We start from the raw sequence: 72,089 nt of genomic DNA on the forward strand, positions 1-72,089 counted from the left end.
GGAGAGGTCAAGGAACACACAATTATAAGCCTCATGCTTTTCCACAGTCTTGTCTAAAACTAATACTAGAGCAGCTACTGCTATTCTTAGTTAACAGCTGAAAATTAATTTTGGAAAAATGGGGACTGTGGTAAAGGTGTTTTGGGAGGAAAAGCATGCTGCTAGCTTGACTTGCTGTTAGATGAGGAAAACATTAATACTTGCATACTTGTCATTAAAAATGCTTAAATTGAATAAGTGTTTATTTGTATCCAATCATTGTAAAGCTATGTTTCTCTGCTAATAAGGGAAAATAGTATTCCTATATCAATCAAAGTTTTTGTTTAATCATTCTCTAAATTTTTGATCTATAATCTCAAGATATAAAGATATAAAGATATAAAGAAAATACATTTACTACAACACTGAGGTTGTAAGCTATATTTGTTTTTAGTTACCAGATTTAGTGTTTATTAATTTATAATGGCATTATTAGCCTTAATAAACTCAAAAGTAATAAAAACTCTGAAAATTTTATTACAATTAGGAAGGCAAAGGGGTGAGTGTTGTGGCATAGCAGGTTAAGTCACCACTTGAGATCCCACATCCCTTATCAGAGTGCTTGGATTGAGTCCCAGCTACTCTGCTTCTGATCCATCTTCTCGTTAATGGGCCTGGAAAGGCCACGGATGATGGCACAGGTGCTTGAGTCCTTACTGTTCACATGGAGAAACCAGATTGAGTTTTTGGCTCCTGCCTTTGGTCTGGCCCAACCGTGGCTGTTTATAGGCATTTGGGTGGCAAATCCAAAGATGGAAAATCTCTCTCTCTAATAAATAAATAAGTCTCTAAAATTAGGAAGATGCTAAAATGATAGTCAAAGTTACAGGCTCCTGTATATTTTCATTTTTTAAAAAAATAATATTTATTTATTTGAGAGGTAGAGTTATAGACAGAAAGAGGGAGGGTCAGGGAGAGGTCTTCCATCTGCTGATTCACTCCTCAAATCGCCGCAATGGCTATAGCTGGGCCGATCCCAAGTCAGGAGCCTAGAGCTTCTTCTGGGTCTCTCCCATGGGTGCAGGGGCCCAAGCACTTGGGCCATCTTCTGCTGCTCTCCCAGGCACATTAGGAGGGAGCTGGATCAGAAGTGGAGCAACTGGGACATGAACTGGCGCCCACATGGGATTTCAGTACTGCAGGTGGTGGCTTTACCTGCTATGCCACATCGCTGGCACCTTCAGTATATTTTCATAATGAGTTATGTTGCTATTTAGACTTTTTAACAACTCTGGGAAATAAAATTAGAAGATGAGGGCTGCTTCTTCTTAAATTTAACTTTTAACAAAAAGACAAGCTGAAATGAAAAAAAATGTAGACAGATAAGTGAAGGTATATTTCCTCCTGGAAAATGAATTCACAAGTGAAAGATAAAAGTGTCTTACAGAATGACTTTAAACCACAATTCAGAATTTATTTTCAGGATGGAATGGATTCTAATGACCTATGAAGAAGGGGTGAATGGGTGTGTGTGCAGCACGATATGTTCTGTGAGACAGCTTCCTGCACTAGAGACTCATGTTCCCAGGGTCTTCTTCACCCATGTGCCTGTAACATAGTTAACTGAACCCTGACTTTGATACTGTTGTGCTGACCAACTCATCAACATGGGACTTTTGCAAAATTTTCACATTTTGAGGATCTTAGGTCTCCGGAAGCAGTAAAATGGCATTCTTTCATTCTATTTTCTTGGGACCAATAGACAATATTTACAGGGTGGTTGTCTGGGGTTTGCGGGTAGACATAGCTATGAAACTGACTGGAAATAACTGGAGTTCCAAAGCATGAAACCTCCATTCTGTTACCATGCTCTACTTGATTGCTTTCAAATAGCTGTCAGTTCAAAGAAAGGCAGTAATTGGTTCCACGAAGACTCATAGCATACTCTCTGATTCCTCAGGCAGCACTGCAGTTAGTTGCTAGTTATTTAAAACAAGATGGGCAGAAAGGTGTTTGTTGGAATATGTAATATTGTTATTTTATCAAACTTTAAAAACTTAATTTTTTGGTATTGAATTTATTACATCAAAGATTTCATGCTGAACTCCAAACACATTTAGGCTTGGTTTCAATAGTTTGGTGGCCTACATATGTCTCAGAGATAATTTAATACCATACTTCATTTAATGTTCACTTACCCGTTCTGCTTTTGCTACACTTCCAAGTTAGCGTTCTAAATTGATTCAGCAGAATTAATCTTCAAACACTCTTGCCTCCTTCTGCCAGCTGGTCCCTTTGTAGGTTCTTTGGAAGATATTGGACTGGTAAAAATAAAAGTCTCACTTTGTTAAGTGGTTATCCTATCATAAGAAGATCAAAACAGACTCTGGTCAATTTTCAGACCAATCAATTGAATCCCCTTGGGTATAAATGGGCAGGATGAACCATAAAATAGCTATTGGAGAGTTACAGAACTAAGAAATAATTTATTTGGGAAAAAGTTTCTTTACTTGTAAAACTGATCATTTATGACTTTTGAGAAATAGGTTATGTCATCAGAATGATATTTTTAGCAGTATTTGAAAAGCTGAAGTTTTGTTCTACTAGAAAAGAATCTATCCAAATCATCATGAGCAGCAGATACTTAGCACTAAGCACTGGAGATGGACATTTCCTTTTCCCTTTCTTTTGTCGGAACTACCATGTTATGTCATGTGGAACAAGTATGTAAGGCTTAGTTGAGTTTTAAGTGATAAATCCCTTTGAAATGACTCAGGTTATTTTTTTTTTCCCTATAATTTGTTAACTTGCCTCCCTTAAGCTCTTCTGGTCATAATATTATATAGAAGTCTACTTAAAAAAATTCATGGAAAAATTAAGTTAAAAATAAAGCTAGTCCAAAAACTTGACATCAATGCATAGTTTGTTCACAATAAGCATTTTTCATGAACTTTTGAAGACCTTTCATTTATAGTGGAAAATATGAAATTCATTATACTCAGATGCCGAACCTTACTTGGAAAAAGAGTTAGGGAATGATATAATAAGGAAATGCGCCTATCCTTGATACTACAAATCTCATAGGAATAATATAAATTTGAAATAAACATTCAATTCATAAAATTAATAACATAACGAACTTATAGCAGAAGATGAAGAATGATAATAAGTACTGTCTATATTAGTTAGGACCCAAAAAGGACAATAGAAGTCACTTTATGTATTTCAAGCAGGAAAAAAAAAACAGAAGTAAATTAATATAGGGAACTGGCTGAAAACTTGTTGGAAGCATAGAAGGGCAAATCAGAAAAGGGCATGTTACCCTGAGAGATTTGTCACTCTGCTATTGTCATTGTCATCATTGCTATTGGAATCTCACTATTGGACTCCTGCTACTGCTTCTGAAATTTCCAGCAATGTTTATGCAGCTGCTGCTGCCAAAGGTCATGCCAGGAGCTAAGAGAAGTTGAGATGTTCTAGTTGAGCTACTACAGATCCTTAGGTAAGATGTATGCAGAGACATGGATTGGACGTGTGCTCTGAAGTTGGATCAGAGTATGATGGATCAGCATTTGTTGCAGAGAAGTACTGAAGAAAGTAGAGTCAGTCATCACTGAGATATAATAAATTTGTATAGAAAATTGTTGAATCAAGATGCTGTACCTGGCTGGCACCGCGGCTCAATAGGCTCATCCTCCGCCTGCGGCGCCAGCACCCTGGGTTCTAGTCCTGGCCGGGACGCCAGATTCTGTCCCAGTTGCTCCTCTTCCAGTCCAGCTCTCCGCTGTGGCCCGGGGAAGGCAGTGGAGGATGGCCCAAGTCCTTGGGCCCTGCACCCGCATTGAAGACCAGGAGAAATATCTGGCTCCTGGCTTTGGATCAGCGCAGTGCGCCTGCCACAGCAGCCATTGAGGGGTGAACCAACAGCAAAGGAAGACCTTTCTCTCTCACTGTCCACTCTGCCTGTAAAAACCATGGAAAGCCAAGATACCATGGAAAAGAAAAAAAAAAAAAGAAGAAGACCTAAATGAAAGATCTCTGTGAGTGAGATCCCAGTGGAAAGAACGGGGCCATCAAAGAAGGAGGTACCTTTCTCTGAAGGGAGGAGAGAACTTCCACTTTGACTATGACCCTATCGGAATAAGATCAAAGTCAGCGAACTCTAAAGGCTTCCATAGCCCTGGCAACTCATGACTAGAGCCTAGGGAGATTACTGATGCCATGAACAGGGGTGTCAAATTTTTAAGTCAACAACAGAAGTCACTGTGTACTTACATCCCATGTGGGATCTGTCCTTAACGTGTTGTCTAATGTGCAGTGATGCTATAACTAGTACTGAAACAGTATTTTTACACTTTGTGTTTCTGTGTGGGTACAAACTGATGAGATCTTTACTAATTATATACTGAATCGATCTTCTGTATATAAAGATAATTGGAAATGAAAAAAAAAACCTGGTGTTAAATTGGAAATGGCATAGAAAATTAATTAATTTTTTAAAAAAATATTATGTAGGATCTCTGTCTTTAATGTGCTGTACACTCTTATTTAATGCTATAACTAGTACTCCAACAGTATTTTTTTTTTCACTTTGTGTTGCTATATGGGGGCAAACTGTTGAAATCGTTACCTAATATATACTAAACTGATCTTCTATATGTAAAGAGAATTGAAAATGTATCATGATGTGATTGGAAGGGGAGAGGGAGCGGGAAAGGGGAGGGTTGTGGGTGGGAGGGAAATTTTGGGAGGGGGAAGCCATTGTAACCCATAAGCTGTACTTTGGAAATTTATATTCATTAAATAAAAGTTTAATTAAAAAAAAAAAGAAAAGATGCTGTACCTTACTCTAAGAGTTTGATTTTGGATAATGCAACCTGTTTATTTTAGTTCAACAGTATGGGGAAGTTCTGTTTCTGCTTGGTGATTTCAGTGCCTATCTATGTATATTTAGGTCCTTCTGCACCAGTTTGATCATGGAGGGAGAGCACTTTCGGTCTACCTTTGTAGAAAATTAGAGTTAACACATTTTCATGACTCCTATTTAGGAGGTTCTTTTGTCAGTCACTGGGGTTGGTTGTACTTTGAGGGTTCATTGCAATTAAGGAGATCATGGAAAAAAAGCTGTGTCTGTTTAATTCTGTCCCCCTGAGCATACTATCCTACCATCAAGTGCTCATAGTACTTTTTTATTCACTAAGTCCCTTAAGAATTTTCAGTGTCTGCATGTTCCCTGGGAAAATTCCAACTGCATTCTATCTGAGACACAAGATGGAGCCTAGGGTACTTAGTGAGTCTTACAGTCATTTCATGAAGTTTGTAACTTACTCCACAATCAAATGTATGGTAATAACCCATTGAGACTTACTGGTGAGACAGTGTCATGTAAGAAAAGAGGGCAGTCCAAAGGGGATGCAGGCCCTGGCAGATGTGTTTTATTAGGAGTGGACAGATACATGGTAGGATTGGAAGTTGTCTTGGCTCATACCAGAGGTTCAGTTAGGCAAGTAAGTCATGGCAATCAAGGAGCCTGGATTCCCAGCTGTGATTTAGGCATGCATTTGCCAGCTTGTGTCTGAGCCAAAGAAGCAAGAGAACCATGGCCATGTGGGATACATGTACATGCCCTGGTTTCATCTGTGAGAGTTTTACATGAGTACTTTATAATGAAGGTAGTCCATTTCTAGATAACTGAGACTTGGTTGAGGAGAAAAGAAAGTGGAAAATGCATGCTACATCGATTGTGTTTTGTGTTTTGTGACTTGGTGTTTTGACCCAGTCTAATTTGCTTTCATCAGTAATAAATCACTACTGACATTTCATTCTTAGTTTTAACTCTGAAATCGTATTCTATGTTATTGAAAAATCTTTGCTTTGGCAAATAAAAATTGGCAGCTACGTTCTGTAGAAATCTATTCCCTTGAGGTAAAGTTGACAGCATCATTTAATATAAGTCCAACTCTCCCATGCAAGAGAATCATGAAGATTAATGAAGTCATTTAAAAAAATTCTTTGATAGTATATTGTAGAAAATATTTTTTTTTTAGGAAAAATACCATCATGTTTGGATTTTGGTAATGGGGAATATGCTCTTTTCTTAAATAAATTAGAATCTATTTATCTAATCTGTCTTTCCCTAGGATGACATTCAAATGAATATAACTTTGGCCAAGAGTTTTAAATTTTTACACATAAAAAAGCATGTATGTGTGCACATTATACACGAAACATTTAGTATATACATAGACCTACTGTGTTTTATTAGTTAAGGGGAAAAAAATCTGGTTGAGAGATACTGAGTTGGTTTCATTACTTGAAAACACTGATAGTACTGATCTTAAATAAAGAAGTATTTAAAATGTCTCTATGCCAAAACTCTATTCAAGTTATTCAAAAAAGAAAATCAGGCCAAAAGATCCACAAAAGTGTTTAGAGAAAGGTTTTTGTTTAGAGATTTGATGGTGGTGGTAAGAGTCTTTAATTCACTTTAATTGAGCACTGTCTCCTCATGGGGTCTCTGACTGAACTTTCCCATCTTTATTGCTCTAAGTGATACATATTTTAATAGACTAATTCTCACACCTGGTCTATATTCTATTTTTAATGAGTAATACAGAGATTATTATTATTTTGATTATATATTTTCTGGATTTGACAACTTTTAACATTTTACCATATTTTACTTTGTATGTAAATATTATATACATACTTAAAATATTTTTCTTTGAGGCAAGGATATTTATATCATACAATGTAGGATTTATGACAAGGATCATAAAGTGAGGAAAGAAGGGTATATAATTATATAGGCAGTATAATGCAGTGAATATACTTCTTATAACCATGTAACGATATGAAATCACACTTCTCTATAATATAACATCCACACATGAGAGAAAACATGTGAAATTTGTTTTTCTGTGTATGGCTTATTTCATTTAGCCTAAAATTGTCATCACTTAAATGAGCTTTAAGAAACTGAAGTTATTTCCCATCCATGTTCCATGTGCATATTTGTGCTGGAAGGTAGCTGCACACTCAATTCTGGTCCCTCTACGATTGTTCTGCAGGAATCTAGATGGCAGTCTGTTTTTTCAATCACTATTTTCTTCTGGCAACCCCCAAAGAACATTCAGATATTTGTCTGTGTTGTTGCTGAGTCCTTTCCTCAAATCAAAATAGTGAATATCTCTACCCACTTGCTTAGCTTTGTCAAAATAATTGACAAGTTTTTGGAAATAGCCTGACCTTATGCCTTAATGATTGGCTACATAGAAATTAGCTTCACTCCCTTTTCCCACAAATTAGGAGGTTTAAAAATCAGTATAGTTTATATATCACTGCACAGTCTTTATAACTTAAATTCTTTTTTCATTTTTAAAAATATACTGTATTCAAAAATCTCACACTGTTTCATGAACCTTCCAGCATGCATCTGCAGAGAGTGGTGACATGCTGTTTTGATTATATCTCAGCTCATCCATTTAAGAAAACTGAAAAGTTGTTTCAGCAGATTTCCTGCAGGTGTGTCTGATTACCTGGGCCACATTGTTTCAGTAAGATAAATGGAAGACTTAGATCTTAATGAAATAGGGGCTGGAGGGGAAAAGTTTTGCGATGAATTGTCTGAAGAAGCAAAGAATTCCTCATCACTAGAAATGTTTAATCATAGACTTGGTAACTGCTTGTCAGAGATACTGTGGAGAGGGTGGTGATGTAGAATTAGATGTGTTGTATGGGTTCATCTAATTTTCTGAGTCTAAATTATTTGAAAGGTTGACATATTTAGCTTTGGGAAGTACAGGATTTTTAAAAACATGTGCATGAGCTGCCATCCACGAAAGATTGGTACCCAAAATTCCAAGTTATTACTGGTAAAGTCTAGGTTTAGCATGGTAACAACTTCAGAAAATCTTGTGTAGAATTTGTTCTTCAGCTTAAAAATTTTAATTATTCTTCAGTCTTGTTCTTCCTTTTCATGGAATTCTGCATTTACAGAAGGGCTTTTAAAGTTCAAAGATTGGGAAATCCAGATAACATCAGATTTGAAAGTTCTTTGACAAATTTCCCAGGACTCTTAGCTAATGTTGGAGTGACAGACCCAATACAATCCTACCCTGAAAAGTACACCTTGAATTTTATGGTCTTAGAGGCTCTACTATGGATTAAGTATGCCTGTAAGGAAAAATGCATTCTCTCTAGTTTCTCTCTTTTTAGTGATTGCTACAACATGCCAGGTGGTCTTCAAGTTATTCTCAAAGTACTGAATCTCTTTGTACAACAAATACCCTCCCCTGCTCCCAAATAACTGTGAATTATGATCACACTGAAGATCATCTCCAAATGAAAACACATAAATATAAATGTATCAAAATAGAAAAAAAACAAAGCAAAGGAAACCAATGGCTCTTCATCAAAAAATACTATAAAAAAAAAGATGAAATGGAAAATTAGAGATTGAGGGAAAGTAATTACTACAAACATTTGGCTTTTTATAATCATTGAGAAAAATATTTAACACCAATAAAAAATGGCTAAAGTATATAAAAATACCACTTTTTTGACAGCAGTTATTATCATGTAGCAGGTGCGCAGGGTCATGAGATAAACACCTCATTTTCAAGGAGCTTAACTCACAGCAAATGAACTATAAGTGGTCCATTAATATGCAAAATACATAGTTTCACTTAGAAATCAAAGAAATGCATAAAGCAAAAATAACCTTGGTATGTCAGGTTGGCAAAAATGAAAAATAAAAATCCTGAGTATTATTAAGAAAATGGAAAACAGATGCTGTTATTTATTGCAGGTAATTGGTTTCATGGTGGCAACTTTTCTGGCCAATATCTTGGTAACATGTATTAAGGATTTTAAAAAATGGTGCCTTTGATCTATTTATCTCTGTCCTACAAATCTGTTCCAAAAAGTAGTAAAAAACTCAAGAAAATATATACAGAAATGTCTACTGAAATATTAGTCATACCAAAAAGCAAGGAGCAATATCAATTCTATTTAGAAAATAGAATGTGATCCAGGTTGTGTTCAAATAACACCATGCTTTGAAAAAATATTAATATAGAAAACATTGCAATGTCCACTTTTATTTTGTCTTTGTATTTATAAGTTTTCTGTTTTAATTAATTTGTAATGAAATATTATTATAATAAATATTAGCAATGATTAACTGAATGTTGAATTAGGACTGACTTTTATTTTCTTCTAAAGAAAATTGCTTATTTTCCAAATTCTCTTTAGAAAACATTTTTATACCTTTTTATCAAAGGAAAAACTAAAGGAAGAAACCACCACATCTTGATTACCAGGGCTATATTTAAATTCTTTTTCAAATGCCCATCAAATAATAATAATCGTAGAGAAGACACCTGATAGTATTAGCTGTCTTCAGAATCTGTAGTTATTTAGTTTAGTAGTATTTATGGGATTTTGATTCACTGAAATACAAGACAGAACTGAGTATTTTCCACTGGATATCTAATCTAATTATATAATTTTTCAAAAGGTTATTCTTTGAACTTTCAATTGTTCTTGAAATGTCCTAGGCATGTTTGAAGTTTGGAGGTTGGTTTACAGGGATGCAGCCTTTAAGTTCAGCACTTATAAAATTTATTTAACATCTTTACCATAGATATACTTTAGGGTATTTGAAACCACAATAAATCTTTTTAATCTCATTTATTTATATTTTTCCACATCAAATGATAAGGGATAAAAATCAGTTGCCTTTTGGAAAACCTTAGCTAAGCCCCAAATAAAGTAAAAAATACCTGTGAGGATTTTAATACATGAGTTATAAACCTTAGTTTTATTACTATATTCACAATAAAGTAAAAAAGATGAAGTTCAAAGAAATTTGCAAGATGCCTGAACGATAAAAGTCTTTTGATAGTTTATATGGGAAATCTATTAACATCAAAAACTTATTTTTTCAGTTTATGCTGTATACATGTATTCAAAAATTGCACTATATCCCATAATAAGTATAAGTATTACATATTAAACAAAGATTGTAAAAAGGAAAAAGAGCAAAAAAAGCCCATGGTAAAATAGAATCTAAGTTTATTTTGAAATGATTTTTTTTGTAAAATGCATTTTTGTGAACTTTTTAAAGACTCCTTATATGGGCCTCGAAGTGCTTTGTACCAAACTAAATTTATTTTTTAATTTTACTTACCATAAACTCTTTGAAGCACCCTAGTCAGACCTCTTCACACTCATCATTCTGAGACATAGAGACACACTCCAATATTCCTTGGAGTATTATTTCTCTTTCTTTCACAGTACTTCATTCATTTTTTTCATTCCATCTATTAAGTGTTTTCTGAATGCTTGTAATTGTCATGGATCCTTAGGCACCACAGATACCAACAGGAGGCAAATACGCTATCGGTTTGAGGAGATTACAATGAAATGGGGAGGTAAATATACAAATGATATGATTGCTTATGCTGTAATATGGAAGTCACAAAATGTTATGTAAATATTAACAAGAGGATGACTAACTTGGCTTCTTGGGGCTGGCAGGAATGGAAGGAAATAGCATTTAGATTGGGTCTAATGAGTAGAAATTTGTTGGGTGCTGGGGTAAAGGAATGTCCCATAAAACACTATGGATTTATGAATGTATACTCCATGAGTAAGTCAGACCAAATTGTAGGGCAAATAGAAGGGAGTGGTCACCAGGGTCCAATTGTGAAGGACTCTGTACAGCTACCTGTACTTAAACCTCAATCCCAGTGGCCTGGGACATGACGGCCATCCAGCTCCAAATTGTCCTTTTTTCTTTATTAAAAAAAAATTATTTTATGGAAAGGCAGTGTGTGTGTGTGTGTGTGTATGGAGAGAGAGAGAGAGAGAGAGAGAGAGAGAGAGGAGAGAGAGAGAATGAACGAGAAGAGAGAGAAGGATCTTCCATTGTTCACTCCCCAAATAGCAGCCAGGGGTCTGGGTAGGACAAAGCCAGAAGCCAGGAACACCTCCTGGTTTCCCACATGAGTGGCAGAGGCCCAGCACTTGCTCCATATCTGCAGCCTTTCCAGGTACATTATCAGGAACCTGGATCAGAAGCAGAGTGCCAGGAGCACAACTGGCAATACAAAATGGGATTCCAGCATTGTAAGTGGTGGTTAACCTGCCATGCTACAATCCTGCCCCTCCAGTGTGTCTTTTATTTCAAGGCCAAGGGACATTTTTTTAAACTTTTATTTAATAAATATAAATTTCCAAAGTACAACTTTTAAATTATAGTGCCCCCCCCATGACCTCCCTCCCATCCTCAACCATCCCATCTCCCACTCCCTCTCCCATCCCATTCTTCATCAAGATTTATTTTCAATTATCTTTATATACAGAAGATCAACTTAGTATATACTATGTAAAGATTTCAACAGTTTGCATCCACACAGAAATACAAAGTATAAAGTACTGTTTGAATACTAGTTATACCGTTAATTCCCATAGTACAACACATTAAGGGCAGAGATCCTACATGGGGAGTAAGTGCACAGTGACTCCCGTTATTGATTTAACAATTGACACTCTTGTTTATGGCGTCAGTAATCACCCAAGGCTCTTGTCATGAGCTGCCAAGGCTATGGAAGCCTCTTGAGTTCACAAACTCCAATCTTATTTACACAAGGCCATAGTCAAAGTGGAAGTTCTCTCCTTCCTTCAGAGAAAGGTACCTCCTTCTTTGATGGCCCCTTCTTTCCAAGGGACATCTTGTTATTCATCTGGTCCAATTTTTCCCAGGTTCCTCCATGTTGATAGGCAAATAAGGCCCCTTCCATGAAGAAGGCAACCCTCCATTCCTAAAGTGCTTTGTCAAAAACTATTTGTCTCTTTAGGTGTGCCTCTTTTAGGATTAGACAACACCCAGAGGACTTGTCTAATATTTGTCCAATATTGTCCAGCAATACCCAGAGGACTCTCAGGAGACCTCATCTGCAATGACCTGGGAAGCCCAAATTCTGTTAATAAGACACAAACATTTCCTTAGGCTGGCAACTGGGTCAAAATGTCAACTGCACGCCAATAGCCACATTTTTTTTTTTCTTTCTTCATTTGCTCTTTCACCTTTTTGGAATCTTTAATTGAGTTTGATTTTTCCTTACTGCTGAGATGACTGTGGTGTTAAAAGTAAGTTAGCCCTTTGCCTGTCTCCCAGGCAGCTATGATCTCAGCCTTCACCAGTTTCTCACACTTTCCAAGTTAATCATATTCTGTGTGAACTTGAATTTTCAAATCCATCTGTTTCCCCCATCTCTCTAGGCAGTTTATTTATATCGACTCTTTTAAAAAAGTTAGGACAGCAGATTCCTTATACTTAAAATGTTTTGAATTTGATGTAATAGCCACTTCTTTTAGAGCAAAATCACTACGTAAGGGTTTGTGTCATGGTTGCCCTCTAAGCACTGGCGAAACACTGCCTGTGCAGATCAGGCCTCTCTCTGCTGTCCTCTACAACAGGTGTCCATTGCAATGTGTAATAATAATGGGTTAGCATTTTTAATGCCACGTGGACCCGAAACTCTGTAATGGCTGGAAAATGCTTTCTTCAATCTATATCTGAAACTTACACATACTCCATATGCATTTGTATTTGTTGTGAACCTTATATTATAAACTTACATTACAGGCTGGCGCCGTGGCTCAACAGGCTAATCCTCCGCCTAGTGGTGCCGGCACACTGGGTTCTAGTCCCAGTTGGGGTGCTGGATTCTGTCCCAGTTGCCCCTCTTCCAGGCCAGCTCTCTGCTGTGGCCCGGGAGTGCAGTGGAGGATGGCCCAAGTGCTTGGGCCCTGCACCCCATGGGAGACCAGGAGAAGCATCTGGCTCCTGCCTTCGGATCAGCGCGGTGTGCTGGCCACGGAGGCCATTGGAGGTGAAGACCTTTCTCTCTGTCTCTCTCTCTCTCACTGTCCCTCTGCCTGTCAAAAAAAAATAAATAAAAATTTAAAAAAAACTTACATTATAACAAAAAATTTAGAGTGAAGGAATGAAGAGAGGAGAGAAACTTTGCGGCAGTAATTTAAAAGTCCACAATCTTTTCTTAAGTCATCAATTTTTATGTTCACGGATGCTATTTTAGCTACCTGTTGCTGCAGACCTAATTGCCTCAAATCTATGGCTTTAAAACAACAATTTAGACAGCCACCGTGTGCCACCTCCTCTGTGCAGCCACTGCTGCCGCCTCAGCCTCTTGTTTCTGGGGGCAGTACCTCCAGGACACGGGTTCCAGCTGTGCTGAAGCTGCCCTTCAAGGCGGTCTCCTCCAGGCTGAACCAACAGGAGATGGTGGACCAGGAGCAATTGGTGTAGAAAGGCCAGCTGGCCAAGCGTAATGACGATGTGGCTGTGGCCATGAAGAACGTCACAGAACTGCACGAGCCACTGTGCAACCAAAACCAAAATCTTCTCTCTGTGGCTTACAAGCAGGTTGTTGGGGCACGCGATTCTTCCTGGAGGGGTATCAGCAGCAATGAGCAGGGGGGATCAGCTTGGGGTAATGAGAAGATTGAGATGATTTATGCTTACCATGAAGATTGAGAAGGAGCCGGAAGCAGCGTGTCAGGATGTGCTGAGCCTACCAGATAAGGACCTGATTAAGAATTGCAGCGCCGGTATCCCATATGGGAGAACAGGCTGCTCCACTTCCAATCCAGCTCTTTGCTATGGCCTGGGAAAGCAGTAGAAGATGGCCCAAGTCCTAGGGCCTCTGTACCCACGTGGGAGACCCGAAAGAAGCTCCTGGCTCCTGGCTTCGGATAGGCGCAGCTCTGGCTGTTGTGGCCAATTGGGGAGTGAACCATCGGATGGAAGACCTCTCTCTCTCTATCTCTGTAACTCTGATTTACAAATAAATAAATATTAAAAAAAAGAATTGCAACAAGCCCTAGTACCAGAGGAAAGTGCTCTACCTGGAGATGAAAGGGTACTATGACACTACCTGGCTGAAGAAGCTACCGGAGAGAGGAGGACGACTGTGATGGAGTCATCTCTGAGGGCCCACGGTGAAGGCCACGAGATCAGCAAAGAGCACATGCAGCCTGCTCACCCCATTAGATTAGTCCTGGCTCTTCCCCATTTCTATTACAGGATCCTGAATTCCCTGGTTCAAGTGTTCTACTTGGCCAAGACTGCATTGATGATGCCATTGAGGAACTCAACACTCTAATCGAAGACTCCTACAAGGACTCTCCTACAAGGACTCATCGTGCAGCTCCTTGGCGACATCCTAACTCTCTGGACAGGCTATCAGCAACATGATGGTGGTGGAGAAGGCAACAAGTAAGGCCCCCATGTGGACTGGCAGTGCATGCTGATGCTACTACTGCAGCCTTTAATTTTTTTCCCCAAGTGCTGGGGGTTGGATGGGGGAGGGAAATTGAGGAATGACCTTCCCAGGGAGGAACTCACGACCTGCCTTGTCTTTGATCTACTCTTTGACGTTTTTGCCAAAATTTTTCTAGTGGAAAGTCAGTTACCTGTGTGCACATGGACTGTTAGGTAGATTAACAAGATTAGCAAGTGGAGCTGCCTGTCTTTAATTTTTTTCATAAATAATAGGATTGTAAAATGAAAAGAAAGTGTAAGTGGAATGACCCTCATTCAGTAAGATCTGTGGTTCTAGTAAGGACTTAAATGTTGATACACTCTTGTCTTAAGTTTCTGGTACTTTCCATCCATCTACTTGAGCTGTGTTTTTTCAGGGTGTGCTTTACCTACCAGACATGAGACAGTCTGAACTCCAAATACACAGACCCAGAACTTGAGGTGTGTGCATCCGGATGGTTTAGATCTTGCTGGTTTTGGATATCTTGAATTAGTTGACAATGTTAACACTAAATTGCAGTTCACAGTATTCCTTTGTTATAGCCGTATGTAACATCAAGACACTGTGCATTTTTCTTTGGTAGTTATTTTGGCATTACCTGCTTGGTCAGTCTTAACCAGGTCGATTTTGCTGTTTATCTGTCTCCTAGGCCAGAAGACTTGCCTGAAGAGAATCAAAGCTATGTTAGGGTTGGCAGCAGATTTTTGGCAGTGGCTGCAGGATTTTTGTCTTTCTTTCCTTGATGTAAATACAACACAAAAATTCTTAATCATTTTAATAGAAACATTAAATGTAACAGAAATAGAGAAAAAGCAGGTCTGGCTGTCATTTTTTATGTTGATGTTTTCAGAGAAAATCCTGCTTTTGAAGCTGCTGCAGCTCTTTTCAGGGAGGCATTGCAGGCTCCCTCTGCACTTGTCTTCCTCGCTGTATCCGGTGTGGCCGGCACGCAGTGGAGCTTCTTAATATGAGTGGTCATATTAAGAGAGCTGGGTGCAGTGGGTGAAAATTGTGGTTCTAGAAGCTTAACTGGTAGAAAAATCCAAAAGGATGAGCTCTATTCATAAATATCCTTTCAACTTTTGGGAGCCTTATTAATGTCAATTTTTCCTCCCTGGAAACACTCCTTCCCCAGATAATTATTGTAGGAAGGGAAACAAAAGTGATTATCACATAACAGATGCAGGAGGCTTCAAGTCTTTTGTGGAAAATGGGATTGAGAAATAAGTTTATTTTGGAGCAAAAGATTTTGAAGTCCATGCATATCAGGTTTTTCAGAAAATTCATGGAAAATGCGTGCTAAGAAAACACTATGGATTTCAGAAAATTTTTGCACCAAAATAGACAATCCTTTTTTTTATTTTTAAAAGATTTTATTTATTTATTTGAAAGGCAGCGCTACAGAGAGGCAGAGGCATAGGGAGAGAGAGAGAGAGAGGCCATCCATCTACTGGTTCACTCCCCAAATGGCTGCAGCGGCCAGAGCTGTGCCAATCTGAAGCCAGGAGCCAGGAGCCAGGAGCTTCCTCTGGGTCTCCCACTCAGCTGCAGAGTCCCAAGGTTTTGAGCAATCTTCCACTGCTTTCCCAGGCCATAGCAGAGAGCTGGATTGGAAGTGGAATAGCCAGGACTTGAACTGGCACCCATATGGGATGCTGGCACTACAGGCAGTGGCTTGCCACTATGCCACAGCACCAGCCCCGACTTAATCTTTTAGTTCCATTTTTCCACACACTTTTTGAAATACTCCCTTGTGTCCCTCCAGTTTAACCAATTTTTTTCTTTTAATGAAAGCATGGGAGTTGGAGATTTACTTCTCTCTTGTGTAGTCAGTGCACATTTTGGAACGGAAGGAAATCACATTGCTATTTCCAGAAACTTTTTTGCACTAGCTCTAGGTCACTCATGCTCATTTTGGGTAAATTTTTCTGTAAACATGACTTGTTGCACAAGTGTTTGTTTTTAAAACAGTAACTGAAATCCTGAGATAGGTAATGACACCAGGCTTGCTTGCTTGCTTTCTTTCTTTCTTTCTTTCTTTCTTTCTTTCTTTCTTTCTTTTTTTTTTTTTTTAGGCAAGGAAAGGTGTGAGTAATAATGGAGGCAGAACTGACAGATGCTTTTGCTGACTAATCATGCTCAGTGTTACCAGTTTGTTTAAAAGGATACATGTGACAGAGAAGCTAGAATAGTGGTGACGGTGCTAGAATAAGTACACTCTGCAACACTGCACACTTTACCCAGCACAACTTCCATTTGAGGCCCCTACCCAGTTAGAGCAGAGGCTCTGATTAACTGAATCCAGCTTGGCTATATTGTTCATTTCACAGATTTTGTGCCATTGTAGGAGCCTGAAGCCCTTGCCATGGGTGGGAAAAGATCTGGAGAGGAGTAAGTGGGACTTTCCCAGATGTGTCTTGGTGTCCAGTGATCAGTGTTGTGCCTTCCTGTAGCATTTGAAATGATTTATTGGAATCACAAAACTGATTCTTCTTTAAAGAAAACAACAATGGCATGTTGGATGGTTCCTCTGTGGGTTACTCTGGGTCACCCATATGGCTGTGAATGTAAGGTCCAGATGGTCTCATTCATCAGATGGTTTGGCTATTGATGTTGGCTACCATCACTTGTGCCTTGGATTTCCTCCTTGTTGCTTCTCCTACTCTAAAAGGTTACACTGGATTTCTTTAATGGCATTTCACCCAGGGCTCCAAGATGATAAAATATAAGAAGCTTCAAGGCTTCTTGAGGACTAGGCATTGAAAATTACACAATGTCATTTCTGCCACAATGTATGGGTTAAAGAACCTTACGAGGCAGCTTAGATTCAAGATACAGGAAAGTAGACTCTTAAGGAAGGAGTTGCAATAAAATGAAGCTGTGTTTGTTCTTTTCAAAATTTTTTATTTATTTTCATTTTATGAAAAAAGGAGTGAGGGAAGAAGAGACAGAAAGAGAGAAAGAGAAAGCAAGAGTGAGAGCGAGAGCAAGAGAGAGAGAGAGAGAGAAACAGAGAGACTGACAGTGAGATATTCCATTTGTTGGTTACCTCCTCCCTAATGCCAGCAATAGCCCAGACTGGGCAAAACTAAAGCCATGGGCCCAAAACTCATTCTGGATCTCCTACAAGGCAGTACTTCAGTCATCTCTGCTGCCTCCCAGGATCAGTGACAAGTATCCATGTGCTTGGATCATCATCTGCTGCCTTTCCTGGAACATTTGGAGGAAGTTGGATCAGAAGCAGAGCATCTGGAACTTAAATTGGCATTCCAGTATGGGATGCTGATGCTGCAAGTGGTGGCTGAACTTGCTACAAAACAGTGCTTACTCCCACATTTATGTTTTTAAGTTCTATGAGATCACCTACTCTTTAGACTCCACATATGAGTAAGATCATGTTGTATTTGTCTTTCTATGCTTGACTTATTCCAATTTAATATAATGACCTCTAGTTCCATCCAAGTAGCACATGCCAGATTCCATCCTTTTTAGGACTGAATAATATTCTGTTGTGTATACATACCGCATTCTCTTTATCTACTCACCAGTTGATGGACAATTAGGTTATTTCAATTTCCTGGCTGCTGCAAATAGTGTAGTGATAAACATGAATGCAGATGTGTCTTTAACAGATGGATTTTATTTCTTTTGGTTATATATCCTGCGTGGTATTACTGGATCATATAGTAGTTATATTTTTAGTTTTTTGAGAAACTTAATACTGTTTTTCCACAATGTCTGTACTAATTTACATTCCCTCCAACAATGAGCAAATATTCCTTTTTGTGCACACTTTTGTCTTTTTGATAATATCACTTTTGGTAGTGTGGTGATATTTTGGTTTTGATTTGCAGTTCCATGGTGGTTAGTGATGTCAACCATATTGTATTCTAGAATTGAGAAAATACTCTATTTTCTGGTTTACCCGAGTGTGTAGAGTTAAAATTCAGAAGACATTGTATTTTACCTTCTTGAAATTGAGTGTTAAAAAAGTTTGTGGAAAGAAAATTTAACAGAAAACTATTGTTTTGGATGAGCCTCCTGCACTAGCCCCAGCAGATTAAATCAGACCAGAATGCAGGCTCTCATGCTAATACCATAAAATTCACCTAAACTTTGAAATGAACCAATTTTCCTAAAAAATAGGAAATTTCAGTCAAAATTAAATTTTCTATATCTGCCTTCTTCAACCCTCTTCTGCCTATAAAGCTAACCTTCTCTGCTTAGCTCACTGGGACACTTAGTATTATAAAGGGTAAGGTGTTGCCCAACTTTAGGTACAGATCTTTTAAACTAAATTTGCTGGAATTTTGTCTTTTGATAAGTGAAATGTATTAAGCAATTAAAAAAATTCTCATTGCTTCTTCGAGAGAACACCAAATGGTGGATGATTCAGGTGCAGCAGAGGGGCCAAAGAGCTCTGGGGGCCCTGGAATGGGAGTTTGCGGCAACATCAGGGGACAGCAGTCACTGCTGGCCTCTCCAGGAACTCGCAGAGGCAAGACCAAGGACAAGGAGCGGTTCCCTATCACCAAGCGGGGCGGCCTGGTCAGGAACATGAAGATCAAGTCCCTGGAGGAGATCTACCTCTTCTCCCTGCCCATCAAGGAGTCTGAGATCATCAACTTCTTCCTAGGGGCAGCCCTCAAGGATGAGGTGCTGAAGATCATGCCAGTGCAGAAGCAGGTGCAGGCTGGCCAGCAGACCAAGTTCAAGGTATTTGTTGCCATCGGGGATTACAACGACTATATTGGTCTGGGCGTGAAGTGATCCAAGGAGGTGGCCACCGGCATCCAAGGGGCCATCAACTTGACCAAGCTGTCTACTGTGATCATCCGGAGAGGTTACTGGGGGAACAGATCAGCAAACCCCACACCGTGCCTTGCAAGGTGACAGGACGCTATGGCTCTGTGCTGGTGCACCTCATTCCTGCTTCCAGGGGCACTGGCATCATCTCTGCTCCTGTCCCCAAGAAACTTCTGCTGATGGCTGGCATTGATGACTGCTACACCTCTGCCAGAGGCTGCAATGCCAACCCTGGGCAACTTTGCCAAGGGCACCTTTGATGCTATCTCCAAGACCTACAGCAATCTGACCCCTGACGTCTGGAAAGAGACTGTGCTCACCAAGTCTCCCTATCAGAGTTTACAGAGCATCTGTGAAGACTCACACCAGAGTATCTGTGCAGAGGACCCAGGCTCCTGTGTGTCTACAACACAGGTTTTTATACAAGAAAAATAAAGTAAATTGTCATTTGATCTTTGCCACAGTGCTTTGGATATAGAGTGTTTTGTAAATACAAGTTCAGTGATGAATGAATCTAGGAGCACCAGAAATCCAGCTTGTTTTTTGAATGAATCTGAACTAAGAGGACAAATGGGACAATTAGATGCTACCTCTGTTAAAGTGAAGGCATAGAAGACTCATAACTGTAGTGCTGCCCCATTCTTAGCTGAAAGAGGATGCTCCCATAGAATGAACTAGACTCTTGGGGTAGATAGATGTCAAATCTTGGGTGTTATAACAGAAAATATTTTTAATTTCTCTATTTTCTGTTGGGCTGATTCCATAGAACTCTGTTCAGTGGATGGAACATTCATCTATGCCAAACCTGATAAAAAGCCCAAACAAATTATGAATACAATTATTTTTAATTCTTTATTTTAAAATATACTTATACAATTTTGATATACTCACTAAACTCTCAGGAATTTACTGTAGCCTTAAATGTCAATCATAATGTTCTTTTTGATTGTTTCCCATTGCCCAGGGAATGACTATAGTTTCGTGGAAAGGACTTAGGGATGGTTTCTAGCTGCTCATGAGTTGTGGGTCTCTGGATACAAGCTGGACTGTGTTTAGAAAAGATCTATTTGCAGTTCATTCTTCTCATCTATAATATTTAATAATCTCTGAAGCATCGTTCAGTCCCAAAGTTTCATGACCCTCTGACAATACAACCCATATCAAACGCTAATTCCTAGGACTTCAAGCATAATATGGTAGCTTAGACTACTGAGAATCTGGTTTGATAATGAGTGATTTCAAACCATTGGTCATAATTTGGACACATTTTTACGAATTCTGAAATTTAAGTATTAGTTCAGAAGAAGCTATTTATATTAAGAAACTATGGGGGCCAGCTTTGTGGCATAGCAGGTAAAGCTGCTGCCTATGATACCAGCATCTCATATGGGCAACGGTTGGAGTCCTGGCTGCTCCACTTCTGACCCAGCTCCCTGCTAATGGTGTAAGAAAAGCAGTGGAAGATGGTCCAAAAATTGGGCCCCTATCACCCACATGGGGAGACCTGGAAGAATCTCCTGGCTCCTGGCTTTGGCCTGGCTCAACCCTGGACAGTCATGGGCATTTGGGGAGTAAATCAGCAGATAGAAGATCACTTTCTTTCTCTGTCTCTCTCTCTCCAACTCTGACTTTCAAATAAAATCATTGAAAGAAAGAAATAAGAAAATATGAAACACTGAAAATCTTGGATGGGAAAGGAGTTTGGTGCCAGCCCTGCACACTGCAAGTTCTTGAAGAGTGAACCAGTGAATAGGAGCTCTCTCTTTGTCTGTATGTCTCTCTGCCTCTCAGGTAAATAAGATAAGTTAAAACATAGAGCAGTACAAATAAACATACTTTATACATGAAAAAAAGTAAAAGTAAAAATATAGAAACTGGAAGTAAATTACTTTTACTCATGATTTATATCAGTTGATGATAAGTGAGGTACCTAAAATTGAGTAAGATAGATAAATAAATAAATAAATAAATAAATAAATGAAGTATAGAGAAGAGACACAGTTATGATTTTACCTGATGATAAATGCTCAAACGTTACTGGATATGTAGAATTGATTATTACTTACTTGACTTGAAAATAAACATCTATAAAATTTATGGATAAAATTATAAAACATATTTGGGCCTTCATTGTGGCATAGTGGGTAAAACCTCCATCTGCAATGCTGGCATCCCATATGGATGCTGGTTTCGAGTCCTGATTGCTCCACTTCCAATTCAGCTCCCTGTTAATGGCCTGGGAAAGGCAGCGGAAGATGGCTCAAGTTCTTAGGCCTCTGTACCTAGATGAAGACCTGGCTGAAGCTCCAGATTCCTGGCTCTATCCTGGGTCACTCTTGGCCTTTGAGGTCATCTGCTGAACTAGCAGATGGAAAATCTCTGTCTCTGTCCTGCCCTCCACCCCATAACTCTGACTTACAAATAAACAAATAAATCTTTTGAAAAAAGACAAAACACAGAGGCTCTCTGTCAGAGCACTCTGTAAACCTGCATATAAATGTTTATGCCTAGAGAAGCCATATAAAGTAAAAAAGGAATTTAATAGTCACTTCTTTATTTTCTACTTTGATTAAAGTCTAATGTTCTTTACAACTATTAATAAATATAAATTAAAATAATCCACTGATCAAATTTATATATGAAATTATTTGAGAACTACTGGAAATGGTATAAGAAAATTATCTTTTTGTTTAAAACCATTTAAATCTTTAAAGTCATAATATTTTCTACGTTAAAAAATACAATGGAAGTAAACAATTGTTCTTCAATGACCAAATAATAACACTTGTTTCTGACCTATTTTGTTGGGTCTTCTATGTCAGAGTTATTTACTGAATCTTGACTGCTGCACTTTAGAAAAGTGAGAATGAAGGCCCCTGATATCATAGTTGTGGCATAGCTTTTGATTGAAATTATAAAGGAGCATCAAGCCTGTGTGTAGCTGTCTACACCTCAGCTACTGAACTCAAAGGTCTGTGGTGACCCGTCTCAGTTTCCAGTTCACAGAATACGTACGCAGCCATTCATCTAGTCATGCACTTAGATATTAGTTTGTCCCCAAACAGTGCCTTAAAAATATGGAGCAAACACACTAGATTTAAAATTCATGTGTTTGGGTTGATTCAAATACAGCTGGGATATAAATACAGTCATTTAAAAAGCTGGTCTCTGACTTTCTAAAAGGGACTGATTAAAAATCAGTTCCAGATGTCTACCTGGACCAAGCAACTTTATATACTTAAATGAAAGAGGTGCTTTACGGATGTCATGTAGAAACAAAATAGCACTATTTGAGTTTGTCGAGAAAAAGGTTTAAAAAGCAGTTTTTCTTTGCTAACTATACCAATGGTCATGTATCATACAAACCAAAAGAGGAAAGTATAAATAGAAATATTCATGAATTTTAGGTCTACTTACTTTTTGTATATTTGAACAAACATATAGCACAACCTAAAGTTTCTTAATGATGTTTAATATCCTGAAGTGAAGTACTAAGATTAAAATGATGATGCATTTTAGATGGAATGTACAAAAACAAAGTTAAGTCCAAAAGCTTAAACCATCAACTCATTTCTTTTAGACTAATTCTTTTCTTGTGGGACTACAGGGAAAAACAAAAGAAACCAAAATTAACGACTCTTTCCAGTGTAAGTTCTGGCTGCCAAAGTGTGAAGTAGGCAAGACAAGTAGGCAGACCTGGAATTATTCAGCACAGCTGTCACCTAGCTGTGCAGCATAAGACCTATGGTTTAACCTCTCTGAGCCCTAGCAAACAGTGAGAAAAATGATGACCTCACAGTTTGTTATACATAATCTTAAACATTGCATATGTGCAATAGATACTAACTGTTGTTCTAAAAGGCAGGGCTTGGTTATAGAAGGGACTAGATTACCAATAAGAAATAGATTTTTTTTTGTAAATAAAAATGATCAGATTTCAAACTCGCTTTGAGGTGGTGCCCTCCCAGAAGCCTCAAGGGCAGTGTTATAGTGAGAACACAATGTAGAGGGCAAGTTCAAATTCCTTTGTGAGTTTTGAGTTGATGGTTATAGGTGGTCATTTTACCAATGACTAGTTCATAGCATACTGAAGCAACATATACAGACACAGAACTTGGGGATCAGAAACCAACCCAGTCCCTACCCCCAGTACAGACCAACATTTATATCCTGCTGGATTTTGCATATTAAAATCATGTGTTTGAGTGGCTATATTCTGTTCTATGGGACCAAGTGTCACAAATACAGAAGAATAAGCATAGACCTATTGGTTCACCTGCCCTTTCTAAGAACACCAGTAATATAAGCAAGCTGGCTTTTAAACTCTTGGTAGTCCATGACTGTCCTAAAAGCTTGATTCCAGTATGATTTCCTTCTCAGCCACCTTCCTCTGTAGTCGAGGCAAACGTTTTCGGAAATTTCCACTCAGCAGAATGTAGAGAAAAGGATTAATGCTGCTGCTGGCATAGCTGAGACAGATGGAGAAGTAATAGCCCACATAGAAGACCAGCGTGGGCTGCTCCATCTGCAAGTTCACCAACTGTATCACATGATAGGGGGCGGCACTTAGGATGAAGACTGCCACCAGCACCAGCACCATCTTTGTCAGCTTCATCACTCTCTGCTTTGGGACACTTGGATTGTGGCTACAAAGGAAATGTTGACGTAGAGAGAACATGAGCAACCATAGAAATTATGGGACAATGATTTCCTAGAATTTTTTTTGACAATTTATAATGGCTTTGTAGTGAGACATGAAGCTCATTTTCATATTTCTACTTACCCAGACAGAGCATTATGAAAAGACTCTTTTTTTCATTCCTATTAAAAAATTCCCAAAGTTTTCAAAGCCGGAACATTTTGAGAAAGTAAACAAATAAGATAGTATTGAATTACTCAAAGTGTGAAATAAACATACACAAATTTATACTGATATAAATGATTGAATAAAAAGAGCAAAGTCAAATTTTCTTTACTTAATGTGAATATATGCAGACACCCCCTTTTTGGGAGAAGGAGCCAAATTCCAACTTTTTCCCTTCTCTCTTGAATGTGGGCTATACTTAGGAACTCAATTCCAAAGAAGAGTAGGCAAAAGGATAACCAAATAGTAGAGAAGCCTGGAAAACACTACTTTAACCAAGCAACCAGGGCTAAGATCAACAGATGTGTCATGTAGCTATTGTGTGAGCCATGTTACACTGTCATGGAAAGAGCTTATTTTTTTCAATAATGTATATAACTATAATCTAATCATGATACACTACCAGACAAACCCAAAATGACAAACATTCTAGAGGATACATGGCCAGTATTCCTTAAGGCTATCAAAATCATGAAAAGCAAGGATAGAGTAATAGTGTCACAAATCAGAAGAGGCAGGAGAGACCTGACAAACAAAATGTATTAGCCTTGGTTGAACCTTGGAACAGAAAGATTTTAATGGAAAAACTAGTAAAATCCAATTAAGGATTTAGATTCGTTAATAGTAAAGTGCTGGGACCAGTGCTGTGCTGTAACAGGTAAAGCTGCCTCCCATATGGGCGCTGGTTCCACCCTACTGTTCCACTTCCAATCCAGCTCTCTGCTAATGTGCCTGGGAAAGCAGTGGAAGATGGCCCAAGTGCTTGGGCTCCTGCACTCATGTGGGAGACCCTGAAGAAGATCCTCGCTTCTGGCTTCAGATCGGCTCACCTCTGGCCATTGCAAAAATTTAGGGAGTGAACCAGCATGTGGAAGATCTCTCTCTCTCTCTCTCTCTCTCTATCTATCTTCTCAGTCTCTGTAACTCTGTCATCTTTATACTTTTATATAATTTGAAAGTAGATTCTAAGATACAAAATGCTTTAAATTCCTCATATTTTATTATGTTATATCATATTTAGACATTTAATAAAAATTTCCCTGGAACATGATGGAAGAAGCCCTGGGAATAACATTAAAAACAAAACAAAACAAAAAAAAAACATGGGAACTGAAAACCCAAGACAACGATTCCCCTGCTGTTTAGCAGAGCTGGCACCACCATTCTCCTACTTCTTGCATTTGAAGCATTACTGGATGGTAGCAGCTTTGTTTCATAAAATTCTCCTAGCATTTCCAAGTAAAGGAAAAACGTGATCTAATTTACAAAAACTAATTTACAAAACTGTTTAAAAAGGACCCAAACGGCCCTTTCAGCAGTCAGTGCCTTAGAATTCCATTTGAATCTATTTCAACCTTGTCACCAGTTCACTCTATTATAAGTTTAGAAGCTCAAAATTCTTTATAACTGTGGCTGCTGCCTTTTCCTTTTCTAAACAGACTACTCCTTAATAATGTATGACTTCCAGTGAATTTCATAAAGCTAAGTGGGAAGAAATGTTGTGAGCTAACAGATTACTTAAACTTTTGGTTCTGGGGTTTGCCACAAACTTTGATTCAATTGTTCACCATATAGTAATTTTTTATTCTTCACAATGTTATAGATGGTGTGCAGGGAAATCCAGCAACTTGCCTGCCAAAGGAAACACAAAAATCTACTCCAAAGATTAATCTGAATAATGTTTTTTAACACAGAATGTTATGTAATTACTGACTATATTCATTTGAACAACTTACTATGCACCATTTCAAGTTAAGATCATTTAAATTATTCATGAAGTTTTAGAGACAAGAGTCTTTAACGATTCTTTCCAAATGTATCATCTATAAGTCAGTCTTTGGTTTTATTTACTCCTAGTTAATTTCCCTCTAATATTACTGAGATCCCTCTCTAAATTAAAAACAACTGAAAGGTTGCACACAACATCTATGATATTTGAGTATATATACAACTTTGCAAAATGTACAACCAAAACATTTAAATAACATTATTTATGACAGATACAATAGAATCTTGTGTTTTGTTTACATTTTGTGAATTCACAGCATCAATAACTTCAACATTTATCACTGACAAATCCTGGAATAACTGTCTCAGAGTATTCCTATTTTCAGTAAATACATTTTGTAGACATATTAATGCCCATCATACCTAAGTGGGGTGTATTTCAAGTGATCAATGCTTAAGATTTGTTGTAGATACGTTGGGATATCAGAATTGAATTTTAAGAACATTGAATTTTAAGAAATTTAGCAAAACAAGGCAAACACTTACCATTTGGCATCTTTATTTTGTTGATACATCTCCCAAGTATGGCATAAAATTAAAATATAGCACACCAAAATCAAGGGTAAAGGGAAGAAAAATGTTGTTATTGTTAAATAAAGTGTATACCTGTGGGAAGAGAGGCAGAAAAAGAGAGAGAATTGCTGCTGTTATATCCACTCTTTTAGGAACTGGCATTTACTTATGCTTATCATTACCTTTAGTGTTATTACCAATAACAAGAAGCAGCAGTAGCATTTGTTGCATAGCTTTGCATATTTTAACCCACTGGATCTGTGCAACCTTATGAGTACAAAGTTGTAAGTATCCTCATGACAGAAGAAGAAACTGAGGCCCAGAATGGTTGTGTGGCTTGTCCAAGGTTACCCATTAAGCGGTAGAGGTGGTATTTTCCTAGGCAAGCAGTTGGGTTCCAGAACCCAGGCTTGTAATCTCAAGACTCTGGATGGCTTCTCAAAGGGCATGAGATCTCTTGAGAAATTAGCTAGTTTTTATTTCATGCTCTTTCAAGGAGACTTCTTAGGTGAGCCACTTCACTCTTGCGCAGGTACCAGGTATCCTCCTTCTTGGTAGAACCTTGGTCTCGGTGAAGGAAGGTGAACTCAGGTTGGCTGGGTGGGCCAGGTGGTGGATGGAAGACCTCTCTATCTTTCTCTGCCTCTGCCTCTCTGTAACTCTGCTTTTCAAATAAATAAATCAGATCTTTAAAAAAAGGATTAAGTATACTTTGGTGCATTACAGAGAAAGGGAGAGAAAGGGTTCACTCCCCAAATGGCCACAATGGTTGGAGCTGAGCCTGTCTGAAGCCAGGAACTTCTTCTAGGTCTCCCACGCAGGTGCAGAGGCTCAGGCCATACGAGGGAGACGGATTGAAAGAGGAGCAGCAGGCTTCAGACCTGTGCCCATGTGGGATGCCAGCACTGCTGGTAGAGGCCTAGCCCACTTTGCCACAGTGCCAGCCCCAGTATTACTCATCTTTACATTGGTTTAGAAATTAAACAGAATCTAACAGTTCTGGAAACTAGCTATCTAAAGCCAAGCTGCTGATGCGGTTCTTTCCTTTTGGAGGTTCTGAGGAAGAATCTACTTCATGGCTCTCTCCTAATTTCTAGTGGTTCCGGTTAACCTCTTGGTGTTGCTTGTCTCATAAACTGCTCCCTGTAATCCATGTCTTTGCACATGAGTTCCCTCTGTGCATCTCTGTGTATCCCTCTGCTCATGAGGACACCAGCCATCAGATTGAGGGCCAACTCAAATCCAGTAGGACCTAATCTTAACTTGATTATATCTACAAAGAACTTATTTCCAAATAGGGTCACATTGATAGGTAAAGGGGGTGTTGGAACTTGAACATATTTTGGGAGAAGAGTTTACCACAATTCAAACAAACTACAATGGAAAATTGATGAGGTTTGAGTCCGGGGAACACTTAAACTCTCTTGGAAATGCTCCTCTCTGGCTTGCTGCACTCCAGCCATGTCTGTCTGCCACGGATCTTTAAAATCCATATTTAAATATATTTGCACCCACTGAGGTTACATGATCAAATTCAAAATCTTTTTCAAAAGGCTACCCTCTTGTTAAAATCAAGCTATCACCTGGATTGCATACAGCAGAAAATGAAGTGTGGAGATGGCGGGGTGCGGGGGAGGGGGGGAGGGAGAATCTCCAAGGACACTCTTGGAGGCTGCTCACGTGTTGACAAGGAGGAAGAAGTGCTTCACAACTTAATTCAACTCTATTTTTCTTAAGTTTTAACAACTTACCAGAGTACATCGTCAGGGGATGTTAAATCAAAAGCACAACTCTCAACGCCGTCTTTAAATTTGATGACCTTCGAGTAGACCCAGACGGGCAATGCCAGAATACAGGAAACTACCCAAAGGCCCAAATTGATGCGAATGGTCTTGCACCTTGTTCTCCAACTCGTCACTCGAAATGGTTGGACGAGGGCCAAGTACCTGCAAAGCCAGTTAAGAAGGGTTTGGAAACAATCAATAAAAGCACTGAGCTCCAAGGATGAAAGGTTCACGGCAAGAGTAAATTATTAGTATTATTATCTTCCTTGAAGCACACCTCTATGAGGGCAAAAGAAAGTTATATTTTTTAAGAGCTGGCTGGTACCTGTAGAGAAAACAACTCTTGACCCTGCAAGTCTGAATAAACCACTCACAGAAACAGCTGTCCCTGCCCGAAACATACTGACAACGGTAGAATTCCACAGTGCAAACTCTTTCTTTACAGAGGTGCTTCCATTGTAAACGAGGCACTAGAAAACTTTGTTTTTGACCTTCATCCCTTTAGGACTTTCTGATGTAGTGGCGGGAGGGAAGAAACTGTGGGTGCTGACGGGAGAATCCTCAGCAAGACGAGGTGCAGGAGCATCAGAAAAGCAGCTGCTCACTTGGCCTTACCATAGCATCCCCAGGCTCTGCAAGTTTAGTTCACAGAAACCACTGAGAGGATGAAAAAGCATGAGGAGGATGTAAATTCTTCTGGGAACCCAGGCCAGAGGCCAGAGGGAGGAAATGGGCTAATTTCATGGGGAGGGGTTTTTCTTTTTCTTTTCTTCCATTTTAGATCCAGAAAAAAAGGATCATCATTAATCAAAGTTGAAATCTTGACATATCAAATACATCTCATCCTACAGCAAATCCGAAAATAATTTTTTCAGAGCAATCCAAAAGCTAAAGGATGAAAAAAGAGAGCTGGGACTCAAGAGAAACATATTTGACAAATCACAGTTTTGCTGGGGGATGGGAATTAGTAGAAATCAAATGAAAAAAAAAATGGTTTCAATGGTTGCTTCCTTTTCTCCAAGTTTTTGTATAGCTACTTAATGAAGACTCACAACAATGAAAACCTCCCTGCTCTCTTTCTCTTTCATTTTGCACAAGAGGTATGATGTTTTGCATTCAGCTAAGGGACCACTGGGCAAACAAGGAAAGGTTTTTGGCCAGGAAACTCAACTGCCCCAGCTTCTGCACACTGCACCTACATTCAGAATGATGACTGACTGCAGTGGGGTCAGGATCACTGCTGGGGCAGGGCAAGAGGCAGTGATCCTGATCCCGTTGCAGCCAGCCACCATTCTGACCGAAGCAAACAATGATGGAGTCTTGCATCAGTGAGGGAACCTTCTCTGATTGCACCCCTCCCCAGATTCAGAACCCTTCAATGGATTTCTGTCATTCTGCATAAAATTCAGATGAAATTCTGAATTCAGAAAAAATTCTGAATTCTTATCACGACCCACAGAGTCTTTCTCCATCTGTATCCCCATGCCATGCCTTTCCTGCCACTCTTCTTTGAAGCCCTTGTTTCCTGGCTCCTTCTCAGAGAAGCCTTTGTTGGCCACCTGCTCTATGTAAGGGGCCATGCCTGTAAGGGTGTTTCCTTTTTCTTGTACACATCACTGTGTGGAAATATATGTTTATTCACATGAGTCTTCACTTAATGTCTGTCTATACCAGTAGAATTGAATTCATAGGAGGGTAGGGGCCTTAACTATTAGTTTAAGATCATTGTATCCTCTGTGTCCAGCACTCTCCAGTGTATGATGTATGGTCAATCAGTATTTATTGAAGGAATAAATGAACTGGGAATTCTGCCTCCTGTTTATTTTTTATAGCATTTTACTTATTTATAATTGGAGAGGGAGGGAGGAAGATGGGGGGCAGAGAGAGAGAGAGAGAGAGCGAGTGAGAGAGAGCTCAGAGCTCTCATCTGGTTATTTACCTCCAAGTGCTTGTAAGAGTCAGGACTGGGCTAGGCTGAAGGCAGGAGCTGAGAATTCAGTCAAAGTCTTCCACCTGGGTGACAGGGGACCCAGCTACCTGAGCCACCATCTGCTGCCTCCCAGGGTATGCATAAGCAGGAAAATGGAATCAAGAACAGGACAGGGACTCAAACCTTGCCACTGAGTAGGGGATGCAGGTAGCATCTAGAGTAGCAGTTTAGATGCCCAGCAAGTATCTCTTGCTTATTGACTTGTGATCCTCTAGAGAATGTATTTACCAAAACAACCTCTAGTGAAAGTTTTAAGAAGTTTTCATCTGGAGGCACATATTTTAAATGCTATGGATGTTTATATTTTGCTATGTAGACAGGAATCCACTATTAAATATCCTGTATACTTGAAGTTATTACTACTCAGAGAAATTAAAATGAAAATTGTTAGAAGCATTTGAAATATATGATCCATTTATTTGGCAATTAAAATTATTTAAATATATGAACAATAAGGCATACAGATGGCACTGACATTTGGTTATGGTCTAACAAAGAAAACCTCATTTCTTTTTTTTTTTCCAACGTACAGTTTATGGATTACAATGGCTTCCCCCCCACACACAATTTCCCTCCCCCTCACACCCCTCCCATCTCCCGCTCCCTCTCCTATTCCATTCACATCAAGATCCATTTTCAATTATCTTTATATACAGAAGATTGATTTAGTATATATTAAGGAAAGATTTCATCAGTTTGGACCCACACAGAAACACAAAGTGTAGAATACTGTTTCAGTACTAGTTATAGCGTTACTTCACATTGGACCCTAATTTAAGGACAGATCCCACATGAGAAGTAAGTACACAGTGACTCCTGTTATTGACTTAACAATTTGACACTCTTGTTTATGGCGTCAGTAATCTCCCTAGGCTCTAGTCATGAGTTTCCAAGGCTATGGAGGCCTTTTGAGTTTGCTGACTCCGATCTTATTCCGACAGGGTCATAGTCAAAGTGGAAGTTCTCTCCTCCCTTCAGAGAAAAGTACCTCCTTCTTTGATGGCCTGGTTCTTTTCACTGGGATCTCACTCACAGAGAGCTTTCATTTACGTCTTCTTCTTCTTCTTTTTTTTTGTTTTGCGGCAGTGTCTTGGCTTTCCATGCCTACCATGCTCTCATGGGCTCTTCAGCCAGATCCGAATGCTTTAAGGCTGATTCTGAGGCCAGAGTGCTGTTTAGGACATCTGCCATTCTATGAGTCTGCTGTGTATCCCGCTTCCCATGTTGGATCTTTCTCTCCCTTTTTGATTCTATCAGTTAATGTTAGCAGAAACTAGTCTTGTTTGTGTGATCCCTTTGACTCTTAGACCTATCAGTGTGATCATTTGTGAACTAAAATTGATCACTTGGACTAGTGAGATGGCATCTGTACATGCCACCCTGATGGAATTGTATTGGAATCCCCTGGCACATTTCTAACTCCACCATTTGGGTAAAGTCTAATTGAGCATGTCCCAAATTGTACATCTCCTCCGTCTCTTATTCCCACTCTTATATTTAACAGGAATCGCTTTTCAGTTAAGCTTTAAACACCTAAGAATGATTGTGTGTTAATTACAGAGTTCAGCCAATAGTACTAGAACAAAACAGAGAAAAAAATACTAAAATGGATGAAGTATTACATTGTACATGTAGAGTCAGGACAAGAGCTGATCAGGTCATTGTTTCTTATAGTGTCCATTTCACTTCAACAGGTTTCCCCTTTGGAGCTCAGTTAGTTGTCGCCAATCAGGGAGAATATATGATATTTGTCCCTTTGGGACTGGCTTATTTTACAAACTTGCAGATTTTGTTGAATGTTGATAAACTTAGTAGGTGGGGTAAGAATTATGAGAAATGACAGGAAGTAAAAGGTTCTGTTTTACAGAATCTCCATTGTCTCTTACCAGCCGAACTTCTAGAATGAGGGCCAGGAGGAGGAAAGGATCCACCTAAATGTCTTAAGCAAAATTTTAGTGTGCTGTGTGCAGCCATATTAAGAGAGAACAAAAACACCACTCAGGCATGTAACACACATGTGTATGACTTGTCAACATTAGGAATTATGTACAGTTGGTTTGCACAAAGGCAGAAAATGTCCATAGGTTTTATTTCTAGTCCATTTGTTTCATTTGTAGTAAAAGGTTTACAGCAAGAAGACAAATACCTTCCTTTAAAATAAGCCAATATTCTCCTGTCGTCAAAGATATCAGGTCCGAAGGAGTTTTTATTGTCCCCAAGAATGGGATTGCTATTCGAAAGTCCTGTTGTTACTTTACAGTGGGTCTGGACAGTGTAGGGCCTTCTGCCTGGTTTTGGAGCCCTGGCTAGCTCACAGGCACTTCTCAAAACACAGTCACATTGGCTGGCATCAGTAAATGGATTTAAAAATGTGGTGTTAATTCTAAATTGAGAAGCACCTTCTTTACTGTGAGAATTCCTTTGCAGAAAAGCCATAGGATAGAAAAACACATAAAGTGTTACCAACATTGCTCATTTCTGTCAAAGTGAATGATTTATATAAATCTTGCCATCACTTTGTTTATCTATCTAAAGAATTTTTCATCATTTCCCCACCTCAAATGGCCACTTGCAAGGGTGAAAGATGCAGAGCTCAGGAAGAAGTCCTAGATGGGTCTAGGAAGTTTAATGCACCCTTCAAGACTGATATATTTACTTTTTCATTCATTCAGCAATACTTCTGGGAGTTGTATCCGTGGACAAAGACCCTGCCTTTGTGGGATTTACTGTTGAGGAGATGGAGCACTAGACAAATAACAATATGCGCATACATACATAAATTATGTAATATACTGAAGCAAGAGAGAAAGAAAGGCTAGATCCGAACAAGGGCGACCACATGCGTTGGGCTGGGTGGGAAGCTAAAGGTGGATGGAGATTTTGAGTGGGTTGTTCTGGAGATGGCATCTCACTGTGATGTGTCTTGGGGTTGTTTTCAGGCCCTGATTCTATTTGGGGAGAGTTGTTTGTGGAAGTCCTGGTGTCTGAATGATACCTACCTAATGAAAATACACATCTGTGAAAGTTGAAATAATGTTCTTAGGTCCTCCTACAATAAAACAAACAAAGGAAGTGGAGCTTTGCTATTAGGATCCAGCACTGACATTGCTGAAGTTGGAAAGAACATGGGGGAGCATAGGAGCCTCTGAATTAGGTTAAGGTATTTCAAAATCTCTTCACTTACCTATCCATGCTCATTACAGTCATGATGGCACTACAGGCAAACTGGTTGCAGGTATCCAGGGATGTGATTATGGTGCAAAGAGGCCCCCCAAATACCCATTCTCCTCCCTGGGCCCACTGATGAATAAGAAAAGGCATTCCAATGATGTGGACCAAATCAGCCACAGCCAGGTTGCAGATATAAATATCAGGGATCGTTGTTTTTCTAGACCTGAAAGAAATGGAGAGAAACTGGGAACTGATATTGAATGTAAGTACCTCCTTCAATATATGCCAACTGTCAGAAAAAGTTAATAGCCATAATGATTTTTAAAAGTTAAAGGAAAACCTACACAAATACACAGAGGAAGGCATAGTCTTGTGTACATTTAAACTTTTTGAACTATTTATCTTATAACTAACTATGGTGCTTTAAAAATATGTCCCCAAATTCATTGATATTCCTTTTAATTGGTAGAACTCAATTTTCTCTCTCTCTGAATGTTGAACTCAGCAATGTGGGTGTCAAGTATGTGGGTGAGCTCCCTTGCAGTACCTCCAGAAGCCCCAGTCCAATCTTCAAATGATTGTTACCCAGGAGAACAGCTTGACTGAAACTTTATGAGAGACTTCAAGACCCCACAAACCAGCTAAACTGCTCCTGGATTCCTGACTCTCAGAAACTATGTGAGATAGTAAATATTCATTGTTTCAAGCCACTAAGTTTTGTGATAACTTTTTCTGCAGTGACAAATTACACTAACTTTAAGTACACCGAGGCAACAACTCATTCCGAGGACCTAAAACACCTGAGAAGTGAAAGTAAATAGTTTCCACTGTATAATGCATTTTCCCCCACTGCAGGTGTAGCCACTGTTAAGATTTCAACTATTAGAAATGTTCTAGAAAAGTCTAAACCAATAGCAAAGACTACTAATGAAAATCTTGAAATCCAGACAGTGAGGAGAAGAATTTGAAATGAGTAAACCCATAGATACCACTAAGACTGAGCTTATGTCTGCTGCTGGGAGTAGTGAAGGCAATGTAACCCAGATGGGGTATCCTTACCTGTTGGTGAAGGAATTTTCTTAGAGCAGAAATCTAAGTTTAAAATTCAACTGATCCCTATCTTCAAGGAGCTGTCATATTCAATAATAATATATGGGGAACAACTTTATCTGGAAGATGCTGCTCATTAGTTCAACAAACACCATTTTTATTATTAATTAATGATAATTAATAATAATAATATTATTAATTAAGCACCAATTATATTATGGGACCTCAAAAGTTTGTAGAAAAGTGCAATTAAAAGATAAGCTTTGTTACTCTAAAAACTAAGACACATGCATATATAGGTCTCCCACGCAGGTGCAGGGGCCCAAGGACTTGGGCCATCTTCTACTGCTTTTCCAGGCCATAGCAGAGAGCTGGATTGGAAGAAGAGCAGCTGGGACTAGAACCGGCACCCATATGGGATGCTGGCACTTCAGGCCACAGTGTTAACCTGCTGCGCCACAGCACCGGCCCCAATGAACTTTATTTCTAAGTTGTCACATTATCATGTGAAAGATCAGACTGGAAGGGATCACACAAACAAGACTAGTGTCTGCTAATACTAACTGATAGAATCAAAAAGGGAGAGAACCATCCAACATGGGAAGCGGGATACACAGCAGACTCATAGAATGGCAGATGTCCTAAACAGCACTCTGGCCTCAGAATCAGCCCTTATGGCATTCGGATCTCGCTGAAGAGCCCATGAGAGTATTTTAGGCATGGAAAGCCAAGACACTCTGGAAAAAAAAAAAAAGAAGAAGACCTAAATGAAAGATCTCTGCGAGTGAGATCCCAGTAGAAAGAACGGGGCCATCAAAGAAGGAGGTACCTTTCTCTGAAGGGAGGAGAGAACTTCCACTTTGACTATGACCTTGTCTGAATAAGATCGAAGTTGGCGAACTTAAAAGGCTTCCATTGCCTTGGCAACTCATGACTAGAGCCTAGGGAGATTACTGATGCCATAGAGTGTCAAATTGTTAAGTCAACAACAGGAGTCCCTGTGTACTTACTCCTCATGTGGGATCTCTGTCCTTAATGTGTTGTCCAGTGTGAATTAATGCTATAACTAGTACTCAAACAGTATTTTACACTTTATGTTCTGTGTGGGTGCAAACTGATGAAATCTTTACTTAATATATACTAAATTGATCTTCTGTATATAAAGATAATTGAAAATGGATCTTGATGTGAATGGAATGGGAGAGGGAGCGGGAGATGGGAGGGGTGTGAGTGGGAGGGAAGTTATCAGGGGGAGGGGGGAAAGCCATTGTAATCCATAAACTGTTCTTTGGAAAATTATATTTACTAAATAAAAGTTAAAAAAAAGAAGAAAGATCATACTGGGTGAGGACATATTTATCCAGACCATGGGAACATAAACTGTGTGACAAAATATCTACCACAGAGTCCTTACTCAGCAACCACACTCTGGACATGTGGATACCACTAATAAAACAAGTTGATTCCTTGCCCCAGGAGCCTGGTGGCACATACCAGAATGATCAAGGGAGATGAGACATGAGAAGAACAATGGAAATCTAAGATTAGACAGGGAGCCTTGTTCTCTCATCCTCTGTCCTCTCTGGATTGATGAATTTGGGAGAAGGGGAGAACAGGACAGGAGATTGATACTTAGGTCAGTTAGAAAGAGCTCCATATTAAAAAAAATCATGGTGGCCAGCATTGTGACACAACAGGTTAAGTCACTGCTTGCGAGTCCAACAATCCATATGAGAGTGGTGGCTTGTGTCCTGGCTGCTCTGCATTTGGTCCAACTCCCTGATAATGCACATGGGAAGGCAGTGGATGATGGGCCAAATATCAGGGCTCCTGACACCAGAGTGGGAGACCCTGATGGAGTTCCTGACTCCCAACTTCAGCCTTGTCAAGCCCTGGCTGTTGAGGTGATTTGGTTAATGGTTGGGTGGGAGAGAATTTTGTTTCTGTCTCTCCCTCTCTGTTAATCTGCTTTTCCAAAAAATAAGTCAAAAATTTAAAGGGAGGGAATCCTCCCAAATACCCTCAATAAAGCCAGCATCTCTTTAATTCCTAAACCAGAAAAAGGTACAACAAAGAGAACTATAGACCAATTTCCCTGATGAACATAGATGCAAAAATCCTCAAAAAAATACTAGCTAATTTTAATGCAACAACATGGAAGAAAGATCATTCATCTGGACCAAGTGGGATTTATCTTAGTTATGCAGGGAGGGTTCAACATTCACAAATCACTAAATTTGAAATATCACATTAACAAACTGTAGAAAAAAAACATATGGTTATCTCAATAGATGCAGAGAAAGCATTTGATAAAAAACAATACCATTTCATGATGAAAATGTTAAGCAAATTGTGTATAGAAGGAACATTCCTCAACACAATCAAGGCAATATATGACAAACCAATTGCCATTATCTTATTGAACGGGGAAAAGTTGGAAGCTTTTCCACTAAGGTCTGAAACCAGTCAAGGATGCCCACTGTCACCATTGCCATTCAATGTAGTCCTGGAAGATTTAGCCAGGGCCATTAGGGAAGAAAAAAAATCAAAGGGATACAAATTAAAAAAGAAGAAGTCAAACTATCCCTATTTGCAAATGACATGATTCTATATATAGGAATCCAAAAGACTCCACTAAGAGACTCTTGGAACTCATAAGAGTCTTATAAAGTGGCAGGATAGAAAATTAACACACAAAAATCAATAGCCTTTGTATACACAGACAATGTCATGGCTGAGAAAGAACTTCTAAGATCAATCCCATTCACCATAGCTACAAAAATTTTAAAAACCTTGGAATAAATTTAACCAAGGGTGTCAAAGATCTCTATGATGAGAATTACAAAACATTTAAAAAGGAAATAGAAGAAGACACAAAAAAATGGAAAAATCTTCCATGTTTATTAATTGGAAGAATCAATATAATCAAAATGTCCATACTACCAAAGGTAATTTACACATTCAACACAATTCTTGGTATTTTACCAAGGAAATTCTTCTCAGATCTAGAAAAAATAATGCTGAAATTCATATTGAAACACAAGAGACACAAATAGCTAAAGCAATCTCATACAACAAAAATGAAGCAAGAGGCATCACAATACTATATTTCAAGACACACTACAGGAGAATTATAGTCAAAATAGCCTGGTACTGGCAAAAAACACATGTATAGACAAATGGAAAATATTAGGAATTCCAGATCAATCCACACATCTATGAACTTATCTTTGTTAAAGGAGCTAAAATCAATCCCTGGAGCAAGGTCTCTTCAACAAATGGTGGTGGTAAAACTTCATCTCTGTGTGCAGAAGTATGAAGCAAGTGCTCTACCCCACACCTTACACAAAAATCTACTCAAAATGGATCAAAGACCTAAATCTACAACCCAATATCATCAAATTACTACAGAACATTGGGGAAACTCTGCAGGACCCGCACCCATATGGGATGCCAGCATTGCAGGCAGTGGCTTTAGCTGCTATGCCACAGCACTGGCCCCGGCAAAGACTTCTTGGAAAAGACCCCAGAAGCATGGGCAATCAAAGCCAAAGTTGACAAATGGGATTATATCAAGCTGAGAAACTTGTGCACTGCAAAAGAAACACTCGGCAAAGCAAAGAGGCAACAGACAGAATGGGAGAAAATATTTCCAAACTACACAATTGATAAATGGTTGATGTCCAGAATCTATAAAGAGCTCAAAAACTCAAGAACAACAAAACAAACAATGCAGTTAAGAAATGGGCAAAGGACTTGAACAGCATTTTTCTTTTCTTTTTTTTTTTTTAACTTTTACTTAGTAAATACAATTTTCCAAAGTACAGTTTATGGATTACAGTGGCTTTTTCCCTCCCATAACTTCCCTCCCACCCACACCCCTCCCATCTCCCGCTCCCTCTCCCATTCCATTCACATCAAGATCCATTTTCAATTATCTTTATATACAGAAGATCAATTTAGTATATATTAAGATTTCATCAGTTTGCACCCACACAGAACATAAAGTGTAAAATACTGTTTGAGTACTAGTTATAGCATTAATTCACACTGGACAACACATTAAGGACAGATCCCACATGAGGAGTAAGTACACAGGGACTCCTGTTGTTTTGAACAGCATTTTTCAAAAAGGAAATTCAAAAATTCAAATGGCCAACAGACACAAGAAGAAATGCTCAGAATCATTAGCCATCAGGAAAAAGCCATTCAAAACAATAAGGTTTCTCCTCACCCCAGTTAGAATGGCTTTCTTACAGAAAACAATAAGCAACAAATGCTGGTAAGGATATGGTGAAAATGGTACCCTAATTCACTGCTAGTGGGAATGTAAACTGGTGCAGCCACTGTGGAAGACAGTACAGAGGTACTTCAGAAATCTGAATATAGCCTACCATATCCAGCCTTCTCACTCCTGGGAATTTACCCAAACAAAAATAAATCAGGATATGAAAGTATTATCTGTATCCCCATGCTTATTTCTGATCAATTCATAATAGCTAAGATATAGAATCAACCCAGATGTCCATCAGCTGAAGACTGGGTAAAGAAATTATAGTATATACACACTATGAAATACTACACAGTGCTTAAAAAATGAAATCCTGTCACTTGCAACAAAATGAATGCAACTGGAAACAATTTATATAAATAAGCCAGTCTCAAAAAGACAAATACCATATGTTCTCCCTGATCTGTGGTAACTAATAGAGTATCTAAAATGTTCTCTATAGAAGAGCAATTGACACTTTCAGATGTGATGGTGTTGGACATCTCTTGTCTCGACTGTTGAAGAACAGTATTTTTTTTTTTATTCTTCATATTATTTGTTGAACTGCTTTGCTTAAAGATTTATTTATTTGCTTGAAAGGCAGGGTTATAGACATGGAGAGGGAGAGACAGAGAAGTCTTCCATCTGCTGCTTCTCTCCCCAAATGGCTGCAATGGTTGAAGCTGGGCTGATCTTAAGCCAGGAGCCAGGAACTTCTTCTGGGTTTCCCATGTGGGTACAAGTGCCCAAGCACTTGGACCATATTCCACTGCTCTCCTAGGTTATCACCAAGGAGCTGGATTGGAAATGGAGCAAGTGTGATGAGAGCTGGCTCCCATTTGGCATGCTAGAGATGCAAACTGATGCTTAACCTACTATGCCACAACACTGGCCCCTATTTATTGAATTCCTTATTTAGTGTAGGGTTAATCTGATGAGTATAGAATTAACTAAAAATAGATTTTTGTAAAAAACAAGAATGGGAATGGGAGAGGGAAGAGCAAGAAGGATGAGAGTGTGGGCAGGCAGGAGGGAAGTTAGAGCAGGAAGAATCACTATGTTCCTAAATTTTTATATATGAAATGCATGAAGATTGTATGCCTCAAATAAAAGGTTTCTAGGTTAAAAAAACTAAAGAAATCATAAACCTTAGCATAAAAATAGATGTTATTGGCATTTTAATTGGGTGTATAAACTGTAAGTTGGTGGATAGGTCCATCCCAATCATAGCAATTTGATCCATGTTCCTTATTCTTCATTGGAAATGTACCTATCACTTACTGGTAATGAATTATGGCCATTCTGTTGTTGAGGACAGTACAGACTATTAACTGACAATTAAAGAGTATTAAATGAAAGCATTCTGAAGCAAATGCTGTATTTAGTTGGACATAGGGTGCTAGGGCAATGTAAAAGGCACATGAAGTGTTTTATTGGTTTCTTTATTTAAAGTGACAGCATAGAATCATAAATAGGTACTGTAAAATTTCTAACATACAACCAAAATTCTTTTTAAATATCTAATTTATCTTCATATTTCCTGTTGTCAGCCTTCATTAGATTACTATCTCTTATGACCCAAACATTTAAAATAAAAAATACAGACCAATTGTAATTTGGGCTAGCATGTTTTCCATATGGTTGACATAACCATATCTAATGTTAACTAATTTGAAGAATGTAAAATAAGTTACAGGAGAGATCCAAGACAGCTGAATAGGGTATAGCCACACTAACTTAAGTTGCTCTGGGATATGAAAAGAACAAAGGAGGGACTATGTTTGCAGGAATCCGACTGATGGAAATTTGTAGCAAAGAAGTGAAAATAACAATAAAGATTCAGTAGTACAAGAGGAGAGAAGACAGGGACACCACTGCAGCCAGCCATGTAGCACAGACAATTGCCAGCTGTGAACCACCATCTCACCATGTCAAAGTAGGAAGAAATTGTCATGTGCCCTGCCTGATGCTGGAAGTTTTAGTTTAGAGGGAATTCCACAGTCACCTGTTGACTTTTCCTTTAGCCTGGAGAGGGGACTGGGGTCTAGCAAAACTGCTGGGCTTGGAGCAGGGAAGTTGCCTTTCTTCCTTCTCCTCCCTCATTCCCACAGAGCACCATGCTCAGCATTGGAAAGTCACACATACACCTCTTCACCTACCAGCATCATAGTAAACATGTAGAGCAAATGACATATTCCCTGTATCCTGTAACTCTGGGACTTTGGGGGTATTAACTCCAGAATTAACGCTCATGCACCAGAAGCCACCACACCCCCCAAAAATCCACTCTCACCCTGAGAGATCTGGGTAATGACTCCACAATACTCTGCAATACCAGGACTATAAAAATTCATTCTAAATTTCTCATTGACACTAGAATCTACTTGGTGTTGATAGGGAACCTATGTGTACTCCACCTCTCTGGACTCATGCTCTCAGAGGAAAATCTCCTGTATACATTGTAGTCATCCTGTAGGATTGGAGCAGGGTTCAGTTCACATCCCCTAGCCCTAGGACTAGGGTTGTTGATATTACAAGCCACAGCACCAGTTGGACTCTCCTAGCAGGACCTGAAGATTTCCATCCATATCACACAGTCCTAGAGCCACAAAAATTGGTGCCACAAGCCCCAGCATCACTCAAGCTTGCCAGTAGTACAATGGGACAGCCACCCTTATCTTTCAGCACAAAGTACAAGGAAGGCCCTGGCTATCAAATTTGAGTTTCACTGAACTTTCTGTGGACCAAAGATACACACCCAAGGAAACCTTTATTCTTCTCAAAGCCACACTTCTATCCCTACAAACTGCAGTAGACTAGCCCACTATGTCACTTATAGACATGGCTGACATTGATTAACACAAAAGAAGTTATTCAGAAATTATACTCTTGGGCTTACCTAGACCCAAAACCAAAGCAACAAGCCAAGTGATACCCTGCATTCCAGCTAAGCCATAAACTCTTTTCCAATAAAACCTACTCAATAAAAAAGAAGGAACAAATACATCAGAAGGGCAGATGTCAACATAGGAACACAGAGACATGAAGAAACACGGTAGCATGATGCCATTAAAATAACACAATAATCTTTCAGAATTAGATCCTGAACTGAAGGAAATCTATGAAATAACAGAGAATTCAACATGATTATAAAGAAACTAAAAGATATTCAAGAGAATATAAATAGGTTAAGGAAATGAAGAAATCAATGAATGACGTGAGTAAAAGTATTACTAAGGAGACAGAACTCATTAAGCAGAACTTAATAGAAATTTTTGAGATAAAATCTTCAAACAATTAAATAAAAACACAATTTAGAGATTTAAAACAGAATAGACCAAGGGGAATAAAGAATTTCTGACCTTGAGGACAAGAAATTTGAGATAATCCGGTCAGACAAAAATGAAGAGAAAAAAACTAAAAAGAATGAAGAAAGTTAAATGAAATATAGGATAACATTAAACAACCAAATATCCACATGATAGGTATTTCTGAAGAAGGGGAGAACGAAAAAAATCATTGAGTGCCTGATAAATGAAATAATAGTTGAAAATTTCCTAGATCTTGAAAAATCATGGACGTCTAGATACAAGAAGCTCAAAGAACCCCAAGTATACTCAAGCAGAAAAGATCTCTTCCAAGACATAATTGTCAAAAGTTAAAGACAAGGAGAGAATCATGAAAACAGTAAGAGAAAAGCATCAAGTTATATATAAAGGAAAATCAATTGGGTTAATATCAGACTTCTCAGGGCCATCAAAAAGGAGGTACCTTTCACTGAAGGGAAGAGATACAAATTGGGAAGGAAGAACTCAAACTATCCCTCTTTGCAGATGATATGATTCTGTATTTAGGGGACTCAAAGAACTCTACTAAGAGACTACTGGAACTCATCGAAGAGTTTGGCAAAGTAGTAGGATATAAAATCAATGCACAAAAATCAACAGCCTTTGTATACACAGGCAATGCCACGGCTGAGGAAGAACTTCTAAGATCAATGCCATTCAAAATAGCTACAAAAACTATCAAATACCTTGGAATAAACTTAACCAAGGACGTTAAAGATCTCCAAGATGAGGATTACAAAACCTTAAAGAAATAGAAGAGGATACAAAAAAACGGAAAAATCTTCCATGCTCATGGATTGGAAGAATCAATATCATCAAAATGTCCATTCTCCCAAAAGCAATTTATAGATTCAATGCGATACCAATCAAAATACCAAAGACATTCTTCTCAGATCTGGAAAAAATGATGCAGAAATTCATATGGAGATACAGGAGACCTCGAATAGGTAAAGAAATCTTGTACCACAAAAACAAAGCCGGAGGCATCACAATACCTGATTTCAGGACACACAACAGGGCGATTGTTATCAAACAGCATGGTACTGGTACAGAAACAGGTGGATAGACCAATGGAACAGAATAGAAACACCGGAAATCAATCCAAACATCTACAGCCAACTTATATTTGATCAAGGATCCAAAACCAATCCCTGGAGCAAGGGCAGTCGATTCAATAAATGGTGCTGGGAAATTTGGATTTCCACTGCAGAAGCATGAAGCAAGACCCCTACCTTTCGCCTTACCCAAAAATCCACTCAACATGGACTAAAGACCTAAATCTATGACCCGACACCAAATTTTATTAGAGAACATTGGAGAAACCCTGCAAGATATAGGTACAGGCAAAGACTTCTTGGAAAATACTCCAGCAGCACAGGCAGTCAAAACCAAAATTAACATTTGGGATTGCATCAAATTGAGAAGTTTCTGTACTGCAAAAGAAACAGGAGAGTGAAGAGGCAACCAACAGAATGGGAAAAAATATTTGCAAACTATGCAACAGATAAAGGGTTGATAACCAGAATCTACAAAGAAATCAAGAAACTACACAGCATCAAAACAAACAACCCACTTAAGAGATGGGCCAAGGACCTCAAGAGACATTTTTCGAAAGAGGAAATCCAAATGGCCAACAGACACATGAAAAAATGCTCAGCATCACTAGCAATCAGGGAAATGCAAATCAAAACCACAATGAGGTTTCACCTCACCCCGGTGAGAATGGCTCACATTCAGAAATCTACCAACAATAGATGATGGCAAGGATGTGGTGAAAAAGGGACACTAACCCCCTGTTGGTGGGAATGCAAACTGGTAAAGCCACTATGGAAGTCAGTCTGGAGATTCCTCAGCAACCTGGAGGAACCTGGAAAACATCATGCTGAATGAAATAAGCCAGTCTCAGAGGGACAAATATCATATAGTTCGCCCTGACTGGTGACAACTAACTGAGCATCAAAAAGGAAACCTGATGAAGTGAAATGGACACTATGAAGAACAATGACTTGATCAGCCCTTATCATCACTGTTGATGTACAATTTAATACTATATCCCTTTTAGTATTTTTGTTTGTTCTACTTAATACCATTGGTTGAGCTATGTAATTAACACACAATTATTCTTAGGTGTTTAAAGTTAACTGAAAAGTGATCTCTGTTAAATGTAAGAGTGGGAATAAGAGAGGGAGGGGATGTACAATTTGGGACATGCTTAAGCTGACTTTCCCCATACTAAATTGATCTTCTGTATATAAAGAGAATTGAAAATGAATCTTGATGCAAATGGAAGGGGAGAGGGAGCGGGAGGGGGGAGGGTTGCGGGTGGGAGGGAAGTTATGGGGGGGGGGAAGCCATTGTAATCCATAAGCTGTACACTGGAAATTTAGATTCATTAAATAAAAGTTAAAAAAAAAATAAAAAAAAAATAAAAATAAAAATACATTATTATAAATTGAAAAAAAAAAAAAAAAAAAAGAAATGTGCCAGGGGATTCCAATACAATCCCATCAAGATTACATGTACCAATGCCACCTCACTAGTCCAAGTGATCAATTTCAGGTCACAATAGTCCATAATGAGAGCTCTAAGAGTCAAAGGGATCACATAAACAAGACTAGTGTCTGCTAATACTAACGGGTATAATTAAAAAGGGAGAGAACGATCTAATATGGTAAGCGGGATACACAGCAGACTCGTAGAATGGCAGTTGTCCTAAACAGCACTCTGGCCTTGGAATCGGCCCTTGAGGCATTCGGATCTGGCTGAAGAGCCCATGAGAGTATTTTAGGCATGGAAAGCCAAGACACTCTGGAAAAAACAAAACAAAACAAAAACAAAAACAAAAAACAAAAAACAAACAAAAAAACAAAACAAAACCAAAATTAAAGATCTCTGCAAGTGAGATCCCAGTGGAAAGAACGGGCCATCAAAGAAGGAGGTACCTTTCTCTGAAGGGAGGATAGAACTTCTACTTTGACTATGGCCTTGTCGAAATAAAATCAAAGCGAGCTCAGAGGGCTTCCATGGCCTTGGCAACTCATGACTAGAGCATAGGGAGATTGCTGACGCCTAAACAAGAGTGTCAATTTGTTAAGTCAACAACAGGAGTCACTGTGCACTTGCTCCCCATATAGAATCTCTGTTCTTAATGTGTAGTTCAACTTGAATTAATGATATGACTAGTGCTCAAACAATATTTGCTAATTTGTGTTCCGTGTGGGGGCAAACTGATGAAATCTTTACTTAATATATACTAAATTGATCTTCTATATATAAAGATAATCAAAAATGAAACTTGATATGAATGGAATTGGAGAAGGAGCATGAGATGGGAGGGTTGTGGGTGGGTGGGAAGTTATGGGGGGGGGAAAGCCATTGTAATCCATAAACTGTACTTTGGAAATTTATATCTACTAAATAAAAGTTAAAAAAAAACTGGATGCAAATATGTAGAAGAATGAAATTAGATCTATATCTCTCACTATATACCAAAATCAAGTCAAGAAGGATTAAACACTTAAATTTATTATTTTTTTTGTAAGAGAAAGGTGGTTCCAGCATCCCATATAGGCACCGATTAGAGACCCAGCTTCTCCACTTCCGATTCAACTCCTTGGTAATGTGCTTGGGAAAGCATCAGAAATGTCTCATGCTCTTGTTTCCCTACACCCATTTTGGGGGAGACCTGGATGAAGCTCCTGGCTCTTGGCTTCAGCCTGGCCCAACCCTGGCTTTTGCAGTCATCTGGGGAGTGAACCAGCAGATGGAATATCTCTCTGCCTTTGCCTCTTCCTCCCTGTAACTCCACCTTTCAAATAATTTCTTTAAAAATAGTTCAAAATGCTCAATATTCAAAAATAGCTTTACAGGATACAATAAGGAATGATTAAAGTAATTCTTAAAAATTCCAATGTTCTAAATAAGTGTTAAGTTATGGATGATGCTTAAAAAATTCATTGACCTTCTATATTTAACTGCAGCAACACTGACCAAAAACAGTTTGGAAGCGGGTGGTTGATAAGAATCCATCAGGGGAAAGTGATTGATTGTGAGCCTCCTGAGGGATAGTGAATACTATCTCCATCACCATCCCAAAGGCTCTTCTTGCTCATACTTGGTACTGTGAGGATTCTTCCATCTGTACCGTGAATCCAACAACCAGCTTTTAGTTTGTTGGTACATTTGTTTTCATTAGTATGAAGCAAAGAGCCTAGAATTTGGAATTAGAAGATTAGGGTTCATTTGCCAGGGTTGCTACTCAGCTTTGTGGGGTTTTACAACTTATTTACTCTCCTAAGCCTATTGTCTCAAATGGGTATAATAATAGAGCTACTATTTTGAGGGTTAAATTAATTTACAATTGTGCCTTAAGTGGCCCACAAAAACTTTTTTTAGGTGTGTGCTAATGGAATGATGAAAATACATTTTAGGAAGTATTCCAGAACATCTTTTGTAACATATATGGGTATTCAGAAAATTCATGCAAAAATAGGATAAAAGATAAGTTTTTTGATGGAAAAATAATTTAAAATCAATGCATATAAGGAGGTCTTCAGAATTTATGAAAGATGCATATTATCAAACACCATACATCAATTTCAAAATTTTATGTACCAAAATAAACTTATCTACAAATACAATTTTCATTAATTTTTTGAAGTAGATTTACATATAGGAAAACATTTTTAAGAATGATGATGTGGCCGGCACTGCGGCTCAATAGGCTAATCCTCCGCCTGCGGTGCTGGCACCCCAGGTTCTAGTCCCGGTTGGGGCGCTGGATTCTGTCCCAGTTGCTCCTCTTCCAGTCCAGCTCTCTGCTGTGGCCTGGGAAGGCAGTGGAGGATGGCCCAAGTCCTTGGGCCCTGCACCCGCATGGGAGACCTGGAGGAGGCATCTGGCTCCTGGCTTCGCATCAGCGCAGTGCGCAGGCTACAATGTGCTGGCTATAGTGGCCACTTGGGGGGTGAACCAATGGAAAAAGGAAGACCTTTCTCTCTGTCTCTCACTGTCTAACTCTGCCTGTCAAAAATAAAAAATTTAAAAAAAAGAATGATGATGTAGTATTGCAAGAGACCAGGACAAAGATTTAACATCTTATATTGATAAAATCAGCAAAATTTAAATGTGAAAATAATCATGATAGCAAAGATGTCAATGCTTAAGGAGCATTATGCACTAATTCTAAAGCCATTTAGTCAAGTTGATGTTAATAAATAGTTCTTTTTCTTCGGATTAAACCTTACGCTCTTGCCTGAAGTAGGAGGCAGATGTGGAGCAATGATGGGAGACACTGGGGACATACATCTCAGTTCAGGAACAGTTTACTTTGGGGAAGACCAGCCAACATGTATGACTTTCTGCATCTTTAGGTCATCAAATAGGTTCTCTTGCCTATCTGAGTGAAGAAGAGTCTCTTTCACCAGTCCAAACATGTCTGGTTCTTAGGATAGCTCTTATTGCCAGGAAATAAAGTGGTAGCAGGGGCCCCATCCCCAGAAATCCTTAATGAGTCTGAGGGACACAGAAGACCTCGAATAGCCAAAGCAATCCTGTACAATAAAAACAAAGCCGGAGGCATCACAATACCTGATTTCAGGACATACTACAGGGCAGTTGTTATCAAAACAGCATGGTACTGGTACAGAAACAGATGGATAGACCAATGGAACAGAATAGAAACACCAGAAATCAATCCAAACATCTACAGCCAACTTATATTTGACCAAAGATCCAAAACTAATTCCTGAAATAAGGACAGTCTATTCAATAAATGGTGCTGGGAAAATTGGATTTCCACGTGCAGAAGCTTGAAGCAATACCCATACCTTTCACCTTACACAAAAATTCACTCAACATGGATTAAAGACTTAAATCTATGACCCGAAACCATCAAATTATTAGAGAGCATTGGAGAAACCCTGCAAGATATAGGTACAGGCAAAGACTTCTTGGAAAATACTCCAGCAGCACAGGCAGTCAAAACCAAAATTAACATTTGGGATTGCATCAAATTGAGAAGTTTCTGTACTTCAAAAGAAACAGTCAGGAAAGTGAAGAAGCAACCGACAGAATGGGAAAAAATATTTGCAAACTATACTACAGATAAAGGGTTGATAACCAGAATCCACAAAGAAATCAAGAAAATCCACAACAACAAAACAAACAACCCACTTAAGAAATGGGCCAAGGACCTCAAGAGACATTTTTCAAAAGAGGAAATCCAAATGGCCAACAGACACATGAAAAAATGTTCAAGATCACTAGCAATCAGAGAAATGCAAATCAAAACCACAATGAGGTTTCACCTCACCCCGGTGAGAATGGCTCACATTCAGAAATCTACCAACAACAGATGCTGGAGAGGATGTGGGGGAAAAGGGACACTAACCCACTGTTGGTGGGAATGCAAACTGGTTAAACCACTATGGAAGTCTGTCTGGAGATTCCTCAGAAACCTGAACATAACCCTACCATACAACCCAGCCATCCCACTCCTTGGAATTTACCCAAAGGAAATTAATTTGGCAAATAAAAAAGCCATCTGCACATTAATGTTTATTGCAGCTCAATTCACAATAGCTAAGACCTGGAACCAACCCAAATGCCCATCAACAGTAGACTGGATAAAGAAATTATGGGACATGTACTCCATAGAATACTATACAGCAGTAAGAAACAACGAAACCCGGTCATTTGCAACAAGATGGAGCAATCTGGAAAACATCATGCTGAGTGAATTAAGCCAGTCCCAAAGAGAAAAATATCATTTGTTTTCCCTGATCGGTGACAACTAACTGAGCACCAAAGGGGAAACCTGTTAAGTGAAATGGACACTATAAGCAACAATGAACTGATCAGCTCGTGTCCTGACTTTAGATGTACAATGTAATACTTTATCCTTTTTAGTATTTGTTGTTGTTGTTGTTGTTCTAGTACTAGTGGTTGAACTCTGTAATAAACACACAATTATTCTTAGGTGTTTAAATTGTAACTGAAAAGTGATCCCTGTTAAATTTAAGAGTGGAAAAAGAGAGGGAGGAGATGTACAATTTGGAAGATGCTCAATCTGACTTGCTGCAAATGGTGGAGTTAGAAATGTGCCAGGGGATTCCAACACAATCCCATCAAGGTGGCATGTACAGATGCCATCGCACTAGTCCAAGTGATCAATTTCAGCTCACAATTGATGGCTCTGATAGGTCTAAGAGTCAAAGGGATCACAAAAACAAGACAAGTGTCTGCTAATACTAACTGATAGAATCAAAAAGGGAGGGAACCATCCAACATGGGAAGCGGGATACACAGCAGACTCGTAGAATGGCAGATGTCCTAAGCAACACTCTGGCCTCAGAATCAACCCTCAAGGCATTCGGATCTGGCTGAAGAGCCCATGAGAGTATTGTAGGCATGGAAAGCCAAGATATCATGGAAAAAAAAAAAGACCTATATGAATGATCTCTGTGAGTGAGATCCCAGTGGAAAGAACGGGGCCATCAAAGAAGGAGGTACCTTTCTCCGAAGGGAGGAGAGAACTTCCACTTTGACTATGACCCTATCGGAATAAGATCAAAGTCAGCAAACTCTAAAGGCTTCCATAGCCCTGGCAACTCATGACTAGAGCCTAGGGAGATTACTGACGCCATGAACAGGAGTGTCAAATTGTTAAGTCAGCAACAGGAGTCACTGTGTACTTACACCCCATGTGGGATCTGTCCTTAATGTGTTGTCTAATGTGAAGTGATGCTATAACTAGTACTGAAACAGTATTTTTATACTTTGTGTTTCTGTGTGGGTACAAACTAATGAGGTCTTCACTAATTATATACTGAATTGATCTTCTGTATATAAAGAGAATTGGAAATGAAAAAAACAACCTGGTGTTAAATTGGAAATGGCATAGAAAATTAATTAATTTTTTTAAAAAAAAACTATTATGTAGTATCTCTGTCTTTAATGTGCTATACATTGTTATTTAATGCTATAATTAGTACTCCAATGGTAGTTTTTTCACTTTGTGTTGCTATATGGGCAAACTGTTGAAATCTTTACCTAATATGTACTAAACTGATCTTCTGTATATAAAGAGAATTGAAAATGAATCTTTATGTGAATGGAAGGGGAAAGGGAGCGGGAGGAGGGAGGGTTGCGGGTAGGAGGGAAGTTATGGGAGGGGGGAAGCCATTGTAACCCATAAGCTGTACTTTGGAAATTTATATTCATTAAATAAAAGTTAAAAAAAAATAGTAAGAATTTTAAAAGCTCCATAGGTGAATCTAACATGAGGTTGAGATTGCGAGTTATTGCTCTTAAAAAATTCACATATCCAGCAAAGGGCATTAGATTAAGTTTTATCATTTTAATATCTGCAACCTAGATATTCCTTAATGTATGACAAAATAACTAGACTGTTCTTTAATTATCTTAGGAAAATATTTCCCACACATGATTTCATTAAGCACAATCCTACAGAAGATATAATTCCTTTTTTGGAGTTCAGAATGTGACTATATTAATGATGGAAGAAAAAAAATCCCTTACCTTATGATAGTGAATATTATGAGGATGTTGCCAATCAGTCCTGTTAAACAGATAATTCCAATCATGGAAGGGAGAATGAAGATATCCATAATTCTATGGCTTTGATAAACAAACTCTTCATTCCAGGATTTATTTAAAAGTTCCAAAGAGGTGTTCCAACACAATGAATGAGATGAGTTCATTTTTCATGTACTTTTAGTGGTTACAGCTGTGGAGTAACAGGGGGTAATTTACTGATTGGCTTTCTCCGAAATAGATTTACTTTACCCAATTAAAAATGTTTATTACAGCTTCCTTTGCATCAAAATTTCACACAAAGTAGGATTCCAGGTTGGATATGATCGATCCCTGTTCATAATGATCTCAAAGATAGCCTGACAGTAAATTAGGCTTTGCAAATTAGTATACAGACTTTGAGCATAACTGATATTCACTCAGTACACACTGCATCTGTTGGCCTCTGTTCTTATTGCCCTGTATGCCTACTTATATTGGCTAGCACCCCTGTAACACTTCAGTTATTAAATGTTTCTGTCTGCTCCAGAGTACTTGGGGTACAGCTAACTCCGACTGCTTAGGCGTGGAATGGGGAACACTTCCTGAGGAGACTGAGGAAGACTCAGTTAACCAACCAATGGCTGTGGGAACAGCAGAGGTACCATGTACAAAGAAATACATGGGGGGAAATGCCCATCAGTGAACCTAAAAATAAGCAGTAAACAAAACCAAATAGAACTGTAGAATTATTTGTTCAATCTATAGTCTTTTAGATATTTTTAAAATGCCATCCAAATCTGATTCCTGGTAATGATAGATTTGTTATTCAGATTCATATTCTCATTGAAAACAATAAAATATTCTGGATGAAAGAAATGTATGTATGTATGCTTATATTTATATGTACATTATGTTTATAGCAACTTAAAAATATTCATTATCTGAGAAATCAGTGAGCCTTACCACCTAGACTTTGGATGACAGCTTGGGAGGTAGGCAGAATATTGAAGTGCCAAGGCGTTCCTATTGATGCCAAAACATCTGTTTCCATATCTGCATGGAGAGCAGAATCAAGGCATAAGACCATGTGATAATAGGGATCTTGCAGGAGAGCCCCTACTCCGAGATGAAGCCCAGGGATTGCATCCTTAGGTAAAGTTGAACCAGTTTTAAATTTTCTCTTCCTACCTCCAAACTACTGGGAACTGTTGAGCGAGCTGCCTTTTATCTTTGGACTGGAGAAGGAAAAAGAGAAGAAGCTTCCTTGGGAAGTTTTTTTCTCCTGGAGATCCTTCCCTGGGGGATCCTGAACACTCTGACTAGGCAATGTGTAGATGAGCCAAGAAACTTCCAACACTTGAACATAATCTAAGGTGGTCCAGGACTGTGAAGCCCTCTAGGAACTTGAGAGATGCAAATGCAAAACAAAATGAATTCTTAAAATAATTCTTACAGGATGTTGTCCCATAAGCAGAGTGCTCATCATATAAGTCACCCAGTCAAATTCAATGTAAGAGTCAGCAAAACAATATAGGCTTCATATACTGGAATCCCTGGACACAATTTAAAAGAACTATGTTAAAAATATGTAGAGCTATTAAAAAGAGTTAACTGCAAAGGAGATCCAATTTTGAAAAGCAACATGGTAGGCATGAAAAAGAACCAAATGAAAATAAAGAAATAAAGGCATGAAAAATACAAGGAAAAAAATCACATCATTATCTCAGGTGATGTAAAAAAGCAGCTTTAATATTAATTTACAAACCAATTATGAAATAATGCTTAGTGAATTAGGAGTAGAAAGGAAATTTCCTACCTGGTTAAGTTATATTATACTTAACAGTGAAATGGTGAACATTTAGCCTACAGAACGTGAAACTTCTCTTCAATGTTGTTCTCTAGTACAAAGGGGGAAAGAAAAGAAATAGAATATGTGTGGCCAGCACTGTGGCTCACTTGGCTAATCCTCTGCCTGCAGCACCGACACTCTGGGTTCTAGTCCTGGTTGGGGTGCCGGGTACAAGTCCTGGTTGCTCCTCTTCCAGTCCAGCTCTCTGCTGTGGCCAGGGAGGGCAGTGGAGGATGGCCCAAGTGCTTGGGCCCTGCACCTGCATGGGAGACTGGGAGGAAGTACCCTGCTCCTGGCTTCGGATCAGCGCAGCACCGGCTGTAGTGGCCATTTAGAGGAATGAACCAACGGAAGGAAGACCTTTCTCTCTCTCTCTCTCACTGTCTATAACCCTCTCTCTGTCTCTCTCTCTCTCACTTAACTCTGCCTGGCAAAAAAAAAAAAAAAGAAAGAAATAAGATATGTGAGTATCTACAAGAAAAAAATCTTTCATCATTTGAAGATGACATTATGTATCTAAAAGAGATTTCAGCAAGGTTACTGGTTATATAAATATAATTATTTTTCATATATTTTGTATAAACAACTAGAAAAAGAAATTAAAGAGATATAATTTTTAATTGTTAAAAAAATTGAGATGGGTGTTTTGGTGCTGCAGGTTATGGTACTGCTTGAGGTGCCTGCATTCCATACTGGAATGCCTGATTCAAGTCCTAGCTACTCTGTGCTTTCGATCTAGCTTCCTACTAATGCACCTAGGATGCAATAGATGATGACACAAGTATTTGGATTCCTGCCACCCACCCAGGAGATATGGATGGAGTTCCTGAATTCTGGCTTCAGCTTGGCCTAGCCCCAGCTGTTGGGGACACTGAGAAGAGAAACAGCAGATGATATTTTTGTGTCTCTCTTGCTCTCTCTCTCATGCACACACACACACACACACTACACTACAGTAAACTGAACAAAATACTGGAAAAAATTATAAAACTTTACTGATATTAAAGAAAACCCAGGGCCAGTGTGGCACAGTGAGTTTAGACACTCTTTATGAACTTGGCATCCCATATGAGCGTCAATGCTTGAGTCCCAGATGCTCTGCTTCTAATCCAGCTCCCTATTAATGCACTTCAGAAGGTAGTAGGAGATGGTTAGAGTGTTTGGGCCCCTACACATATGATATTTGAGTGGATATAAATAAATTAAAGTCTGGAAAGAGGAAACAATTTATATATGAGAAAGATGTCACATATCACACATGAAATATGGCATAACACTGGTAGGCAATAGACTCTGGGTTCACACACTAACATGGAGGGATCGAAAAACTTAATGATAAGAAAAAAGCAAAGATTCATAAAGTGTGATTCCATTTACATAAAATTGAAAAACATACAGACAAAAGTAAGCTATATTATTAAGGATACATGTAATTATGGTAGAAATATAGAGAAAAACAAAGCGATAATTGAAAAGTCAGACTTGGCAACCTCTGATGAGAGGATAGGTTGTGACTGATAAAATATTTAGGGGGGACTCTGACAAGCCAACGATGTTCTGGTTGTCTTGTCCTTGATGGACAAGATTTCGTGCCTGGCTCTGCAGGTTATATCAACAGTAAAAGTACTTTTAAACACCAGTCTAACATTGACCAAATGGTTTAAATCTCTGTTCTTTTTACTAGTATTTACTGTAGTCTTAATTTTCCTACTGTCTTTGCTCTCTGACTTTTCCACTCAAAGATTTCAAACTTTAAAAATCGGCTAATATAAATGCTGTCAAAGGTTGCGGTTCTGCTATGATGAAACTTGATGCCAAAATGCTTTTAAAAATTTAGCAAAATATGCCGGCACCGTGGCTTAACAGGCTAATCCTCTGCCTTGTGGCACCAGCACACCGGGTTCTAGTCCCGGTTGGGGTGCCGGATTCTATCCCGGTTGCCCCTCTTCCAGGCCAGCTCTCTGCTATGGCCCGGGAAGGCAGTGGAGGATGGCCCAAGTCCTTGGGCCCTGCACCCGCATAGGAGACCAGGAGAAGCACCTGGCTCCTGGCTTCAGATCAGTGAGATGCGCCGACCGCAGCAGCCATTGGAGGGTGAACCATCGGCAAAAAGGAAGACCTTTCTCTCTGTCTCTCTCTCTCACTATCCACTCTGCCTGTCAAAGAAAAAAAAAATTAGCAAAATAGTCATTTACATGTAAAGCAGCTATATATGATTGGCTGAACTTGCTGTCAGGTTTCATATGGAGAAACATATTCATAGTCTCCTCATGTTAGCTTAAAAACAATGAACATGGCTATTTGATGGAGTCAAGATGTTTCAATTTTTATTTTGTTATTTAAGTCACTTAAAATTAGTGTTTGAGAGGTTTGGGAACATACACAAAAATCTAATGTTTCTTATAATTACAATAATTTGAAATAACAGGAGAAAACTCACTTTTATGAGTAGTTTTTAAAGAATTTATATTAAGTTAAAAAAGAAAATATGTTTTATATATTCAAATGAACAAATTTGGGATATATGCACTTTCAGAAATGGTGATATAAATTTCAGATGTAGACAAACTTTACCCAGTGAATATATATAGCACTTTCCATTATCTCTCAGAAAATTTATGAACTTCAATATTCCCCAAATATAATCTACAGGAATCTGACTTCCAAAGTTTTAGTCAACAGGCATGTTAATAAATGAGTTTCAAGGATAATGGTCTCACATCTAGCATTTGGGGGCATAACCTACTTGCCTATATACTAGTTTTCTTAATGTTTATTTTATTTATTTATTTTTTTTTTGCAAAGTCAGGGGCTTGCTTGTTATCGACAAGTCTCAGGCTGTTTGAAATCTCAGCCCGAAGCTCTTCAAACTCAACCTTCTACCATTCTCTTCCTTTTGATTCATTGTTCTTCTAGCTCTCAAATCCTCTGAGCAAGATGGGAGCTTCAGAGAGTGAAAAAGGAAGAACCTTGTTAATTAAACTATATATAGAAAGAACTCTGAGAGTAAACTATAGCCTTTATTCTATTCCTTTTATTCATGCCTTTTAAATATTAAAAAAAAAAAAAAATAAGAGCTCCGTTTCCTGAGAAGTCACTGTTTTTCCTTGGCATCAATGAAAACTTCAGGTTTGGCTTGCTTTCCCCTGCTGGTGACTGACTGCTAAACATGAATGGCTAAAACCCAGCAATATTTGGTACTTCATAAGGCTCAGCAAATGCCATATTTTTCTCTTTCTCTTAATAGATTGTTCATTAATTAAATACACAGGAATAAAATATTAATTCACTGATGGGTGTTAAATATTAGCTGTTCAAAAACTTTTAGGGGACTGGCGCTGTGGCGCAGCAGGTTAACACCTTGGCCTGAAGCACCAGCATCCCATATGGGCGCTGGTTCGAGACCTGGCTGCCCCACTTCCAATCCAGCTCTCTGCTATGGCCCGGGAAAGCAGTAAGAAGATGGCCCAAGTCCTTGGGCCCCTGCACCTGCGTGGGAGACCCGGAAGAAGCTCCTGGCTCCTGGCTTCGGATCGGCGCAGCTCTGGCCGTTGTGGCCTTCTGGGGAGTGAACCAGCGGATGGAAGACCTCTCTCTCTCTCTCTGCTTCTCCTCTCTGTGTAACCCTTTCATATAATATTTAAAAAAAACTTTTAAGCATTATTATTTAAATTATGCTCATATTTTAAATATTAATATTTAATCAGAAAATTAAATACTTTTTATATAGAGAATTTCAATTCTTCAGTATGAGTTCATTATATCTAAGGGCCATTTCCATCCCCAAAAACTCTCTCTAGTTTTTTAATGAAAGTCAGTGCTAAGGAAGATTAACTTCACACAAATTTCTTTGCAGAAAACATGCTGTATTTTTGCCATGTTTTTGCTCATGTGGTGCTTCTGGAATGAACCTATCCGCCTACCCTGGGTATGAAAGAAAAAAGTACTTTCCCCTTGGAACTTTTGCAAATGTAAAACTTACCCTCATTTTTGAAATTGCAAGTATTTGACACTTATTTGGAACAAGACCCTAGAAAACTGGGCTTCAACACTTGAGAATGCATTTTTGCAGGAAGGTTTTTTTTTTTTTTTTAAAGCAAATTTATGCTTGCAAGGTTAGTGTTGAAAGAAGACTGACAGTGTCAGTTTAATGTATTCGGATTCACATCATTCATCTCTGTACACTGACATCTTCATACATACACAATTTATTCATGATGACTAGGACAAGCAAATGGAGGAATGAATTTCAAGGAAATTAGACTTCTTTAAGAAAAAAGAAAGTGTTAATACATTTAAAAAGTGATAAGAGAATATATATGGCAAAGAAGAGCATGATGTACAGAATAAATCAAAAGAACTAGCAGATGTTGAATTTATTTACATCACAGTGATAATTTCACAGTTTTGAATATTTAAAAAAAGACTTAAAATAATTGTTCTCAGCCTTTTTACAATAAACACAATCGTGATGATGAAATTTAATGAACTGATGAGCCAGTTCTATGGCTGCTTGTCTTGTTTTTAAGTTAAATATAAGAAAAAAGTCATCTGCTGCTAACTAGAAAAGTCATTGAAAATGTTGCAATAGTTGCAAAGCAAAAGCTAGAACAATTACATTTACTCATCAGCACCCCTGCCTACATACACATTGATGGATCCAACTTGCATGGATTTGCTCTTCAAGTTTTGCCCCAAGTAATTGGAGAATCTCATTTCCACCTATCTACCCATCTCATTCTATTATACTGAACATCTACTTTAATTCTCTGGAGACGGGCACTTTATTTTATATTTTCATCCACTGACCAGATATTGTCATGAACAAGAACAAGATCCCAGTGAAGATCTCTTTGAGTTCATTATATAATTGTTTTTGGCTATACACCTGTACTGTGTTCTGGTATTTGAAATCTGCAAAGTTGGTTAAGGAGTCACTCTATTTCCCAGTTTTTCTGTTGGTAAAACAGTAATAATAGGACTATCTCACAGTCAGTTGCAATGATAAATTTGATAATACAAAAAATACTGAGAATACAGAAAATATTGAGAATGTTATGTTTTAGTAAGTATTCAAATAAGTCATCATTCAACTCATCATCAGTATTCACTGGAGTTTGCTTACTAGTGTGGTACTCTGGGGTGGGGATAGTGTGTTAAGAACTGCTGGAATGAGCTGTGAACCAAATCAGAGCTAAAGTTAAGGTTGCTGCCTTTTAGTCTTCTATCTACAATGAATGAGTATAGAAACATCCTATCAGTGTCTTAGGTAAAGCACTCCAGACAGTGAGGAGAACCGGAGGAAAGGAGATCACTCCCATGATTCTATCTACTGATGTGGTCTTGATGGCAGGTAGCATGACTAGATCCAGTCATAGGGACACCAGGCTTGGCACTTCTCACAACTAGAAAGAAAAACTTCTGGGGAGGGGGGTTCAGCCCACTTCTCCATTCTCAGTTTGCCACATATCTCAAAGTAACGAGGAAGAAGCTGGACAGAAGATCCAAATGGACTTTATCCCAACGATGAATACATCATGAGTTGGTGATGATCATAATCAAAAACATGGTCAAATTGTCTGTGATGGCATTTTAACCATACACAGCTCTTCTTTTCTGCCTGTCCTACATGTCCTTAGGGTAAGCAAGTGGCCAAACGATGTGACCAATGTGGCCTAAACTACTGAACTTCATGCTCACCCTTGATTGATGGAAAGGGATTTCATTTGTTAACACACACATTCATAGCAACCTTCATTTATATTCTATTTCTAAGTAACTAGAGGGAATTTTCCCTGCCTGGACTTATGCAGGAGTCAGATTTCAGGGCTGAGTGTGGGTATGCAGTCAGGAGCAGATTCAGAATATATGAGACTTTTAGCTTATTCAATCATGGGGGAGCTAAGAAGAATACAAAGTTACCAACACAAATTTAAGGTCAAATTTTTGTTTATTTTAACTGATACACAAAAATTGTACATATTTATGAGGCACTGCATGACATTTCAATATGAATACCTAATTTATTTTGGTGCAAAAGTAGTTTTGAAATCTATGCAAGATTTTGTTTCTGATATATTATGGAAAATAAATTTTGCACCATAATATACTCAGGCTTTAATCCCATTGTCATTCTGAAGTGACATCATAAACGTACATATCATGTATTAGCCAAATCAGTATAAGCATATCTATCTCCTCAAACTTTTAACTTTTCTTTATGATGAAAAAATCCAGAATCTTTCTAGCTTTTCTTTTTTCAGAAAAAATGCAAAAAAGAAAAATATAGCACATTGTAGTTATCTATAATAATCTATAACTGTGCAATACAACATAAATCTTTTTTCCCTACCGAAGTATTACTTAGAACCCATTAATCAACCTTTTCTCACCCTCCCTTTCCCCTACTCTCAGAATGACAAACTTTTTTTGAATTAGAAAAGACCTGATAGCACATCACACATTTTTAAAAGCTAAAAACATCCTAAACACAAACCCTAGGAAAATAACATAATATTTTTATGAATTTCCCAATAAACTTCTATACTATTTTTATCCTACATGTTTTGGCTGCATAATCTTTTATGTTGTCAAATGATACTTATAATTTCATCCATCTCTCAGTTTCCAATCTACAGCCTTAGGGAACTATGCAATTTTTTACAAGTCCCAACCTGTTTATGTCTGAGTATTTTCAGACTACATGAAAACCAGCTATAATTGGGTGGACATCAATCATGCAGAGCTTGGGGACATCTAGATGGCATTAGTGCTTCCAGAGATAAAGCCACACTGGTTGTGTGAAGGAGCAGAAGGAGTAGGACCATAGCTGGCCTGCAGTGCAGTCTCCCAAAACAAAGCCTACCTATGCCCTTGTTCCAAAAAGCTACCTTAGGTGTGACTGCAGCAAGGTAGTCAGCTGTGTCAGTGTTCACAAAGCATCACCTGTGACTTTATGATGGTGCTCACCAGCTACTTCATGTTTGTTGCTGTACCCAGTTGACCCTAAGTATTTTCAAAACCCTGTGTCCAGAAGGTGTTTGTGGTATAGTGATGAGCATAGCTGCCTTCCAAAACCCCATGACCTACTGCAGCTCACCTCTTGGAGCTTCTTAGATCACAGCCATCTTTGATCTTGTTTGATCACAGCCCATTTTTGCCTCAGCCTTGCTAAGGTAAGGGGTGCTGGCTGGGATATAGAACCTACTGCTCAGCTCCCAGTTTTGCTTTTAACTTAAGGGACCTGTGTTTTTTGCTAGTGTGAGGGGTGTTAAAAAATTGACGCAAAAATGCATATTATAATAAAGCCATGCACAGATTTTAAAAATTTGGGGCACCAAAATAGACTTTTCACTTCCATTTTCCCATGAGCTTTTTATGTACCTTTTTATGCTTGCCTCAGAACTTCCTGGTCCCACGCCTTAAAGATTTCTTTGTCAGAAACTCACACATTCCATAAGATCAAAAGCAATCTTAGTCGCAGAGAGGCCATAAGACTAATCCTCACCTAACTTGTTGATTTTCTTTCAACTTTGACTTTGCTTTTATAATGAAGTCATATTTTAGTGAGTTTGGTTTCCTGTAAGTAAATGCTTAATTTTTGATAAGCAATCACAGTCTGACATTCCCACTCATCCATGAATCATTCTCAAAATGTGTGAATAAAAATTGGTTTTCTTCTGCTCAAGCAATATCTGACATTTTAATTAGCACTGTCAAAATCTCCTTTAACCTCACACTGAATTAGATGGAAGGGAGTGTTCTTTACAGATGTGAAAACAGCTTTCAGATTCCCGACTCTCACGTTCTATGTCTTCTTTTTCTAAACCTTTAGATGCTTGAGGAGAACTCTGGCTCAACATTTTACTAGGGACATTTTTATATGGAGTTGGGGAGAAATTTTGAAGGAAACGCACTCTTTGCTTAGGAAGAATTACTGACTATTTCTGAGACTGTGGTCGTTGTGACAGCTTCCAAAGTAGGGCTGCATCATTACATTCAGTGCTAGACACGTCCCCTTCATGGGCCTCTTCCTGGATAAAAATAAAATATTAAAAATTGTGTTTCACAACTGCATTGGTATAAAGACAAGCATAATCAGGTTTAACAGTGTTTATTTTTGCCTTTTGAATTCACTTTTTTAGAATATTTGTTTCATTTATTTGAAAGATAGAGTTACAGAAAGGGCGAGGGAGGGAGCGAGGGAGGGAGAGAAAGAGAGAGAGAAAGAGAGATATCTTCCATCCGCTTGTTTGCTCCCCAAAGGACCACAATGGCCAGAGCTGGATCAGACTGAAGCCAGAAGTCAGAACCTTCTTCCTGGTCTCCCACGTGGGTACAGGGGCCCAAGGACTTGGGCCATCCTCTGCTGCTTTCCCAGGAGCATTAGCAGGGAGTTGGATTGGAAATGGAGCAGCCAGACTAGAATCGGCACCCATATGGGATGCCAGCATTGCAGGCTGGGGCTTTAACCCGCTGTGCAACAGTGCTGGACCCTCCTGAATTTAAAAGGGGTGAAAATATTTCAATCTTTTACAGTCACAATGGTGACTATGCCTGCTGGGTGAGTTCTACCTCTTCTTACCCTTTGGGAAAAAATGAGCAAAGTATGAATTAGAAACTGAAAGTGTCATGCTATTTCCTTAGCTTTAGAATTAGGACACAGTTACTTTAAAATGTGTTAATGCTACTTAGTTCAACCATAATGAAATTTGCCAGACAACAAGCATAGTTGATTGTGGTAACATTCAATGTTGGGCTGTACCACCGCTTTTGTGAAAATAAAAACAAATTGAATGTGAAAGTTTCCACTTAATTGGCAATATTTCAGTAGGTCCAGGAAGGTGCCCCTCTTCTGATTTGCTTGATGATGTTTGAGATTAATTTAACTGAAATGTAGACTTTAGTTTCCAAGTATCAGTTTCCTCAGTACCACAGACTAACTTATGGGAGAAGTGAAACAGGTCAAAAGGTCGACTTACACCACTAGATCTGCACCATTCTCACTCTAAGTAAAGAAAACTGCTCCTGTGAGCATCTGGTTGCCAGGTCTGAGTAGACTGAGACCGAAGCTGCTTCTGCTAATACCCTGGTTGGGTCATTTTGAGAGCCTCAGTGAAGCTATGCTAGGTCAAAACAATTCTGTAGAACTAAAGGCTCTCCACTGGCTCTCTCACAGATGCAAGGGGGAGCTGTACAGATCAGTAGCATAAACCTGAAGATCCTAAATAGAAGTTGTATGTGTGTGTGTGTGTGTGTGTATACATACAGATGTGCATAAGAAAGACAGAGGTAACATCAAGAAGGAGGGGGAGAGATTTTTCTAGATGTAACCTTTCAAGGGCCAGACACTACCAGCAATCTAAAACACCATTTATATTGGAATTTTCAGGGCTGAATTAAACCTCTGATGTCTTGTACATTGGGAATGAGGCATTTAATTGCAATGAGAATGTGGAAGGATTCTTTATTCTGTCAATATTCAGTGTTCTGTTGATAGGTACTGATTACACAAAACTAATTTCAAATACATCTAAGAAAAGACATATCTACTCAGGCAGTACAATCCCAGAAGAGTTGAATGAAAAATGTAGTATTTACTTTTGCTGCAGGTTTTATGATAGTTATTACATATTTGAATAGGTGTCAACATAGGGATTGTGAATTTGACAAGAAAAGTCTTAGATAATTTGCACTTCTTTCAAATAGGTTAAATGCTCATAAAATAAGAGACAACTTAGCAATTGGAAATCTACTATAGTAAAAATAAGCATCTGGGGGGGGTCTTACTAGCTTCTAATGCTTAGCTTGGTCATCAAGAGTAGTAGTTTTTTTGGTTGTTGTTGAGGCTTTTTTAAATTTTATCTAAGTTATACAAGTTTCATGTATTTCATATATACAGAATTAGGAACACAGTGATACTTCCCACGCCACCCTCCCTCCCACCCATGCCCCCATGCCCAATTGTTCTTCCTTCCCTCTCTCCCATTCCCACTCCTAATTTTTACAAAAATTTATTTTCAGTTTATTTAATGATCATAAAGTTAACCCTGCACTAACTAAAAGAGTGCAACAAATAGTACGAAGAAAAAAAACACTTCCTCAATGGAAGAGGTCAATAAACAATCATCAAATCTGTAAATGTCCATTTCACTTCAATACATTACATTTTAGTACTCCATTAGTTACCTTAGATCAAGGAAAACATATGATATCTTTCTTTTTGGAAGAAGTTTTTTGCTTATTAATTATTATCATTGACTGGTTTTCTCATCTCAACCTATTTTTTATTTTTTTAACATTTATTATTTTTAAAATATTTTATTTAAGGTATACACATTTCATGTATTTCATATAGACATATTTAGGAACACACTAATAATTCCCACCCTACCCTCCCTCTCACCCATACTCCCTTCCTTCTCCCTCCTTCTTCTCCTATTCTCTCTCTTAATTTTTACAATTATCTACTTTAAGTTTACTTTATATTCATAACATTAACCCTACACTAAGTAAAGAGTTTCAAAAAATAGTAAGAAGAAAAAAACACTGTTCCTCATCAGTCAAGACAAGGGCTGTAAATAATCATCGAGGCTCAAAAGAGTTATCTGTACCCCCAGGTTTATTGCAGCTCAATTCACAATAGCTAAGGTATGGAATCATCCCAGATGTCAATCAACTGATGACTGGATAAAGAAATTATGGTATACATACACCATGGAATACTAATCAGCCATAAAATAATGAAATTCTATCTTGCAACAAAATGGATGTAACTGGAAACCATTATACTTAGTGAAATAAGCCAGTCCCCAAAAGACAAATACTCCATGTTTTCTCTGATCTGTAGTATCATTGATTTTTAAATGGGTTGCCTTAAATTGTGCTCCAAACAAAAATGTAGCAATTTCCGTATCTATCACTTAGCATTCTATATTGAAGTCAAAAACAAGATGTTTTCACAGCATTGAGATAAAACCGACAAGGACCTTTTCAGTAAAGTATTTAATAGAAAAGTAAGAGTTTCAAGACAAAGTCATTGACCATAAAAGAAAGATGTTTTCTGCAGGGCTGTGGCTTGTGGCCAGAGCTATTTTCCTGGAAACTGAAGCCAGGCCTCTGGGAACATCTTCACCCTATTTGGGGATCTGGCTGTTGGTTTGTGTAGTTAAGCATGGCAATACTGAGAGTGAATCCAGGTTGTCTCAGACCATTTTGTTTTGGTAAAATGGAATACAAGACGCTGGGTAATGTATAAGATAAGGCATCTTATTTTGCTAAGAATTCTAGTGAATACAAGTACCAAATGGCATGGTGGTGGCATCCTAGTGAGGAAATCCTGACTGTGGCACACACGGCAGAGAAGCAAAAGGGAACTGGCTGTGTGCAGAAGGGGCATGCATGCAAGCAAAGAACCAAGAGACCAAGAGAGGGCCAGGCTTCCTCTTTTATAACAACCTGCCCTCATGGAATTTAGTTTACTGTAAAACACTGACCACTGCTGCAAGATAGCATTAATCTAGGTGTCCCCATTAGCTGATTTCCTTCCACTAAGCCCTACTTCCTAAAGTTCCAGCATCTCAACACTGACACACTAGGGACCAAACTTTCAGGACCTTTGGGGAATAAACCATATCCAAATCATGGCACCAAGTCCTAAATCACAAGTGAGAACATGGGCATAATCATTAAGTTCTTTTAATCTCAAAAACCTATCTGTTTGGTGAAAATAGTAGAACAATTGCATAAGGTTATTGTGAAGAAAGGAGACAGTGCCAGTAGGGTACCTGGCACATGGTATCCTTGAAGTAAGTGTTCCATATTACTGTTGTGCTATTAATTTCATATCTGTGCCTTTGCTTATGTTCTCTGCATGAAAGTCTTTTTCTCCCCCTATTGATATGGAGGACTCCTCTTCTTTATAGAATTGCTCAGAGGCCGGCGCCGTGGCTTAACAGGCTAATCCTCCGCCTTGCGGCACCGGCACACCAAGTTCTAGTCCCGGTTGGGGCGCCGGATTCTATCCCGGTTGCCCCTCTTCCAGACCAGCTCTCTGCTATGGCCCGGGAAGGCAGTGGAGGATGGCCCAAGTCCTTGGGCCCTGCACCCGCATGGGAGACCAGGAGAAGCACCTGGCTCCTGGCTTCGGATCAGTGAGATGCGCCGGCCGCAGCAGCCATTGGAGGGTGAACCAACGGCAAAGGAAGACCTTTCTCTCTGTCTCTCTGTCTCTCACTATCCACTCTGCCTGGCAAAAAAAAAAAAAAAAAAGAATTGCTCAGAAATACCCTCTAATGATTTTTAGTGCTGTGAGTCTCTCCTTTAACTACAATTCTGGGTTTTGTACATACCCCATGATTTTTTGTTCTGTGTTTTTAGCCATTTCTCCCAAACTATAAGCTCCTGTAAACATGCTGTTGGCTGAGTTAATAGGTTCTCTCCCCAACTCTTACCCCACCTGACAATTTGAAGTATGTTTTTCATCTAGTTCTGTGTCCTACACTGATTTCATGGTTCCCTGAACCCCTTGCTCTCCACCTGTCTCTGATCTCTTCAGATGGACCTTTTGCAGGTTCTCCTCCTCACAGTCCCACTGCTTCCTTCAAGATTTCTTCCCGCAGTTATGGCAGCCTCCTCTCTCATCTCAACAAAACCTGTTCTCAGCTCTTCACAGTACTTTCAAAGTTGCTTTCTAAAGAAAGCCTCAGAGGGCTGGTGCTGTGGTGTAACAGGTTAAGCTGCTGCTTGCAGTGCCAGCATCCATATGGGCATTGGTTTAATACCTGGCTGCTCCACTTCTGATCCAGCTCTCTGCTATGGCCTGTGAAAGCAGTAGAAGATGGCCCAAGTCCTTGGGCTCCTGCACCCACATGGGAGACCCAGAAGAAGCCCCTGGCTCCTGGCTTCGGATTGGTGCAGCTCTGGCCATTGTGGCCAGTTGGGGAGTGAACCAGCGGATGGAAGACCTTTCTCTCTCTCTGCTTTACTTTCTCTCTCTGTGTAACTCTGAATTTCAAGTAAATAAATAAATCTTAAAAAAAGAAAGCCTCAGTTAATGACTCACACCAACCACCTGCCCCTTCCACTCAGGGTGACTTTCAGAAATGTAATGTCTGTGACATAAAATCAATGTTAATTGGGATGCTATGAGGGGTGCCATCTGAGCTGGATGGATGAACTCTTGAGAGGGAATTTTTTTTCTTCCAAATACTGATTGATTTAATTTAGGGCTCGAACGAAAACATAAAATGTTATGGAATTAAGCCTTTTTATTAGACACTGAGACAAGAAGAAATTGGCACTAGATATCCATTACCCCATTCTTCCCTCTGGACTCAAGGCAGAGCACTCTCTTGGTGAGAGTGGCCTTTCTCAAGGTGTACATGGCTGATGCCAAGCATGACTAGTGACTCTGTTTTGGAAAATGACTGTCCTTGCTCCTGAGTGCTCATAATCAGATGTTTGTCCACAGAAGATAACATGAATAGAATTCGGTCACAAATGGCCATCTGAACTATCCACACATGACATCTATCTTTCCTGTCACTAGGATTATTGTGTAACCCTGGCCCCTACTTTGAACTTTCAGAAGAAATCCTGATGCTAATTGCTGTAAAAAAGAATCTTAGGTCGTTGCACTCTAGCCTTTGCCTCACCACTCCAATGAAACCATCCTTTTCAGAGTTACAAAATCTTGCCACAGACCAAATCCAATAAATTGTTCTCTGTTCTTATTTCAGTTGCTTTCCTGACAATATCTAACATCATTGAAAATTTCTTTCTTTCCTCTTTCCCTTGACTTCCCTGAAACCATATTCTGTTGTTATAAGAAACTGTGCATTTGTTTGTATTTATCTGACATGCCTTTGGCCATAATTTTATTTCAATCTTTCTGAACTACTTTGTTTAAAAGATATCTCTTGTGTATGTGTACAGAGCTGAGTATTTCTTTATAAGCCAATTTGTAATACCCTTCTTACAACAGAGATGGAATCGAATCCTTTCCATCTATTGTAATGACATATATGCTTGGTTTTAGCTCTGGAGGGAAGGGTTGGGGTCTTTAAACTTCTAATTAGGTAACTTGTGGCTGGTAGTGAATCATTTGAAATGCCTTTGCCTGCTAATTTCAAAATAACCTCAAATAGGGAGCCAGTGTTGCGGTGCAGCAGGTTAAGCAGCCACTTGCAACACTGTCATCTCATATTGGAAGGCTGGATAGAGTCGCAGCTGCTCTGCTTCCAATGCAGCTCCCTGCTAATGCATCTAGGAAGGCAGCTAGATACGGTCAAAGTTCTTGGGCCACTGCCATCCATTTGAGAGAGTCAGGTGGAACTCTGAGCTGCTGGCTTCAGATTGGCCCGGCCCAGCTGTTGTTGGGGAGTAAACTAGTGGGTGGAAGATCACTTTCTCTGTTTCTCCCTCTATCTATATCACTCTGTCTTTAAAATAAAGCTTTAAAAAATGAAACAGCTTTAAACATAAAGATGATTTGTTATTTTTGCATAATAAATCTAGAATTTTTTCTTATTTGTCTTGTTATACATATGTGCACATACATGCACACACACATATATATATATATATATATACATACATATGTAACAAAAGCATCTACATATTTTCACTTCATAGTTTTTCCAAAATCATTTACTTATTTGGAAGGCAAAATGTCAGAGAGGGAGGGAGAGACATCTTCCACTTGCTGGATCTTCCCAAAATGGCCACAACAGCCAGGGCTGGACCAGGCCAAAGCCAGGAGCCATGAACTGCATCCAAGTCTCCTACATGGGTGGCAGGGACTTACTTGGACCACCATTGGCTGCCTTCACAGGTGCATTAGCAGGGAGGTTGATTGGAAGCAAAGAAGCTGGGATTCAAACTGGCACTCTGATATGGGATGCCGGTCTTGTAAGCATATATTTTTATGTACTGGTTTTTAAATGCATTGAGAGAGAGGGTGGAGCCAAGATGGCGGATAGTGAGGATGTGTGCCGATAGTCTGGAAAATAAAGTTTCATAAAAGTGGAATTACTGTAGCCTCAGGAAAAGACTCAAGAAAAAAACTGCAGAGGAAACGCTTCCGGATCCAGTGGATGTGAAACAGAGGACCTACAAGGAGCCCACCGCGTGGAAACCCAACCGCGGGAGCAGAGCCGCAGAATCTCCCCAGCGCAGGAACAAACGGGAGGTAAGACAAAAGCCTCAGAAACGCGAGACATTGGTGGGGAAAGGCAGAGGCCCCTCCCTCCACTTGAGCAAAACAAAGAGCAAGCACCATTTTACATATGTAAAGCGGCAATGAGTACACAAACTCAGTAACTCTGGGTCTATGGTGAAACTTGAGAACACATTGAGGGCTGCAAAAACTCTGTGTGTGGTCCCAGGGGTAGTTCAAACAAATACTCACAGAGGCCAGATTTCAACTACCCTCAATTCCACTCAGCCATTTGGAATTACTTCCCAACTGAGTCAAAAAAAAAAAAAAAAAAAAAAAAAAAAAAAAAAAAAAAAAAAGAGAGAGAGAGAGAGAGAGATCCAGCAAGGAGCAAGGTGAGTCACTTTTTGCACAGCCTTAAACCTGAAGAATCAAGCAGAGCTCTCTGGCCACACCCATCATAGCCTCTAAGGATCCATCAAAGCAGACAGCCCACTTAGAGGCATAGTATAACGAGAAAAAATCACCACAGCAAAAAACAAAGCAAAACAAAAAAACATAAATTATCTCCAACATGCCAAACAACAAACGTAGAAGCTGAGGTAACAAGATCAAGGAAGAAACTATGATGCCCCCAAATGAACAAGACACCCCAATGCAAGATTATGAAGATGAAGAGATAGAGGAGATGCAAGAAGCGGATCTCAAAAAACTGATAAGAACATTAAGAAGTTCTCAAAAACAAATTCTTGAACTACAGAAATCCTTAATGGACAAGATAGAAAATCTCTCTCGTGAAAATGAAGTATTAAGGAGGAATCAAAATGAAATGAAACAACTAGTGGAACAAGAAACTGTGATAGTGACAAGAAACCATAATGAAATGAAGAACTCAATAGATCAAATGACAAACACATTAGAGAGCCTTAAAAACAGAATGGGTAAAGCAGAAAAGAGAATATCGGAATTAGAAGACAGAGAACAGGAAAGGAAACAGTCAAATCAAAGAAAAGAAGAAGAAACCAGAAATCTAAAAAATACTGTCAGGAATCTGCAGGATACTATTAAAAAACCCAACATTCGGGTTCTAGGAGTTCCTGAAGGCATGGAGAGGGAGAAAGGATTAGAAGGCCTTTTTAGTGAGATACTAGCAGAAAATTTCCCAGGTTTGGAGAAGGACAGAGACATCTTAGTACAGAAGCTCATAGAACCCCTAATAAACATGACCAAAAGAGATCCTCACCACGACACGTCGTAATCAAACTCACCACAGTGAAACATAAAGAAAAGATCCTAAAATGTGCAAGAGAGAAACGCCAGATTACTCTCAGAGGATCTCCAATTAGACTCACAGCTGACTTCTCATCAGAAACCATACAAGCTAGGAGAGAATGGTGAGATATAGCCCAGGTACTAAGAGAGAAAAACTGCCAGCCCAGAATATTATATCCTGCAAAGCTCTCATTTGTGAATGAAGGTGAAATAAAGACCTTTCACAGCAAACAGAAATTGAAAGAATTTGTCGCCACTCGTCCAGCCCTGCAAAAGATGCTTAAAGATGTGTTACATACAGAAACACAGAAACACAGTCACCAATATGAAAGAAGGTAAAGGAAGGAAACCTCACACCAAAAGATCACAGGAATCTCAAACCATATATTAGAAAATATCTTTGGCAAATGGCAGGGCAAAGTTACTCCTTCTCAATAGTCACAGTGAATGTTAATGGCTTGAACTGTCCAGTTAAAAGACACCGACTGGCTGATTGGGTTAAGGAACAAAACCCATCTTTTAGCTGCTTACAAGAAACTCATCTTTCCAACAATGATGCATACAGACTGAAAGTGAAAGGCTGGGAAAAGATATACCATGCCAACAGAAATGAAAAAAGAGCGGGCGTAGCCATCTTAATATCAGACAACATAAACTTTACCACAAAAACTGTTAGGAGAGACAAAGAGGGGCACTATTTAATGATTAAGGGATCCATTCAACAGGAAGATATAACGATTATCAATGTATATGCACCTAATTACAGGGCACCAGTTTATTTAAAAGACTTGTTAAGGGACTTAAAGGGAGACTTAGACCCCAATACAATAGTACTGGGGGACTTCAATACTCCACTCTCAGAGATAGACAGATCAACAGGACAGAAGATCAACAAGGAGACAGTAGATTTAAATGACACTATAGCCCAAATGGATCTAACAGATATCTACAGAACATTTCATCCTACATCTAAGGACTTTACATTCTTCTCAGCAGTACATGGAACCCTCTCTAGGATTGACCACATACTAGGCCATAAAGCAAGTCTCAGCAAATTCAAAAGAATTAGAATCATACCATGCAGCTTCTCAGACCACAAAGGAATGAAATTGGAAATTAGCAACTCGGGAATCCCTAGAACACGTGCAAACACATGGAGATTGAACAACATGCTCCTGAATGAACAATGGGTCACAGAAGAAATTAAAAGAGAAATCAAAAATTTTCTGGAAGTAAATGAGGATAACAGCACAACATACCAAAACCTATGGGATACAACAAAAGCAGTGTTAAGAGGAAAGTTTATATCAATAGGTGCCTACATCAAGAAATTGGAAAGGCACCAAATAGATGAGCTTTCAAGCCATCTCAAGGATCTAGAAAATCTGCAGCAAACCAAACCCAAACCCAGTAGGAGAAGAGAAATAATTAAAATCAGAGAAGAAATCAACAGGATTGAATCCAAAAAAACATTACAAAAAATCAGCCAAACGAGGAGCTGGTTTTTTGAAAAAATAAACAAAATTGAAACCCCTTGGCCCAACTAACTAAAAAAAGAAGAGAAAAGACCCAAAACAATAGGATCAGAGATGAAATGGGAAACGTAACAACAGACGCCACAGAAATAAAAAGAATCATCAGAAATTACTACAAGGACTTGTATGCCAGCAAACAGGGAAATCTATCAGAAATGGACAGATTCTTGGACACATACAACCTCCCTAAATTGAGCCAGGAAGACATAGAAAACCTAAACAGACCCATAACTGACACAGAAATTGAAACAGTAATAAAGGCCCTCCCAACAAAGAAAAGCCCAGGACCAGATGGATTCACTGCTGAGTTCTACCAGACATTTAAAGAACTAACTCCAATTCTTCTCAAACTATTCAGAGCAATCGAAAAAGAGGGAATCCTCCCAAATTCTTTCTATGAAGCCAGCATCACCTTAATTCCTAAGCCGGAAAAAGATGCAACATTGAAAGAGAATTACAGACCAATATCCCTGATGAACATAGATGCAAAAATCCTCAATAAAATACTGGCCAATAAAATGAAACAACACATCAGAAAGATCATCCACCCAGACCAAGTGGGATTTATCCCTGGTATGCAGGGATGGTTCAACGTTCGCAAAACAATCAACGTAATATACTACATTAAGAGACTGCAGAAGAAAAACCATATGATTCTCTCAATAGATGCAGAGAAAGCATTTGATAAAATACAACACCCTTTCATGATGAAAACTCTAAGCAAACTGGGTATGGAAGGAACATTCCTCAATACAATCAAAGCAATATATGAAAAACCCATGGCCAACATCCTATTGAATGGGGAAAAGTTGGAAGCATTTCCACTGAGATCTGGTACCAGACAGGGATGCCCACTCTCACCACTGCTATTCAATATAGTTCTGGAAGTTTTGGCCAGAGCTATTAGGCAAGACAAAGAAATTAAACGGATACAAATCAGGAAGGAAGAACTCAAACTATCCCTCTTTGCAGATGATATGATTCTTTATTTAGGGGACCCAAAGAACTCTACTAAGAGACTGCTGGAACTCATCGAAGAGTTTGGCAAAGTAGCAGGATATAAAATCAATGCATAAAAATCAACAGCCTTTGTATACACAGGCAATGCCACAGCTGAGGAAGAACTTCTAAAATCAATCCCATTCACAATAGCTACAAAAACAATCAAATACCTTGGAATAAACTTAACCAAAGACGTTAAAGATCTCTATGATGAAAACTACAAAACCTTACAGAAAGAAATAGAAGAGGATAGCAAAAGATGGAGAAATCTTCCATGCTCATGGATTGGAAGAATCAATATCATCAAAATGTCTATTCTCCCAAAAGCAATTTATACATTCAATGCAATACCAATCAAAATACCAAAGACATTCTTCTCCGATCTGGAAAAAATGATGCTGAAATTCATATGGAGACACAGAAGACCTCGAATAGCCAAAGCAGACTTGTACAACAAAAACAAAGCCGGAGGCATCACAATACCTGATTTCAGGACATACTACAGGGCAGTTGTTATCAAAATAGCATGGTACTGGTACAGAAACAGATGGATAGACCAATGGAACAGAATAGAAACACCAGAAATCAATCCAAATATCTACAGCCAAGTTATATTTGACCAAAGATCCAAATCTAATCCCTGGAATAAGGACAGTCTATTCAATAAATGGTGCTGGGAAAATTGGATTTCCACATGCAGAAGCTTGAAGCAAGACCCCTACCTTTCACCTTACACAAAAATTCACTCAACATGGATTAAAGACTTAAATCTATGACCCGAAACCATCAAATTATTAGAGAGCATTGGAGAAACCCTGCA

General features: G+C 38.8%; 1 protein-coding gene and 2 pseudogenes across 1 annotated transcript; 2 read left to right on the forward strand and 1 right to left on the reverse strand.

The window, feature by feature from the left end:
• The first annotated feature begins 13,291 nt into the window (after nucleotides 1–13,291).
• Nucleotides 13,292–14,291, forward strand: LOC133757022 (14-3-3 protein gamma-like; annotated as a pseudogene).
• Nucleotides 14,292–18,713: 4,422 nt separating this feature from the next.
• Nucleotides 18,714–19,617, forward strand: LOC133756610 (small ribosomal subunit protein uS5-like; annotated as a pseudogene).
• Nucleotides 19,618–23,484: 3,867 nt separating this feature from the next.
• On the reverse strand, nucleotides 23,485–50,639 carry MCHR2 (melanin concentrating hormone receptor 2). Its single transcript, XM_062187235.1, has 5 exons — nucleotides 50,458–50,639; nucleotides 33,263–33,472; nucleotides 28,056–28,250; nucleotides 26,278–26,397; nucleotides 23,485–23,785 (listed from the first exon to the last, which is right to left on the reverse strand). The coding sequence occupies exons 1-5, from the start codon at nucleotides 50,637–50,639 to the stop codon at nucleotides 23,485–23,487; spliced, it is 1,008 nt and encodes a 335-aa protein (XP_062043219.1).
• Between the last annotated feature and the right edge of the window lie 21,450 nt (nucleotides 50,640–72,089).

The sequence above is a fragment of the Lepus europaeus genome, chromosome 3 (genome assembly GCF_033115175.1).
Source record: "Lepus europaeus isolate LE1 chromosome 3, mLepTim1.pri, whole genome shotgun sequence".
In the NCBI taxonomy this organism is placed as follows: Eukaryota; Metazoa; Chordata; class Mammalia; order Lagomorpha; family Leporidae; genus Lepus; species Lepus europaeus.

What these genes read in the sequence shown, in the direction of transcription:
- MCHR2 (XM_062187235.1), bottom strand. Translation starts at nt 50,639, where the DNA reads ATGAACTCATCTCATTCATTGTGTTGGAACACCTCTTTGGAACTTTTA. An exon ending in ACTGTAATGAGCATGGATAG is followed by an intron (nt 28,251 to 33,262) that starts GTAAGTGAAGAG and finishes CTGGCTTTGCAG; the next exon opens with GTACTTGGCCCTCGTCCAAC. An exon ending in TCCCCTGACGATGTACTCTG is followed by an intron (nt 26,398 to 28,055) that starts GTAAGTTGTTAA and finishes CTCTTCCCACAG; the next exon opens with GTATACACTTTATTTAACAA.